The sequence below is a fragment of the Lactuca sativa genome, chromosome 8 (assembly GCF_002870075.4).
Source record: "Lactuca sativa cultivar Salinas chromosome 8, Lsat_Salinas_v11, whole genome shotgun sequence".
Taxonomy (NCBI): domain Eukaryota; kingdom Viridiplantae; phylum Streptophyta; class Magnoliopsida; order Asterales; family Asteraceae; genus Lactuca; species Lactuca sativa.
In genome coordinates, this window is record NC_056630.2 from 146,564,812 (window position 1) to 146,636,288 (window position 71,477).

Genomic DNA, 71,477 nt, shown 5'->3' on the forward strand with positions numbered 1-71,477 from the left:
TCACCAATTTAGTAAGTAAAAGCCCTTTAGTGCATGACAACACTTTGCTACAAGTGCAAGGAGTGCTAGGGGTTGCTTTCATAGAGTGTATGGCCTCACTATGGAGTTTACACTTCAACTGACTATCCTAACATGAGTTTGCGGTTAAGAGACCACCTCCCCCATGAGTTTACGGTCGTAAACTCATGGGAATGGTTAGTTTGTGTGTTTAAAGGTCTCTTGCATCACTATGAAGGGCTCTAAGGTCAAAACAAAGGTATTGGGAAGTGATTAGGGTTCAAAAGGGTACTCCCTTGGAGTTTGCGGTCCTTGGACCACTCCTTGGGAGTTTACGGTCGTAAACACTAGGGTTTACGGCCGTAAACCCTTGGGCACAACATTTCCTTTGTATTTTGTGGTCCTAGGCTCATTCATATAAGTTTCTAGTCCATTAAACATGCTAAGGAAGGAGTTAGGGACACCAAAACACCCTTTATGGTGTTTACGGTTTTGGTGTTTACGGTTCATGAATGTTCATGGACCATAAACTCATGTTTACTCCCTTAAAGACACGATTTTGGGTTTCTTATTTCATGCATGCAAGTTCCTAAGTCATAGATAAGTATTAGAAAGGTTTTGGAGGAATTTTGGGGCTTCAAAACCCCCTTATGGGAGTTCACGGTTTTGGGAGGTGTTCCCCAACCGTAAACTCGAGTTTTTAAGGTATTTGGGTGATTAAATCCCGAATTTTCATGGATGCAAAGCTAAACAACAAGCTAGGAAGGATTACTTACGGTTTTGGAGCTTGAATGAGGTGTTTCTTTGCCAAAACCCACTTGTAGAGAGAAAGAGAGAGAGAGAGAGAGAGAGAGAGTAGAGAGAGAAAGCTTATAGGAGTGAGAAAAGGTTCAACTGAAAGGCACTCAACCCTTATATAGGGCTTGAGTTGCGGCCAGGTGGGGATCCACCCCATACCGACGTTAAACGAAGTTTAAAATTTTACCCGATTAAATGGTCGTAACTCGGCTTAGTCGTAAACTAAAATTTTTCCCAAATAATTTTGAGGGTGCTACACGTGTTTTTATTTCCTTTCAACACTTATGAAACAAAATAAAATATTAATTTATTTGCCTAACCCAATTGTTAACGAAAATAATAAAAAATTATTTTATTAGCGGAAATGGGTTACAGTGACAGAATAAATTTCAGGTTGTCACAAACTGGAATCTGATGGAAGCCTGAAAATCCATCCAAGCAGCAGTAGTGGGATTTTCCAGCAAGCCTCTCTAGCATCTGATCTATGAATGGGAGAGGAAAATGATCTTTCTGGGTGGCTGCGTTTAATTTTATGTAGTCAATACACACGCGCCATCCGTTCTGAACCCGAGTTGGAACCAACTCTCCTTCTTTGTTCTCTACCACTGTCACTCCAGCCTTCTTAGAAACAACTTGAACTGGGCTGACCCATTTGCTGTTAGAAATTGGGTATATCATCCCAGCATCCAGTAACTTCATAACTTCTTTTTTAACCACCTCCATCATTGGTGGGTTTTATCTGCGTTGGGCTTCTCACGATGACTTATAATCTTCTTCCATCCAAATTTTGTGCATGCATAGAGATGGGCTGAGTCCTTTAATGTCTGCAATAGTCCACCCAATTGCGATTTTATACTCCTTCAGCATTTTAATCAGCTCTAACTCATCTTTTTCTGACAGTTTGTTGGATATGATAACTGGTAATGTTTCTTTTTCCCCAAGATATGCATATTTTAGGTGCTCTGGAAGTGTCTTTAGCTCCAAGATGGGGGCTTGCACTACAGAAGGAAAAATTTTGGAGTTAGAAATTGGTAATTTAAGAGTTTGGGTACCATACCTCAACTTTCTCTGCTGGTCCATATGAGCTGCCATCTCTTGAACTTCTCTACCAACCACATAATTTTCTGATATAACATGAGCTGCATTAATAGGCAAATTTCTGTGGAGCACTAATGATAGTGACTCACGGTTAGCAATCTCAAAATATTTTGCAGATAATGGTTCAATTACATCGATGAAATTAAGGGCTGAAACATCATCTAGTAACGTATGACATCATAAATATTGAAGTTGATAACTTCACCATCAAATTCCATTGAAAGGGTTCCATCATAAACATTTATTTTGGTTCTGACAGTTTTTAAAAATGGTCTCCCCAAAAGAATGGAACCTGAGTTTGGTGAGTCATCATCTCCCATATCCAAAACATATAAATCAGCTGGGAATATGAGTTCATTCACTTGAACCAAAACGTCTTCTAGTACACCTTTTGGGTATAGCAGAGAGCGATCAGCTAACTGAATGATGACTCCTGTTCTTTTTAAAGGCCCTACCTCGATAGTTTTGAAAATTGAATATGGTAAAACATTTATAGAAACTCCTAAATCCAACATAGCTCTTGGCACTTAAAGGTTCCCCAACTTGCAAGAAACAGTAAATACTCCTGGATCCTTACATTTTGGGGGTAGCCTTTTTTTGTAAAACAGCTGAAACATTCTCGCTTACTTTAACTGTTTCGTTTCCTTTTAATTTGATTTTTGAAGTACACAAATCTTTTAAAAAATTAGCATATCGAGGTAGTTGCTTAATTGCATCAAGAAGGGGAATATTTACCTCAACCTTTCTAAAGAAATCCATAATCTCTTTATCTTCCTTTTCGTGTTTTTCAGTCTTGAGGGAAAAGGAGGAGGGGTAATTTTTACTTCAGGTTCAACAGGTCCATCTTTTTTTTGCACCTCTTTAGTTGCCTCAGATTCTTGCTCAACTACGTTCTCTTCTTCCTCATCTTCTTGCTGACCTGGTCCTTTGTAGTTTTTATCACTTCTGAGGGTGACAACACAAGCATTGTGCTTTGAGTTTTTCTCAGTCTGAGATGGGAATTTTCCTTGGGTTTGTGCTTCTAGTTTGCTCATGGAGTTCGCGAGTTGTGATACTTGTTGTTCCAGATTTTTGATGCTGGACTTTGTTTCATTCTGGAAAGCTTGGGTACTGGTAGCAAGACTTTTAACTATGTCTTCTATAGACATGACGGAACTACTAGCTTGTGACTGAACAGGTGGTTGTTGAAAATTACTCTGGTGCTGATTTTGCTGAAAAGATTGCTGAAACCCGGGTGGAGCTTGATATTGATTTCTTTGCTGAAAATTCTGTTGAGTTCTTGGCTGGAAATTGTTATTTTGAGTCCCTCCCCAAGTTTGGTTTTTGCGATGTTGGTCAAATGGCCTTTGCTGAAATCCTTACATAGCTTGCACAAATTCGTTATCTTCTTGAAGTATTGGGCACATATCAGTTGGGTGACCGGTTTTGCAGCAGATCCCGCAAGGTTTGATCTTTGGCTCTACACATTTTTCTTTTGTCAACAAAAGGACAACTTTAGTCAATTCTAAAATCTGAGATTTCAGGTGGGCATTACTCATCTCCTTGACTCCTCTTGGATGGTCTGGGTACCACTCTTTCTCAGTTGCTGAATGTTTTGACTCATTGGCCAACTTCTTTATTAATTCCCTGATCTCTGTTGGTGTCATGTATGAAAGTGACCCTCCACTAGATGCATTTATTAGTCGCCTCTCCATAGGTATCAATCCTTCGCAGAAACACTGATACAACTGATAATCACCAATGCCATGTTGTGGGCATCAGACTAACAACTTCTTGAATCGCTCCCAATAAGTGTGGAGAGCTTCTCTTTTGCCTTGATTTATACCAAAAATCTCTCTGCGTAGATTTGACACTTTCACCTCAGGAAAATATTTTTCTAGGAAGAGCTTGGCGAGTTCATTCCAGCTTGTTATTGAGCCATATGGAAGGTCATATAACCACTCATTTGTTGCATCTTGAACTGAGAAGGGAAACACCCTGAGTTTGATCTGGTCTTCAGTAACTCCATGGGGTTTCATTCCAGAGCAGACAACATGGAATTCCTTGAGAAATTTATGAGGATCTTCATTCTCAAGGCCTCAAAATAGGGATAGCATATGGATTAAACCGGATTTGAGCTCAAAATTTCGAGCTTCTGGAAAGGTGATACACAAGGGTTGCTGGGTAACCTCTTATGTTGCCCACTCACGGAGAGTTTTTTCAGCTTCATCTCCGTTTTCGCTCATGATGAATTCTGATTCGGTTTCAAAAGAATCTGTGAGTTCGGGTTTTTCTGAAGATGATGATGAGTATGTTTTGAACGGGCTGTTAACGGGTGAGGTAGGTGGTGCTTTCGGAAAAGGTTGAAATGAGTGTTTAGGTTCGTTCCACAAGGGAGTGCCTTGTGGTATGGGTGAGGTTGAGGTTCCTGTTTGTTGCTTTCGAAGTTTTGCTTCCTTCTTTAGCTTCCTAACAGTCTTCTCAATCTCTGGATCAAAAATCAGATTACATGTACGTGAAGATCTTGGCATAAAACTATTAGTGTTTTACCGTGTCCCCGACAACGACGCCACTTTGTTAATACCGTTGTCGTACACGATTTAAACAAATAAAAATAATAAATAAACTGCTTTATTGCACTAACAGGTAGTACAGGTAAGCAGGGTCGGATCCTCAGGGACACGTCCTAATGTTTACACCTCTTTGCGTAAGATGTGATCTAATTCTTGATGAATGCGATAAACATAAAAGGGGGAATTGTTTAGGAAAATTAAACTATTAGAAATCGAAAATGACAAGAAAATGTCTAAAATTAAAGTGACATAAATTCAAATAAAGAAAAGTATTCTAGTTTCGCGTTGACACCCCTAATCATATAATTAACCCTCAACACAATATTTAACTATGCACTTGTTCAAACTGGTACTTAGGTTCATTAACAAGCTCTAATGACCTATATTACAAAAATTGTTTAATCAAAATAAGATCTTTGAGTTAAACCTAACTTTTTACTAAATTAACCAAACAGGCTCTTGATTAACAAAGAAAAGTTGCATTAGACACACTGTAATTCCCAGTAAAGTTCAATACCTCTCATAAGTTCGGAGGCGTTAAAACTTGTTTGATCAGTTCATATTAGAGTTAGCCCTAAACTCAGAATTAATCTAATACTTGTCACTTTTTACTAATTAATCTAGACAATTACGGATCTAAACAATTAGATGACTAGAATGAATCACAAACAATTTAAGTGGCCAACATAAACTGAAATCAACATCAAACATTCAATTTAACACAGAACTTATCAAACTAAACAGTAATCATAGTCAAACATAGTGCCTAATGATTAATCATATGAAAAAGTTACGTCTTGCGAAATTGAAATATGAGTTTTTAGCCTGACATGGCTAAAAACGGATTACAAATAGTGGAAATAGTATCTAAACAATAAATCTTACTAAACTATGGATTTGAATCGAATCGTCTCCTTTAGATCTGCGTTCTTCACTTGAAAACCTCTGAAAATCGCCTCTGAATCACCAGGAATCGCCAATTAGGGTTACTGGAAGAGTATGGGGCAGTATTTATACGTCTAGCTGTCAAAACGACGTACCTACGATCACAAAGGGGTATACATGCGATCGCATGTATCACCAAAAATGTGTCACGAGACTCTTTAATGAAGTTTGTTGCTATTTTGAGGCAATTTGACCAACCTGCGATCACAAGTTCTCTTTTTTCTCATATGATGAATTTTGTGACTCGTTGGAACCTCGATGGCAACCTACGACCCAACCTGCAATCGCAAGGTCAAACATGCGATCACAAATGAGGCCTTTTGGCTCTTTTTGTTTGTCGTTCCTCCTTCCAAGTAGATCTCGATCATTTCTCGGCATCCTTCCTTGGTCTAGACTCCAATTAAGCTCCTAAGCATCCACAAACGCATCCCGAACTTGCACAATCATCCATGTGTTCCAAATAGCCCTGAAAAGTCATAACAAACGTGAGCAGTACGAGCATTCTACATAATAATCATGAAACACGAAATACATAAGAATAATCGGGAATTAGTTAGATTTTTATAATGAGATACGTAGGAAATTATGCTAAAAGATGCATATAAAATGCATCTAACACACACCCAAAAAATCGCCTATAAATAGCCTATATTGGCTTATTATCTTCCCACGCCTCCCAAGTTCTTCTCTCTCGAGTTGCTTTCGATTTTACCTTATTTTCCCTTAGTTCTAGTCTGCGGCGAAGCCCAACTATCCCTAAAGTAGTAGTATTTAGTAAGTAGAAGCTTTGCCAGTGCAGTTTTCAAACTTTTGTTTAGGAAATCTCTGTAAGTTAAATTACACTCATCCTTATTTTAGTGTAATTTATATTTATAAGTCATATTCGTTATTATGAACCTATAAATAAGATTTATCAATAATTCCATGTCATTATAGTGATTGATGTACTTACGGGAGATGTGTCTAGAATGGTCACTTTGGCTTGGTTGTTAGATTTCAGAAAAACTATATGCCGGAATGATTCTGCCTCCCAACTGTCTTGCATGGTTTATCCTTACTTGATAGATCTTGATGTAGAAATTGGGATTAGTGAGGATTTAGACTATTGTTAGTCACCAAGATTGTTAGACTAAAACTTTGTCTTAGTCACATTTGTGTGACGTTCAAGGGAAATATCTAAGGTGTTAGGCGAAACTCTGCCCAGATCACCAGTCACCTACCTAAGTCAAGTGAGTGTATAGTTACTTTCATCTTACACATATATATGAAGTATCCAGATAATTACATGCTTATGTGCTTATTATTTGTGTTGAGAATGTCATGTGTTAGACAAAATAATAGGAGATGATATTTAAATTGATTTAGTCATATAAGTATTATATGCTTATAAATATACATTGGATAGTGACAGGAGAGGGTAGATAAGAGATGATAAATAGATGATGATAGATAAGTAAAGACAAGTAGGTGATGATAAATTGAGATGAATTGGAAATTATGGACTTAGTGCCTATTAGGTAATCACTGGCAGCTATGGACTTAATGCCTATTAGGTAATCACTGACAGCTATGGACTTAATGCCTATTAGGTAATCACTGACAGCTATGGACTTAGTGCCTACTAGGTAATCACTGGCAGCTATAGACTTAGTGCCTATTAGGTAATCATTGGTAGCGATGGACTTCATGCATATTAGATAATTGGTGACAACTATAGACTTAGTGACTATTAGATAATCACTGACATCTATGGACTTAGTGCCTATTAGATAATCACTGGCAGCTATGGACTTCATGCCTATACACACCGACAACGATGGACTTCATGTCCATTTAATGTACTATAACCTACTGATACGTGTAGCAAATAAATCCCTATAAACAATATTGTCAGTAACAAAGACTAAGACAACCCTTAGGATAAAACCTTATGGAAGAATAGATCATAAAAATGGATTGGGTAATTGGGTTAATCGTTTGATAATTAAACATATTAATTGTATTATTGTGGGTTGAAAACCTTGTGTATCTCATAGGTTTCCCAACTTGACCCACTCAGTATCTTTGTATCACAAGAAATAGTAATAAAGTACACTATTGATGATGCCTGGATCTAATGAGACATTTGAGGAACCATATTTGTTATAATTCTTCATTTATGCTTATGCTTCTTGTATTAGTTGTGACGTCCAGAGTTTTTAAAAAATCAATGAGAAGCATTCATTCGGGAATATTTTATAGGACGAATTCCGCATTTACAAATAAAAACTATGATTTTAAAATAAGCATAAAATGGTCTTTTCTGGCAGAGAAAATGGGGATGTCACATCGGACCCTCTGACGTACTAGAACCCCGCTATCGACCAATAAAAACCCCTAAAATTGGACCTAAAGAAATCTGGAGGTTCGAGAGTGTTTTGGAGGAATTTGGGTGAGAAACAAAGTGGGATTCGAAAACTATTTATAGCCCTGCACCCAGTATGTGCCACACATGGTAAGAGGTGTGTCATGCATCCCCGCTATGTTGGCTCGACTTAGACGCCGCCACATGTCACAATCCGATAAGCCAACATCCCCTTCTTCTAGAATGTGACACGTGTCACACTCTTATGGAGCCACATGTCACACCCGTATCTTTCTATGCTGACTTGTCTCTTGGAGGAGCAAGTGGCTGGCCTTGCCATGTGGCACACTTCGGTGCTGCCACGTCATCAACATAGGCGATTTCTCGCAGATCGTCGGACAACCATAACTTTCGCATACGAGCTACGTTTTTTTACGTTCTTTATATCCACAGAATCTTCTTGACGAGATCTACAACTTTCCTTTAGGTCTCAACAACTAATTCTTACTCTAACTAACATCCATATTTAGACCGGTTTAGGTTGTTAGAATTCTTGCGAAATTCATAGCTTTTTCATACGAACAATGTTCTCGATGTTCCTTATATCGATAGATTGGTATCCACGAGATCTTCGACTCTCGTTTAGATTGTTTTGGTTAACAATCAACCGATCTTAAATTCAATTTTTGTGTCGCACACTGCTACGCTGAAACTTCTAAAAATCATAACTTCCTTATACGAAGTCAGATTTTGGCGTTCTATGTATGTACGAGTTTGCCTTTACAGCTATTATAAATTTTATCAAGGCTATCTATCCTAAAGGCTATCTATCCTAAATAGTCCTCTATCGAAAGTCTATTTACGTAATTATTCATTTATACTGCAAGGCAAAATGTGGTGTTACTTGTAACAAAGTATATTGAGATTGTATGCGTTATGCAAGTGACATTTAAATAACAAGTCGATTAAAACTTATTTGAAGTAAATAGACCAAAGGCCATTGTTGACCTAATAAACACTTATATATAAAGATGCATAAAAACTGTTTGGGGGTTAGAAACCAATTTGATTTGAAGTCGACTGCATATGGAAGGTTGGAACTGGCTGGCTGAAAGCGGATAGGAAACCTAGAAAAAAATGATTTTCATATAGTATAAAAATCATTTCATATATTTTTTTCAAAGTTTTGGAGGTTTTTTAAGACATGTTTTCACCACTGTATTATCATGGATGCATGCAAATTTTTCATAAAAACTAAAAGTACATGAATATCTTTATTAGACCTTAAACGATCTCGAATTACCAAAAAACTTGATTATTTATTTGTTTTGTTTTATTTACACGTTTTTCAATTTTATTATTTGTAATTTATCAAATAACAAAACATAGAACTTTTTGCTCTTTCTCCATCCAGTTTACATAATCAAACATTACCTTTGTTTGATTGTCTTTAAACAAAGGTCGATTTGAAGACAAAATATCTTTTTTATATTGCAACTTTGTACTTAATGTACATGATCAAATGTTTGATGATATCAAGTTATTCATTTGGGCTATGGAATTTGGCATCAACATTGCTGAAGTGGACTCGACGCACCTCGGGCCGTGAGTTTAGCATGCTGAGCTCTTCGGTCCTTCTTGATAACGGCTAGAGGATGGGAAAGAGTGTACCCAATTTACCAAAATTCAAAAAAATTACCCACTTCCAAAAAATTATCCGTTTTTTCAACCAAAATTCAAAATTTTAACCTTCATTCAAGCAATAAAAATACTAACACATATCAAAAAGTTTATCACACATCAACCTTCAATATTCTCCATATTTTACTCAAACATTTTTCTTATTTAGTGAAAATCTCATCCAACCTAAAAACTCCAAGAAGAAACAATAAGAATACACAAAATACAACCACTTCAAACCCTTCATCGTCCATCTTCTACCATTCTCAAATGAACCGCCCTATTTTTCACCCCATACTTTCCATTATCCCCATTTCGGTCCATACTACAATCCATATCGTAACCAAACCCAAGCTTAATTCCAATCCTAATCCTAGTCACAGCCTCAATTCCTATACCAACCTCTATTCCAATCCCAAAATGATTTTATCCCATTCAAGAAACCCAACTCAATTCCAAACTCACCCCAACCCCAATTCCAAACCCAATCCCAAAACCAATACCAAACCCCATCCCATTTATAATCCGAATCGCAACACCATATCATACCTGAAACGGATTTTGATCCCAAAAACGATCAACCTCAACCCAAACATAAGAAAATGGAGTGATATAAAAAAAACTTTGGAATCATATATGGTGGTTCTGAATGAACTAAAACATCTGAAACCACCCATAGCCAATCGTCGGATGCGCATGTCAGGGTAGACGTCAAAGAAGACAATCCTATTAACATCCCAAGAGCTAGTCGTCCAATAGGAAGATAACAAGCAAAACAAAAAGGTAAATGGGTCGTAAGTAGTTCGAGCGATGTTAATAAAATGAAGAGCATGTTCAAAAACTTAAAAATTACTTTGGATTTATACTTGAGCGTTGCAAAAGAAAATGAAATATCCCGTGACATGAAACTCTTAGTGAAAGATGTGAGTCACTATCCCGAAGAGGAGAGAAAATTGTCGTTAAAGGCCAATGAGTAGATTGCAAAAAAAATAAATAATACGTAGGGTTTATTTTGATATGTTTCATGTTTCATATTTTTATCCACGTGTCTTCTTTTTATAGTGTTTAAGTTTTATTGTAATTTCCATTTCAAGTTAATGAAAATTTTAGTTTTCATATAAAGTAGTTTATTTAAATAAAAGAAAAAAAACTTGTTACATCGCAAACCACCCCCTAAATGACAAGATGTTTAAGAGTTGTGGCAAAAAATGATGAAACACATATGTGGAAGCAAGAAGAGTGTGACACCACTACCTCCAGGCTTAGGGATTGTTTGATTTACCTCTTACTGGGTCTAGTAAGAGGTTATATCTAATCTGTTCCAATAAGAGCGTTAATACCACCAAATTTATCCTCTTACTTGGTCCAACGACCTCTTATCTCTTATTGGGTCCTCCCAAAAGATTATTGGGTCCATATTTCAACTGATCAAACGAGAGCTTCCACCATAAACATTAGCATCCACCATAAACATTCCTCAGCCACCCCTTCGCCCACTCAACTACACCGTTGTCCTTCACCATTCGCCAGTGACCTACATTCGTTACGACATCAAACAATTGCATCGACCAATCGACCAATCGTCGCCTTCCTCCTCTACTTTCTTCCTCTCCAACACCTTCCTCCGTCACTCTTCTGCCAACACCTTCTTCCTGCGACTCCGGTAAGCAATCATTCATTATTTTGTGTGTGTGTTTTTTCTTAAGTCATATTATATGTTATATATATGCTGAAATTAAATGTTATGGTTATGTATTTTTTGAAATAAGATGCTAATGTTTTTGTATTTTTTGAAACTAGATGCTAATGTTTATGCATTTTCTAAAATAGCAACTCTTGTTTTATGAATGCCAATCTTTATTAAAGTTAATGTGTTTGTTCTTCATTACATGTATTCTTTTAGCTGAATGTTCCATTAAAAATTCAAATGTTGAATGATACCAAGTAATTTCATGAAGTTAAATTACGTATTGATCTCTTTAGTTGTTAAAATTAGCTTTAACTAGTTATACTTTTTATCATGAGAGTCGTTATCAGCTACGAGTTGGCAAGGGTGTCTCTTTATAAATATTAAGCTCAATGTCTTGAATAAATATTATTTTTATGTTATAGTTATAATTTTACATGATAGTTGGGAATCCCCATTCCATGTGATAATTGTGGGAATGGAGGTGGACCGACCATTCTTCGTTTGTAATTATTGCACATATATAGCTTGAAATCTAATGTAAAAATGTGTTGTATTGATTATGCCATATAGTATTTGAAAGTAAGAAGAACCATCTTTTAAAGCCAATCACAAGGTGTTTAATGTATTCCGACCTTTATGTATCAACCTCCATGTATCAGTATCAGATTTAGAGAAGTAGTTTGGTGTTGTTTGTTTCATCTATATAATCATTGTTTTTATAGACTTTGTAATTATTTATGTATAATTTGGATTTTGTATAACGTTTGTTTTGTAGACAAAACTGCAAAAATGGTCCATGTGGTATGTATTTTTTCAGGAAAAATGACCAAACCACTAAACTTTTGGATTGATGGTCCTTTTGAGCAAGTTTGCTTGTTGTTTTTGGTCCCTCAAAAAAATGAAAAGACTAAATTGCCCTCATGATACATTTTTTATGTTTTTTTTTTCTATTTAATTTAAAGTTTTATTAACAATGAATATGGGGCCCACACCACATTCTCTCCTTTCCCTCTCCCCATTCTATCTCATTTTCAGTGAAGCTAGGGTTCCATCGATTACTTGTCTAACCCAAGGCTTAGGTTCCCATCTAGGGAAAATCGATCTACCCTTTATCATCGACACTAGTATTTGATGGCGATAATGATGAAGCATTGTGAGGATGGTTGGTTAGAAAGTTGTTGCATGAATAACAAGAGTGGAATTAATGCACATTCACGATAGTGTTGGTTCTCGGCTTGTGAGATGGTGGAGCAAGGCTGATGATGGACGTAAAATGGTCGAGCAAGGCTGACGAATCCTACCATATATAAATAGACATCCCCCATTAACATATAATGCTTTAACAACTTCTTCTCCCCCAAAACCCACTTCGTGGAACCCTCATTCAAAGAACCATCCATACCTTGAACCGAACAAGCTTATCCTAGAACTATCCTCAACATCTCCAAGCATCTCCACCACAGAGGTAGTATATGTGTAATGTTGGCTTGTTTGGTGATGTTTTCCATCAAGGAGAGAGGGGGTAGAAGCAAAGCACACACATATGTAAGCATTTACCTTCAAGCTACGTTTTTTGTTTTGCTTTTCAAAATCAAATTGATCTAAGTGTGTATGTGTGTGTTTAGTTTTATCGGATGATGGTCAACAAACAAACTTGCTTAAAAGAATCATCAATAGTGTTTTGGACCTTTTCTTAAAAAATGCATACCACAAGGACCAATTTTGTAGCTTTGTCTATTGTGCATATATATTGTATAACTATTCAATAATTTTATTCAAATGTTTTATCAAACAAATACATTTTATTCATCACAAAATATAACAGACACTAGTCGGTCATGTGTAATCAAACGACATGGTTTTCAAACACAACTAAGTCATGCCATGACAGATCTGACTCGGTCAACAACTTTCAAACTACCCTTACACATACACTTTCAATGTAGGTTTTAGAAAACTTTATTTATTTATTTTTATCACAAGCAATTTTAATTTCTATCTATTCATCAATAGAACTTCAACTTTTATCCCAAAAAGGAATCCACACTTTCAAAAATCCATTTTTTTTCAACTAAAAATACAAATAAAGAAATATTCATGTAATTTAGTTTAGTACATATTGCAACATCCATATTAATTCTAGTGTTACGAAAATATTCGAGTGAATAGCTTTACGAAAATCATTTAACTTTCAGTTTAAATAAGTAAATAACCACGTCATATAAAAAAAATTACAAAACACATTCATAAAAAAACTGCATAAGTGCATTACCTATTTACTTCACCCCAAGTCATTTCAAAAAAAAAAAAAAAAAAAAAGAATATCTACAACGACCACCTTTTTCCAGATTTACAAAAAAAATAAATAAACGTCAACTATCTTTTGGAAAGGGTAAAATCGTCGCACCACATTTAAATCTGAAGAGTACAATTAATAAAAGGGCATCTAATATCTTGAGATTTCCCCTGAGTTTCTAGGTCTGCTTGCATCCATTGTTGAAATCATCTGTGGCATTGACATCCCCCCTGACACCACAATTTCTATACCCAAAAAAAACAAAATTACAATTCAGTTTTCTATTAGACAGGGACTATTTTTGTAATTCTTTTAAACACATGGACCATTTCTGTAAAAATATCCACACCAGGACCTTTTCCGTAAATTACAGGAACAGTTTTTACAATTTATTTCCTAAATAGGGACCAAACCTGCCAACACGTGAAAATCTTGTGGCCAAAGTCTCAAACCTAAATTTTTCAAACACATGGACCTTTTTTGTAAAAAAAAGAACTACACAGGGACCTTTTCTGTAAATTACAAGGACAGTTTTTGTAAACTATTTTCTACACAAGGACCAAACCTGCAAACATAGGAAAATCTTGTGGCCAAAGTTTAAAACCCTAAAAGTATAATAATGTTCTAACTATAAAAAGAGTTGTAAATATATATAAATGAAAGTACATTGCTATTTTTTTTACCTATTCCTTCACGAACAGATAAATTTGGTCTGATAACCTCTTTTGAATTCACTAAAAAAACATCCCCAATGTAAAGATGATTTGTTGGGACATATACTGTATATAGCTCCTCATCTCCCGAATAATTCTATGTCACAAAAATTCATTTATTGAACAAGGGTAGTTTGGGTATTATCATAAATATAATTAGATTAAAGAATGTGTTGATACCTGAAGAGTGACTGATGAAGTAATAAATCCAAATGCATATTCACCGATTCGAGGATGTGTAATGATTGCAACTTCTTTAAATGCTTGTGTGTTTTGATCTGTATCATATGAATAAATAAAGATTGTGTGTGTGTGTGTTTTTATATATTTTGACCTAAAATTTATAAAAAAAATTACCTGGAGAAATGGCTGAACTGATCTGTTTGGATGCATTGTAGATATGGCGAACAAATGGCATGCGTTTAATGAACCATTCTCCAAGGGTTAAAACAGATGCACCCAACCATGATGACATGAACACTCCAATTAGAAATATGAATGTTATTGAGGTTATAAACCCTAAACCTGTGAAAATATAAATTTGTAATTATGTTAGGAAGATATGAATGATAGTGATAAATCTTTGGAATATGTTATCATCGAGTGACTTACCGAATATGTTTATGCCAAGATGATCATAGATTGGAGAGAAGAATCCATCAACAAAATGTATAAACCACCATGTAATGTAGAAAGTAATAGCCATTGGTAATAAAATGACACTATAAAAAGGGTTAAAAGAAAACAATAAATGAGTGGAAAAAAAAATGTCTGAATTGAAAAAGGATACTTGTTCTTAGTTTCTTACCATCCTGTCATAAACTTTTTAGATGCCCAGCTCCTGATAACTTTGCCGAAAGTCTACATAAAAGTAATAGTGTGTGTAAATGTAAATCAAACAAGTTTGTTTATAGTGTTTTATGATTTATATAGGCATTATTATAGTGGATTTAAAGAAGTTTATGATAATTATTTGAAGCTGAAAACTAAGTTAGTACTTGATTTTAGGTTTGTGTCAACATGCGGATTTGATGTACCATTTTCTCTACAAACAAGGTGGGAGCATGAAGTTATGAACAAATTATTTCTTATTCATGCTTATTGAGTGCCAGATTCAGTGTGAAAATGGCCAATTTGGTTAATCAATGACATAGATACCCCAAATCTAAAAACCTAATTAGGGCACTTTCAGAAGTTTCAAAAACCAATGACTGATTTAGTCAACTTAAAACAGAATTGCGAATTATATATATCATACAACTGATTCCACCAAAACCCCATCACAATCATCTAAAATCCTAAAGTTCCATAAACAAAATTAAGCCAAATACATAGAAATATTAAAACCAGTTAGAGAGAGACCTCACGACCAGCGGTATGAGATGATGAAGTTGAAGAAGAAGAGGGTTTTGAAGAAGCGGCGGCAGCGTCATCGACGGTGTTAGCGACGGGTATAAGAAGCTCCCGATCTTTCTCTCGGCTAATCGGTAACTTTTCGTCCCCCATTACTTTCTCACTCTAAAACTTTGCTTCAAATTACAAAATCTGTAACTTTTTTTGTATGTGGGTGCTATACTGTATACACCCACATACACACTGAAATCTGAATTGGAATCAGGTGAATCTAAACCAAGGTAGTAGTCGCGAAGAATCAGAGGGTTTGTTGTTTGTGATTTGTGAGGAAGAGTAAGAAGCAAAGGTGTCGATTAAAAATGGTTATTTAAACCCTAAAATATATATAGATACTGTGTCATGTAATTTAGGCACAATCTTTGATGGGTGATGTTTTATGAGGGGCCGGTGGTCAATGAGCTGTACCTAATCATATGATTCCAGCTATTTACCCCAAAAGTTACAAATCGTATCCCTGTACTATTGCTTCAAGTCAGATTTAGTACCCAAACTTTAAGTCTCACCACTACTCATAGTCTCATACAGTCACAAACCGTTAAGTCTCCGGTTTAAGGCCCAATTTTAAAGTTCGTAAAATGTAATTGTGATATTGTCTTTGTTTTACGAACATTAGAACTAAATGACCCATCTAATCTAACCCATTTGTCAGTTATGTCCATAATATTAGCCTTATCATACACAAATAAGTTATAAGTCTTTAAAATTTCTTTTAAAATGTTCAGATTTAGACTAGCAAAATTGGCTCCACATTATTATTATTATGTGTTGATAAACAGATAAAGCGTCATCAATTCCTTCAATTAATTCTTCAAAGCCAGAGGTGTACAAACCAAAGAGTTTTTTTGGAATCGGACCATTTTCAAAACTGGATCCGATTTGGGTCAGTAGAAGTTAAATCAGTTTGGGGCCAAATTGGGCCGCATCTATTCAAATCAAAAATATTAATAATCGATAGGAATCAAATAGGATCGGTTGGAACCGGGTTTTGTTAAAATGGTTTGTGAAACCAACTTGAAAAAACCGAAAATTTATATACTTTTGATTTTAAGAATTACAAAAAGAAAAAAAAAATGTAATCCATTTTTAAGTCTAAAAACAAAAAACAAAGTATATCCTCCTTAATAAATGAAGGTTTTTTTGCTACATGTTAATCTCTCATGAGTTTTGACACTTGTCATTTTGTGGTATTTTTGAATAAATATTTTTTCCATTTGTCATTTTCTCATTTTTTTTTATCTTTCTTAATTAACACATCATATTTACACCTTAATTAATATTGACTTAATTGAAAACAACCAATAAATTACAATATTACAATTCATATAGTATTTAATATATTTCTTTTTAAATTCAAATTTTAAATTTCAAATTTAAATAAATTTTTGTTTAAACCTTCATATTTAATTTTGTTATTATTTTATCCAACCCGTATAACATATGGGTCGCGCAACTAGTATCTAATAGAAAAAGCATTGTAACCGTCGTCATTGTTTTGTTAGTAGTAATATCGGTCATTGGTCGTTTAAAGTTTATTCGTCGGTTTTGGTTTATTTCTTTAAAGACCAGTTCTTAACATTTCAAAACATTTTATAATCATTCTAAATCTTTATTATTTCTTTTATTTTTATCAACCGACTATCATTTTAATATTTTATACATCTAATTTTAATTTTTAAAATATCATATTTATCTATATTATTATTTTAATAAATTTTAATATATTGAAACTATAAAAACCACATCCCAAAGCAATTCCACACACTTTCATCGTTTCTATTTCCATTTACAAAATATTATATTCTCGATGTCATACCACATGTTATATGAGCCAAAATTGTTTTTTGTACAAGAAACGACGTTATGGCTGTTGTGGAGGGGCATCAACAACATCATAACGAGATGAACACCGTCCCCTTCTTGTTATATCTCGTTGTGTTGCTTCTTGTTGTTGTTATTAGGGATGAGATTTAGAACCGGAAAACCGGACCGGAACCGGAACCGAACCGGAACCGGACCCGTTAGAACCAGAATATATAGAACCAGGTCCGGTTTCGGGTTTAAAAATTGGCTTTATCCGGGTTCCGGGTAATCCGGGTTTGGGTCCATTGGGCCCGGGTAAACCTGGTCTAAAATCCGGAACCGGTTTTTGGAACCGGAACCACTTTTTGTGAAACGTTTACAAGATGCATATCTTATTCGTTTCAACTCCAATTGACATACGGTTTTTTCCAACATGTAGTTTAGAGTTTGTACATGATTCTAGACTATAAATTTTTCATTTTTAGTTTTATATTCATTGACTTACAGTCCTCAAAAGTTGAGATACCAAAGCTGAAAGTTTTTAGTTTTTTAGTTTTTTTTGTATTCGGTGAAAGTTTTAAAGCATGCATATCTAATTCGTTTGAAGTCGGATTGACATGTGGTTTTTTCCAACTTCTTGTTTACAGTTTATACATGAGTTTAGACTATAATTTTGTCATTTTTGGTTTAACATTCAATGATTTACAGTCCTCCGAAGTCGGGATATCAAAACTGAAAATTTTCAACTTTTCAGCTATTTGTTTTTGTATTTTGTATTATGTGAAAATATTAACACAAGTATATCTCATTCGTTTAAATTCGGATTGACATGCGGGTTTTTCCAAAGTGTATTTTAGAGTTTGTACATGATTTTAGACTCTAATTTTGTTAATTGTGGTTTCGTATTCAATAAGTTACAGCCCCCCAAAGTGGGGATATCAATATGAAATTTTTCAAAGTTCAACCCACTAAGTTGTAAGTAATTACCAAAAAATTCCGGTTTTTTCGGGTTTTCAGGGTCTAAACCCACTTTATCCGATTCCAACCTACCCACTTTGATGTTTCTGGGTTTTCCGGTTCTAGACCCACTTTACCCGGAACCATACCCGGAACCGAACCGGAACCGGTTCCTATATACCGGTCCGGTTTCCGGTTCTATAAAATCTCATTAACCGGTTCCGGGTTTTCCGGGTCCGGGTTTGGACCCACTTTCATCCCTAGTTGTTATGACTACATGTAACGTGAGAATTGATTGGTTGCAAAAGTTATCTCTCTCCTCTTAACTGTGTTATAACACCATAAACAACACCCTAACTTCTTGTTCTAAGGTGTTATAAGACCACCTCAACGGGCCCATACCTAATAGTCTTATATGCAAAAATGTTTTTATTCTAGCAAACTTGTAAATTATTAAACATGATATAAACATTTTGTGCACAGAGGACATATTTCTTGTTAAAACATTCTTCTTTTAAAAATGGTTAATTGCACAAAAGTTATTATGTTTTCAAGCAAAATTCAATGTTGACACTGTCCTATTATTCGTTACAATTTAGTCACTAAGTTTTTTAATTATTTGTAATGTTGAAAATTTGACCAGTCAACCCAGTTACCCGCTGATGTGTCAGCCTCTAGTGATAGAGGTGTTAGTTTTGATGGATCGGTTTGATCCGATCCAATTAGGTAAATCCAAATTAATTTCGGTTTTCAAAACGTGAATGCGAATAGTCCAAACTAAATTCAAATCCAATCCGAACCAATCAAACTATAATCCAGTTTGATCGGTTTTTACAATTCGGTTTTTAAGAAGCGAAACATTTAAAAACAAATATAACATAGTATTAATCAACTTTAAAATAAATTGTTTGGTTAGAATTAAAAGTATGAATAACTATTAAATGTATTATAATTCAATATTTTATAGATAAAATCTTTTGAAATGTATACATTGAAGTATTTTATTGGATAATTATTTCTAATCTATTCAAAAATACAATTTAGCAAATTAATAAATAACTAAATGATGTATGTTTGAAACAAATATATATAAATAAATAAATAATAAACTCTTATTCGGTTTTTTTTTGGACTATTCGATTTTAATTTTATAAACCGTAACCAATCCAAAATCCAAAATAATAATTACATTTTACTAAAAACTCATCCAAAAATCCAAACGAAAAGTCTAACTCAAATTGTCCAATTATAAAATTCAGTTTTATCCGAATAGTGAACAACCCTGTTTGGTGAAGTGACATATTAACATAACACTTTTTGGTTATTTATCTAGTGTGACATGATAATGTATTAAAGTTAAAAAAATTTGCATAAAAGGCACTACATTTTCATTATTTTTCAATTTTGATTCTATTTTTTTTTCAAATATAATACTTTATTTTTTTTTCTATATCAACGTCAGTTTAATTTCTTTCAATGTTGACCATTTCCATTTGAAAACCATATAAGTATTTTTTTTATATTTGAAACAATATAAATATATATTTTTTTACATTTAAAAACCATTTTTTGTATAAAAACAAGTTTTTTACATTTTAAGTATATTGTTATGTATAAATATGTATTGTTCTTAAATACATCATCTTAATGTAAAATATGTATTTTTACATATAAATATGTGATTTTAATGTCAAAATACTGTTTAAATGTAAATAAATACATGAAAGTCCTTAGGCCTTAGTATAACATCCTTTATAAAACCAATAAAAGTTGTTGCACACATGGAAGCCACTTTAGTTGTCTAATTACATTTTCTATTGGCTCAATTACTATTTGGTTCGATACTGAGAATAAAGAAAAAAATTTGGTCTCTACCTCTTTCAAGCTTCAACGATGAAACGGCGAGAATGTGGAATTGCTTCGGTAGGAATTAATTATTTAACTATTTATAGTTTTTTTTTAACTTATTAAAATTGTTAAAAACAGAAATTTGAGTAAATATAATATTTTGAAAGTGTATGAAGGGTCTACAAGATATATTAAACCTTGATTCCTAAGATGAGTATAACAACCAAATGATAAAAAATAAGATTAAAAATGATTATAAAATGTTTAAAAATGTTAAAAATAAGGATTTCGACAAATCAAATATATTGAAAGTTTATAAAGGGTAATATGTTTTAGTAATTATGTTGTATAAACATGATATTGTGATGTTTAAGAAAGTTATATATGAATTCTCCTGATTAATTAAACATTAGAAAGAAAACATGTTGCATATTGATACATATGAACGATTAACAATTTAAATTGCAAACTGATGTTAAGCTATGGTGTAATATTAACCTTTTTATCCCAAAAAGAGAAAATGTCAACAAAAATAGGGAGAGAAGTTAGTTTAGTTGACCTTTGAATATTGGGTCCCCCGCCTTCTGCTAGCCATGAAGGAACTAATCCAATAAAACCGACCAAAAAATATTACTCTTTTTGTACATTCTTTAATAAAAAAACATGCACCCACGTTTATATCCTCCAACAAAACGTGATACACCAACAAAATCACAAAGAAAGAAACAAAACTTCTCATAAATGTTAAATCTCCAATTCTCTCTCAGTTTTCTTGGTTTATTTCACTTTTCTATAGATAAAATTCGTTTTCAAAAGAGTAGCTCAAACAGATTTAGAGCATCCATCATGCCATAGATATGCACAAATTTTCATAAACATCAGATCATATCAACTGCATAAACATTGTAAAAAGCAAGAAGCATGGATGAACCGAAACGCAATATAGCTCAAGTTCCAGAAGAAGCTCATATCGAGGTCAAGAAAAGGCCCAACTCTGGTGAGTTTTCGATAACGAGGGTATTTACGTCTTTTGTAGATGATGAGCGTGTAGTCCACGTCCCACCTTTTGGGGCGAGACACCAAATTGCAATTTCTGTCATGTTAACATCAGTATCAGTCTAATACATGTCAAACACAGTACAACCTGTCGTGTCGTAGCGTGTGTGACCAACGGTTTCTATTTTTTTTCATCGAATGATGGAAGAGATGAATTTGTTAAAGATTTTTGTTTTATTTATTTTTGGTAGAGATAGAACAAATGAAGGAAAGATTTGCAAAGTTGCTTTTGGGAGAAGATATGTCGGGTCATGGCAACGGGGTTTCATCGGCTTTGGCTCTATCGAATGCAATTACAAATCTAGCCGGTAATATTTTCTTTCTAAATTCCAAATTAATACATTTTTATTCATTTATATTATGGTTTTTTTTTTTGGCTATTTCTACAAAAACAAGTTACATTGACTCAAACCCTTTGACTATTTTTGCAGCTTCTGTATTTGGAAAACAAAATAAATTGGCTCCGATGCCCGAAGATTTAAAAAAGAGATGGAGAAAAGAAGTTAATTGGCTCCTATCGGTTACAGACAACATCGTTGAGTTCGTTCCATCTCAACAACAAGCAAAAGATGGATCAAATATGGAGGTCAACTATGTGTATTTTAGGTGTTTTTGTGTGTGTGTTTAATATTTTATAAAAATTATATCCCTCAACTTATTTTATTTATTTTTTTTTATAATTATTTTTGCAGATTATGGTCACACAACAACGAAGAGATCTCCTCATGAACATCCCCGCCATAAAGAAGCTTGATGCCATGCTCATTGTAATGAATCCTACATAAATTTATCATCTTAAAATTCCAAAATGCCCCTATTGTTTAATATAAATAAATATTTCAGGATTGTTTAGATAACTTCAAAGATGAGAAAGAATTCTGGTATGTGGCAAAGGATGCAGATGAATCTGAAAAAGGTGTCCAGAGACTTGATAGATGGTGGCTACCAAGTGTTAAAGTTCCTGAAGGAGGTCTTTCAGATGAAACAAGAAAATGGATGCAGCATCAAAAGGAATGTTGCAATCAAGTTCTTAAAGCTTCCATGGCCATTAATGCTCAAGTTCTTTCAGAAATGGAGATCCCAGAAACCTACATCGAAACTCTCCCCAAGGTAATCTTTGAGAATTTCTTTCTTTCAGGCTTCATGATTTGCTACCTAATCTATGAATTTATCTATCTCCACAACAGAATGGTAAAGCTAGCCTAGGAGATTCGATCTACAAGAGCATTACAGATGAGTATTTTGATCCTGGAGAATTCCTAGCTTCCATGGACACATCATCAGATCAGAATGTGATGGAGCTCAAGAACAGAATAGAAGCTTCAATTGTGATATGGAAGAGAAAGATGAATCAAAAAGAGTTGAAATCTTCATGGGGTTCAAGCGTAAGTTCAGAAAAAAGAGAAGTATTTGAAGAAAGAGCAGAAACCATTTTACTCCTCCTGAAACATAGATTCCCAGGACTTCCACAATCATCACTCGACATTAGCAAAATCGAGTACAATAAAGTATGATCAAAATCCAAAAACCCTAATATATCTAATCTCCCCTTTTGTAATAAAGTATAACCGATGATTTTGCTGATTATGAAATGTGTAGGATATTGGTCACGCTGTACTCGAGAGCTATTCGAGGGCGTTACAGAGTTTGGCGAACACAGTGATGAACAGTATAGAAGACGTACTTTATGCAGATGAAGTTGTACGAAATCCAGAAATGGAGACGATGATGATGAAGAAGGAGCAATCAGTGGATGTTGTAGCACTATCAATATCATCACCGCGAGCGATACGTGGAGTGAAGGATTGGACGGGAGTTCATAGTCCTAAAGGAAAACCTAGCTCGATGAATCTGTTGGATTCCATGGGGTGGGGTTTTGATCAAGGGAAAATGGAGATGATGAATGGGAACTCTAGTCCAGTGAAAATTTTGACGAAAGCGAAGATGTCGTATATTGAGAAGCTTGAGGCTTATGGATTAAGAAGCCCAACTGCTAGACATTAATCATTAATGGCTTCCTAACTGTTAGAACAAGGAAAAGGAAAAGGAAAAAGCATTGTGAGAGTGAGGTGAAAAGAGTAGGAGTAGTGATTCGAGCTGTCAAGATTTTTGTTTCGAATTATGGCTTTCTATTGATCGAGACTGGTGTCCAATTTAAGTAGCAAAGACGGGGACAATTCTCCTGTATCATAACACTTTCCATTTCATAGAATGTGAATATGAATAAACTTCTTTTTGTCATTTAAATAGCGGTAAATTTTCTAGAAAAATTATAAAATTTTATCTTAATTTACCAAAAAGCTTCAAATTAAAATTTATGTAAAAGCATGAATTACGGGTAAAATTTTATTGAAGTCTAGAAATAAATCTTTAATTCTAGTTTGCTTAAACTAATGCTCTGATACCAACTGTGACATCTCCATTTTCACGGCCAGAAAAAATCGGTTTATGCTTGTTTTAAAATCAGAGTTTTAATTTACAAATGCGGAATTTGTCCCATAAAATATTCCTGAATGAATGTTTTCATTGATTTATTAAAAACTTGGGATGTCATCGTCGATACAAGAAACATAAGCTTATACGAAGGCTTACAAAATCTCTTTATTCTAATGGTCTACATCTCCTTGAATCTCTTAGAGGTTACATATATCATCATATATGTAATTACCTGTGATATAATCAGCTGAGTGAGTCAGGTTGGGAAACCTAGTGAGATATATAAAGTTTTCAACCTATAATATTATAATTTTTAATTATATAAATATCAACATTCAAAATAAAATAACCCAATTACCCTATTTCACATCACTCTCACTTACTAATCCTATTATGATGATCTTGATGGATCTTTCCTAAAGGATCTTTATCACCGGACAACAATAATTCCTAGATGATTAGGCATGAAACCACTATTTCACACAACTCTATCATAACCTCTCATTTATTATTTTGCACAGTCCCTCACCACCCAGTCATATTATTAAGTATGTCCAACATACCAATAAATCAAGTAGTAATCATATTTGTACTACTACATTAAACACAACAAAGATAGTGCACACAACAGTTAAACATTTAGAATACTTATATCTATGTGTAAGCTTGAAAGTAACCATGCACTCACTTGTTAAAGTGATGATTCAAAATTTGGACAGAGCTTCGCTTCTAGCAACTGACCTTTCCTTTGACGTGACCTAGTATCATTATCACTAAGTCTTAGTCTAATATTCTACGCGAATAGAGAGAATCTTGACCTATCAATCATTCTAATGAATACTGATAGTTCTATCAAATAAGGATCAGCCAGGCAGGACATTTGGGAGGCAGGACCATTTCAACATATAGTCTTTCTGAAATCCAACAACCAAGCCGATGTGACCATTCTAGACACATCTCCTGTAAGTATATCAATCAATATATGGATGGAATCACTGATAAATCTTAATTATATGTTCATAACAACGAATATGATTATAACAATAATTTACGCGAGGGCAGAGTAAGTGTAGCTCACTTACAGATTATGGATGAGAACCAGGGTCCAAGTAGGCAGAACTCTGACTCAAGGTCTCTTACTCGCAGGGCTTCGCCTCAGGCTAGAAACGAAAGAAAAATAGGTTTACAGGAGGGATAATCGAGAGAGAGAGAGAGAGAGAGAGTGGTTGTAAGAGTGTGTAGAATAAATGAGGGATTGTTGGCTATTTATAGGGCCAAAAATGCATTTACACGTCGTGCACTTCAAACACGTCGATCCATCGGTTAGTTGACACGTGTCACTCATCGGCTGGAGCAGCGTGTCTGACTTCGCATGCAAGCTACGCATGTCGTGCTACGCGTGCCGATTTTCAGAATTTAGAAATTGTGCATCTCCTTCATACAAGCTCCGTTTTTTACGTTCTTTATATCCACGGAAAGCTCTCGACGAGATCTACAACTTTCTTTTAGTCTGTGTTGGCTAGTTTTGACTTCATTTTATTTACACAGGCATAGCCTATTAAAGCCTGAATAAAATGCACATCTCTCACATTCAACGTCCGTTTTCGATGGTTCTTATATTTTTGGAATCATATTACTGATACCTTCAATTCTCGTTTAGATTGTTTTGGTCAAAAATCAACTGATCTAAAACTCGATTTCTGTGCGCATATTGATACGCTAAAATCTTAGAAAAATCATAACTTCCTCTATTGAAGTCAGATCTGGATGTCCCCTGTATGCACAAATTCGCTTTTTCCTAATATTACAACTTTCGTTTAGATCGCTAAGGCTAATAAGCAACTTATCTCCGACTCACTATTTACAACATATACTATAACTCGGTTAAGATTGTTTATCCTAAACAATCTCTTATTTAAAAGTCATTATTATGGCTTATAATAACTTTATTGCCTAGCCAGAATTTATGGGTGTTACAATGAAGTTGCTCCTACTTGTTTCAACATTAATCACCTGACTTTCTTGGGTAGAATTTGACATTCTATATGGTACAATACACTTATCATATGTTATTGTTTCATCAAAACCAATTACTTTTGATTGTGTTACTAAAATTCCCTAACATACATGTTCTTTCAAATCTAGTTTCCTACTATAAGAACTCGTTTCTCTTTTACTTGGTCTTTTTCTATTAAACTCTGGTGAAACGGTTTCAGGTTCTAACTCATCAATCACAACCTTGGATGGAGACTTAAAATATGTAAAAACCCTTGTCTCCTTAGTTTCAATATGTACATTGAATTGTCTATGTTTATGGACATATGTGACAATTTTCATAATATCTTGGTCATTCCCTAAAGGCATTAAGTCATAATCTAATGGGACATCAGGGATAAAATAATGGTAGTACAATGTCTGCTCATTTTAGTGACCTAACTCTTAACTATGTCATCAAGGTCGTATAATGAAAAAAATGTTTGTATCACTGAAGTCAACATATGAGACAATGCCATTTATATATTTTCTATTTGGGGTGGTGAACAATCCATTATAATGTATCTTAAACGTGAAGTAGTTGGAAAATCCTACTGCAATCACAAATAAGAAAGGGTAAACACATTGTGAATATTTTATCAACACATTATAAGGAAAAAATAGCTTATTTTATGTAAAAGTGTATCATATTAAGCTTCCAAGTCAATCTTTTTTCTTTTTGCTATTTTCACAGACATTCCAAATACAGAGGACCATTTTCCTTCGGTTGATTGAAACCCAAAGAAGCTTGAAGTTTCTCTGTTAATCAGAAGTTGGGAGGACGAAGGAAGATATGGGTTTCTTGGGAGAGAGACGTGGTTGATAGGATGGGGGAAGAAGAAGAAAGTATGTGGGAAAAAATGTCCAACAACATTAAATGAGAGGGCTTAAGTAAAATGACGGAAGTACGCTCACATGCTCTGCACGTGAGGGCAATTAACAACTCCAGTTTGATGGACTGGCCCAAAAGGACCATCCACTAAAAGTTTTTAAACTACAAGGATCATCCTTGAAGAAAAAAGTGAAGGACCGAACTCGATTTTTTTTGAAAACCATAGAGACCATATTTGATGATCATCCTACTACTTTTCTTCCTACTTATCTTCCCACTCAAAATGATGTCAAGTGTATTACAATATGAGAAATTAAATATTCTGCTACCTTTTCTTCCTACTTATCTTCCTACCCATATGAAATTGTGACAAGTGTTATATTTAGATAAAACTAATGATATTTTAGGACACTTGTCATCATTTCAAATGGGTAGGAAGATAATTAGGAAGAAAAATAGGAGGATATTTTATTTCTCTTACAATATAAATAATACTATCCAAATATGATGCTTATCATTATTTCACATAGATAGGAATATAAGTAAAAAGAAAAGATAGGGGAATATTTAATTTCTCGAATGCAAAAGTCAAATATCATATTAAGAGTTTTCAAAAATGGTGTTGTGCATATTGTAAACCCCAATTACGTATTTCATATGTAGTGTGTTCTTTTTGTTTAATGATTTGTACATCAATGTAGAACTTCTCCTCATTCTATCTATTATGCAATTTTAATATTTTACCTAGATATAAGCTTAAAAAAATGTATTGTTTATAGTTACAACATAATTTCTTATGATATACTTATGCAATTTTAATATTTTACCTAGATATAAGTTTAAAAAAATGTATTGTTTATAGTTACAACATAATATCTTATGATATGAATCTTTTTGTTAGACCATGTCGAGTACTAGCCTAACACCACCCATTAGAGTGATTTTTGGTACCCTCTTCTTGCATGAACACCATTTCCGGACAAGCATAGACTTGTGGCATTGCTCCGGTTACGCTCTGTCCTAAGGGATAGAGAAGTAGTCTCTCTCTCTCTCTCTATATATATATATATATATATATATATATATATATATATATATATATATATATATATATATATATATATAAACGCCCCTTCCTTTAGAATGTAAGGAAAGTGGAGTTAGGAGGATTTTTGATTGATTTTTGAGGATATTTTTTTTTTGGATTTATGAGGAATTTTGGGTGATTTTGGAAAACACAAGAAAACTTTGAATTTCCATACCACCCACTAACTCTATAAATAATGTAACACCCCGAGTTCAGAAGTGCAAGTCCAGGGTGCTTGGTGTAATTAAGGAGGATAGACTCGGCGAGTCGAGTCACGATTTTGGTCACGAGTTTAGTGACCAACTCGGCGAGTCGGCGGCTGGACTCGGCGAGTCGGTGCTGGAATGAGAAACCCTATTTTTTAGGGTTTGCACCCTATATAAGGAACCTTATGTTTTCCCCTCAGCCTCTTTGCTGCTCATTTAAGATCCAGAAAACCCTAATTCATGAGGAGACCCCATTGTTGAGTGAATTAGAGCTTGGAGGAGAATCTTTGGTGCTTGAAGCTTGAAGATTGGAGGCTTGTATCAGGAAGCTTGGGGAGATCAGAAATCTACAGTTGGTTGGGCTGATTTCAGGGGTAAGGAACCATTTCCTTAAGCTATTTCTTCATGGATTCATGTATGGTGATTGATATGTGATCTAATTCGAGATAGAAGCTTGGATCTGAGGATGCTACTTCAGATCTAAGCTTGTGATGGTCCTATATGTCATAAAGTTCCTGTATAAGAGTTGTTGGTGAAGCTCTTTTGCCCTTAGCCTTAACCCTAGAGCATTTTGGGCTCATAGCTCCTAGAGTTCACGTAAAGTTTGCCACTTTATGTGAAGAATGGCTTGTAGAAGGGTAGACCTAGAGATTTGAGCCCCTGCATGACTTAGAAAGCCTATGTATGGATTGAGAACTGAAGAGACTTGGCGAGTTCCATGGGTTAACTCGGCGAGTTGGATGAAGATAGGCAGGAACTCGACGAGTTGGAAGAACAAATCGGCGAGTCTGTTGAAGATTGCCTTGGACTCGGCGAGTCTGGTCGTAAAGTCCTAACCTTTTTGGTTGAGAGGTGAATCGGTGAGTCGAGGGACGACTCGGTGAGTCGAGCAGGAAGTGACTCAGAGTTGGTTAGACTCGGCGAGTCTTGGGGAGACTCGGCGAGTTGAGTCGTGGATTGGGAGTTTCTGAGTATAGGGACTCGACGAGTCAGCGGGTTGACTCGGCAAGTAGAATCAGTCAGGAAGGTTGACTTTGACTGAGGACCTTGACTTTGACCAAGAGTTAACCAGTTGTCTTCCAGGGGTATTTTGGTAAGTATTGGTATTTATTGAGTTCAGTTATTTGGTATTGGCTAGTGGTGGAGATTGTGTCGGTGGTTGGAGCAGCTTGGTCTTATCTTATCAGTCGGCAGTTGCAAGTGAGTTATCCTCACTATATCAACAGGGTCTAAGGCACCAAGGTCGGCCCTTTATCGGATGGAAATCCGGGTAGTTGTTTGTTATGTTATTGTTTTGTTATGTTTGCATCCTGGTAGTTAGGATGGTGTATGTTAGAGACCTGGTTAGGGTCGGTATCCTGGTTTATAGGATGATGCTATGCCAGTGACCGGTTAGGTCGGAATCCTGGTAGGGATGTGCTATGTATGTGATCTGCTAAGATTGGTGTGATTAGTTGTGAATTGATATATGATTATATGTTTATGTGCATATGGTTGTTGGAATGGGGTTTGGTGCTGTAGGCCAACATACCCAGGGCGGACCGGTTATCCCGAAGGCCCAACGAGCGATCCGAATAGACTGTAGGCCCCAAGAGGGCGGACCAGACGTGCCGAGGCTCGGAGAGTGGACCGGGCCGACTGAAGGCCCGGTGTGGGCGGACCAGTCATACTGTAGACTCAGAGAGTGGACCGGGTGGATTGAAGGCCCGGTGCGGACGGACCAATCACGTTGTAGACTCGATGTATATGACTAGACTCGGAGGGTGGACCAAGTGGACTGTAGGCCCGATGCGGCGGACCAGTCACACAGTAGACCCGAAGTGCATGGCTGTTCTGTTCTATTATGATATGACATGTTATGTGTATGGTATATGTGGTTGGTATTTTGGGGGTATCTCACTAAGCTTTTGGGCTTACAGTTGTGGTTTAACGTTTCAGGTACTTCAGGAGACCGTGGCAAGGCAAAGGCGTGATCGTACTGCTTCTCATGTTTATGTTTTATGATATGGTTATGGGAATACTCTGATAATAAATGTATTGAAAACCTTTTTGTAATAACTTAAGAAAATTGGGTGGTTTTTGAAAAATTTAAATTTGTTGGAATTTTTAGAGCGTTACAAATAATAAACAATAATGAGAGTTATAGGGATATATAGGTTTTGGGTTACTAACATTTTTTTAATGCTTTGGCTGTAGGTTTAGGATTCAAGTTCTTTTTCTAGGGCTTGTGCTAAAGATTACACATAATCTCAATCCCATTTAATTGGACAATGTGCCACCTTTATTTTAGTAAATCATCGTTATTTTCTTTCCATAGAAGCACACTTTCTCTACAGCTTTATGGATGATTTGATTTTTTATCCCTATTTGCTTTCATTGTTTTCTATTTTCTTCTCTTACCCATTCTACCACCGATTTATTTCCACAACCGAGTGCTAAGACATGATAATCAACACACCCTTCCCAATAATGCAACAAGAAGAAAGCAAAACGCTCTTTTCATTCGTGCCCTAACTTATTAATCTTGTAAGTTGCCTTAATTTTAGTTATCCAAATTCGTTTTTTTAGTAGCTCCACTTTCTCTTGCTCTGAAACCACATCTCAGTTGTAGGGTTTTATCATGAAACTTTTAGTGTTTGACAATCAAAATTAGAGGGAAATGTTATCACAATTGCATGAGGGAAGTGTTTAATATCTATAAGAGTATGAAGATCCAAAAGCTGCATGTTTTAGGGAGCTAGAGGAATCAATTGTGCTTCATTGTTACAATAAGATCCTTGGTGATGAAAGCCCATTGCGTAAGGCTTTAATTTTTTTTGTTCTTTTGGACCTTTGCTAATTTTTTTTTTAAAAAAAGTACACCCCGGAAACACACACATTAGTATGTAAGTGAGAAAAAATGATTTGAAAGTGTCGAAAGAAAGGGATTAGGTACCTTTTTCTACTTACTCAAAATAATGTGTGGTCCTGTTTTGTTTTGTGTTTTTTTTTTTAAATAATCTTGAAGGTTGCTCTAAAAGATTTTTATTTTTATTATGTGATCTTGTTGCAGCTTTATACACAACTACACAACTGTAACAAGACCAACAAATACCGGGATTGGCTTATAAGAGTTCATTAAACCATAAAGTAGTTCTTTTTTTACCCTAATAAGTTATCTTTGAATCACCACAACGGTGTAAAGCACACTTATATAAGCATTAAAGAAGAACAGACATAATAGTATGTTGACCCATTTTATCTCGTTCTCTTTTTCAAATTTCCATTATAATTCTGAAGTATTTCATAGGCAAAAGCTCTGGCTGAGAATACGGGGGATTTTTTTGCCTGGAAAGAACAAGCAGAAAGAAACTTAAATATCTTTATACTTATTTTTTTTAATTTCTTGTAGTTTTTTTCATTATATTTTTACATGTGTTTGATTTTTTAAAGATTGGCTAAACGGCTTGATGTTGAGGTGCAAAGATGGTGTAGTGGGAACCAAGGCAACCAGTGTGCAATACATTCAATGTTACATATGTATGTTGTAATTATGATTAGAATTCTAAGATAGTATTTATACATTTCATATTATAGGGTGAAACTCGTAGAAACTGCGGTGTATTTTCTTGATGTGTTTCTAATAGTAATCTACTTTCATTTTTACATGTTAAAACATTAGACTTTGAAGTTTCTAAAAATATCAACAATGTAAAATTTCTATATAATTTTTTAGAGATTATTACATGGTTTAGAACCTAAAGTACAATGCTAAATTTTCTAAGTTTTTGGTTTTTGATTTTCAAAGTATACTTATAAAGTGATTGTGACAAATAGACGGCAGAAGTTTAGTATTGCGGCCTATGTCAACGAGGTTTGCGTCCATGGTGTTGATGTTGAAGCCAAAAAGGCAGAAAGTACATTTTATAAATATCGTTTTTTTCACCGATGAGTAGAAAGAAATTCTACATCTATAATATACTTACATAATTCACACCACACTATTATAAAAAAATAAATAATATAATAATAATAAAAAATTTTAAAAATAAAATTATTACTGAGTTTTGATTTAACCTCAAATGATTTGCTACTGGAAATATCTTTTTTATGAGTTTTGCTATAATTTCAAGGAATATCAATTCTATGAATTTTGCTACAATTTCAAATGGTTTTCTTTATAATTCATATTCCCAAGAGGGGTGACACTTGACAATAAGATAGTACTTGGAGAGGAAAAAAATTGTCAAAGTAAGCAACAACCGGGGAAATAATGAGCATATAACATATAATTATTATGACCGTAATGTAGAAAAGTTAATATCGTCATCAGATTCCGATAAGTATCCACAATTTAATCAAGGATGATTAACAAAACATCGATCCATATGTTATCTTAATTTTTCTAGAATACCAAAAATATCATTCATGGGTCGTGCTTAGCACGAGCCTAAGATAGATATATATATATATATATATATATATATATATATATATATATATATATATATATATATATATATATATATATATATATATATATATATATATAGGTGGCCACCCATTTTGGCACCTTCACACAGCACTTCGAATGGCCTTAAAACAAGAACAAGTAATATGAATACAAATAAAGCTTAGGACAAAAAGGAAGAAGCTATAATATATAACTCAATAATTGTAATACTCATTTTCCAAGTAGTTATCAAGTTTTTGTTTTTATTATAACTATAAATAGATTTTAAGAAATGTATAATAACATGTTTTTTTAACCTTTGCACGCCTTAGAAGTGATTTTCCAAATCTTCTAAGAAAAAAAGGATGCACAAATGTTTTAACATCTACAGTCTTCCAAAAAACAAACGATCAGTTAAAAATAGTTATAATGTACGAATAATATGCATATATATGTTCCTACATTCAGAAAACAAATCAAGAAATGAACATGATAACCACTTAAGTAACTTATGAAGAAAAAAAGAACTTGTTGCAACTGAATTCAACACCTTGAAATTGTACACACAAGTGTCGAGCAAACCAAACTTTCCACTTAACATTCACACCCTGAAGATGATCTTTGTTGTTGCCCACTTCCCACATCAATCGTGTCCGGAAGGTAGCTTCATCCACAACAAAACATGAAAAAAAAAAAAAACACTCAGCCTGACAGGGTGACAGTGACAGTGACAATTGACAGTGTTAGTGACAGATGTCAATGGGAAAAACTTGCATCTTTTTTCCCACCGAGAAAGTGGAACAAGGTGGGACAGAGATTAGACCTAATCTTTTGCTTGTGCAAAAGACGAAAACGCCCTTCTCATCTTCATCATAAAAAATAGCTCTAGAAAGCTTGTCAAGTCTAGTCATGTTTTATCTTATTATACCATTTTTTTTACATTATTTTTGTAATGAGAGTATGAGACCCACGATTATATCTTCATTTTTTCATGACAAAATAAGTGAATTTAATGATATTAAATGAGGGAAATGAATATAAACTTACATTTCTTCCTCGGGTTCGTTTTTGAGGGCGTTTTTGGCAATGCACTCGAAAGCAGCATCAACATTAAACCCCTCCTTTGCAGAAGTTTCAAAGTATGGAATGTTTCCTTTTGAAGCACACCATGCTCTTGCTTTCTTCTCAGACACCTGGAAATTAGGAGAAAGAGATTATAAAATCTTGATGCATACTTTAAAAACCACACGAATTAAAAGATACACATTTTTCATGATTCAATATTTCAATTTGGTTTATAGAATGTTTTTGGAAGGAATGAAATCAGTCAAAAGAATTGTAATATCACAAATTAGAATTTTGGGTATTAAATGAGAGATCAATATTGACCAATTTTTCAATTAAGAAGATGGAAGTCAAGAACAAAGAATCATCTTACCACTCGACTATTGCCTCCATCAACATCAACTTTGTTCCCCAATACAACAAATGGGAAGTTTTCTGGGTCAGAAGGGCTAGCCTGAAATATCATGACAAAATCTTCAGTAGTTAATAACATGTACAACATGGTGTTAGATTGTGTTTGTGTGTTGTAAATTGTAATGAATCACTGAGTGACACCTGTTACCTGAATCAAAAACTCTTCCCTCCAATTATTTAGGTTATCAAATGACTTCTTGACATTAACATCATACACAAGGACACAACAATCTGCACCTCTGTAAAATGCCACACCAAGGCTTTGAAACCTTTCTTGTCCTGCTGTATCCCAAATCTGAAAGTACACCAAAATATCATGCCATTTAGGGTTTCTGAAACAATTATGTCTTTTATGGATCATTTTGGAAGCATGTCTACCATTATAAAAGATGATGTGAGGGAAAGAAAGAGAGACTATGATATACGAAATGGAGAATATATCTACACATGCAATGTTCTAATGAGATAGAACTAAATGTGATTATCAAACATAATGAACATGTTGCATAAGAAAGATATGAGATGAATATGGAAAGAGGAAGAGGAAGAGATGGTATGATGTAGACCTGCAATGTGAAAAGCCTGTCCTCGAATTGGACTTCTTTGGTTAAGAAATCAGCTCCAATGGTGGCTTTATACTGATTACTGAACTTTCGATTCACATATCTAAGTTAGAACCATTTAAGGGCAACATCAATAGCACAGCTGCATTTTGATTTTTGACAGCAGACCTAGTTCTAGTAAGTGCAGAATTGGTATGAGCATCTTTGAAATTATAAAATCATTAGCATTTTATGATCTGATCTAATCGCAATCTTTTACTCCTAAAGCTTTAGATCCATAATTCCATATAACCGAAATTTGAAGTTAGACTAAATGGATTGACATCCAAAGTAGTGTAGCTTTCTATGAACAGAGGGAGTAAAATTACGATCGACATCACGAATTGGATTTAATGTCTACCAATTCATACTAAATAGTATTAAATGCATAATTGTTTAGAAAAACATCTAGAACTGAAGGATACTGATTCATAAGAGATGTCTTCCCAACGCTGAAATTCGCCAATAAACGTCAAAAACAGTTTAATAGACTCTAAATCAGTTAATCCAAACAATTATCAATCACAAAAACGTAAATTTAAGAATTAAAGGAGATATAGAGACCCGCTATCGCCGAGGATTATGACCTTGAGCAGCATTCGACGACGAGACGCCATGGATTCCGAGCTTCAAAATCTCTGATTCACTTTCTAAGCTGAAAAGAAATCTAGGGCTTGAATCATATCACGAATTCAAAATCAAAAGATAATCAAACCGCACGTTTAATTTTCGTCTTCGTTATATTTTCAATTGACACCCCTCTAGATATATCGAGTGTACGGGAACTGCCTCTTTTTGACAAATAGAAACATTTAACAGGAAAAAGCAACCAGGTTGTCAATAAGGCCTTCTAGAATTTTTATTTGACCAATTCACATCGGCCTTCACGCGGCAATTATTATTTATTAATTTGTATATTAAAATATAATTTTCATTTCTTTTTTTATATTAAAATGTATTTTTTTTTATTTTTTATTAATGTATTATATATTTTATTTTATTTTTTCTAATAAAATTCATCATCTTTTTCATCAATCACATAAGGCCAATTGGTATACAGTGGCGGACCTTAGTGGTGCCCCAGGGGTCCCGGGCCACTGCTCCGATGCCGGCACGTAGTATAAAAAAAAATTTATGTTTTTTAATGTTTTTTGTATTGGTTGCACCGGCTTAAAACATGAGTGACACTACTAATATAGATTTATGTGGAAATTTTTTTTAATGTCACCTCTACGAAAATGTTCTGCGTCCGTCACTGCCGGTATACCATCGAAGAACCCGGTCATGGTCTACATGGCCGCGGAAAACGGTCGTGTACACCAACCTGACTGTTCGTGGTCACCCGTTTTCCTGGTGGTTTGTGGTGGTGAGGACGAAAGGCAACGTCCAAACGTATTCTTTTTCTCTCTGAGGCTTATCCTGTCTCTCTCTTCTTTCTCTCTCTTCATTTTCGGTGGAAAGTATTCTGATGGTTTGTGGTTGCTCAAAGGGTTAAGCTCTCCATAACTATTGTTGTGGAGAGTATAGTAGATGGTCTAAATTAAAAGTTACTAAAAAAGAAAATCAAAATTGCTCCTTAAAATAAAAAAACTTTAAAAAAGTATAGAAATCTATTTCATGAATGTAAATATTCTTATAAATTAAAAATTGTAAATACATTTTTATTTTATTTTTAATTTAAACAGAAAATAATTTTGTAATTCGTAGTTTGACCCGTTGGAAATTTTGTTGTTCTTTTTAAACTAGACAAAATATGATAAATTATCACATCAAATATTGGTTATTTTTTTGTGCCGTATTTATAATATCTTTATTACAAAAATTTGACTTTAATAATGACATCATATTTTAAAAAAATCTTACTGTATTAGATATTATACTTTGAACATCTACCATCTAGTATGAAAACTATGTTGTAAATGATATTACTGCTTTTGAATATATTTTTTAAAATGCAATGTTATAACATAACATTTTCAATATTGTATTGATTATTAATTTGGTTAATCAAGCTTGATAATTCATTTTTTTTGGGTTTGATTTTAGTTCACACTTATAAAAACAAACTAGTTAACCGAAATCAAATTATTTGGAGAATTTTTTTGACAAATATAACCATTCCTTTTAATTATTTTGTCATACAAAGTAACAAAATACAAGAAAACATAGCATAATCAAATATAATTTTTTTTATCATTCGTGTTAGTCTACTTTAGAGGATGTGGAACTCATAATACAACAATAAAACATATCGTAGATCATATACAGTAATAGTAGTATGAACCTAAAATTTATAATCGTAGTAGTTTTACAATCTATAAAGAACTAACAATAGGTGACACTATCAACTTGTTGTCGGTTTGTCATAGCTCTAATTTAATCGATTATAAATTTATTTAGTTTCTAAATTTACTTATTTTAAAATATATTTCGCTTACATAAACTTTATAATGTTAGGCCAACCTACCAGTAGACCAATACTAATTAAGCAAGTGAGTCCAAAACCCAACTATCAAAACTTGTTGCTTGAAACATCCATTTTTATATAACTTCTCGGAAAAAGAAACGGATTAAAACATATCATGTTTAAATTCATATTTATTTGTGTAACATTATCCTTTCAATTGTTTTTTAACAACTACATGAATATCCCGTTAGTCGCCCAAAATCCCACATAACGTGCTAGCCATTATCCATAAACGACGACGTCCAAAATGACAAATGACAGCTACGATTATTTTGTCAAACCCTTTTAAAAATCCTCCATTAAAATAACCTTCAATCCAACTGTCAAAAACAAACACACCACAAAAGTCTCAACAAAAAACCTTTGAATCTTTCAAATTAGCATCCATTTTATTCTTTCAAATTAAAGAATTGTATACCATTATATCGTTTCAAAAAAGACCAAAACAACTTTAAATACATATCCAAAAAAAAAAAATTAGCATCAAATTTTTATACAATTATAATTAATCAAAACCCATCGCTATAACCCCGAGTATCTTTCCTCAACTTCCCCATCTCCATTTCTCGTGTATTTTGCCCTTCACTACTTGACCCGGACGGATTCAACCCGTATTCACTCGTGGGTCGACTATACTCACTACTCGCATATTCTTGTGTCCCGAGAGCCATTTTTCTGAATTTAACCATATCTTCATTATACTGAGCCGTATCGTAGTCTGAGCTCCCATTGTAGACTGAACTGTGTCCTGGTCTGATCCCCTCGTCGAGATCAGACAGGGACACATCGCCTTCTAGGGCGCGGACCACCTGGCTCATCTTGGGTCGCCGGCGGGCCGAGTGGCGGACACACACGGCGGCACATGACACCATGCGGGCCATCTCGCTATGGTTGTAGTCTTTTGGTAAACGTTGGTCAACTATGGAGTCAAAATTTCCGTCTTCTAAAGCTCGGGTTAGCAATGGCCTTGCCTGTAATTGGGTAGATTTTTCAAAGTATAATGAGTCGAACGAAACTTTTGATAACCAAAAGTATAATAATTGTAAAAAAAGGTCAAGGGTTCAAGTTTTAACAGTAGTGTGAGAGTTTTAATTCCAATGTGGATTGACAGATACCTAGTGGGACCACTGAGTATCTGATTTACATGTCACATGATGTCGTGGGCCGACTCAAGGTTACACTAATAAATGAAAGTAAGTTGCTATTTTTTACTCACCCAATCGACTAAACTATCGTCCATGAAAGTTTGAGCGGTATCAACAGGTCTTCGTCCGGTTATCAACTCCAAGAGCATGACCCCGTATGAGAAAACATCGGATTTCTCCGTGAGTTTTCCTGAAGCTGCATACTCTGGTGCTAGATAACTATATAAAATTTAAAACGAAAAAAAAAATGAAAAATAATTCGATTAAAAAAACGGAATTCCAAATTAAGAAAATCATACCCGAAAGTTCCCATCACTCGGGTTGAGACGTGAGTGGCTACATCAGAAGTAATCTTGGCAAGCCCAAAATCAGCAACCTGAGAAATTACGCGGCACCAATAAATACAAAACTCATAGACATCATAAAGTCGACAGTCTGACATGACAGGCTGTACTATGTTTTGTTGTTTATTATAGCATACTAATTCCATTTCTTTCAATTACAACAATGTACTTTCAATTTTTTTGTATTTCTTGCGTTTAACCCAACAAAAAAAATGCAATTTTTTATCGCATCCAGATCAAAAGATCTTACCTTTGCTTCAAAATTGAATTCAAGAAGAATGTTAGCAGCCTTGATATCACGATGAATAATCTTGGGATGACCTGGAAATAAAGAAAACAAAACGTTGGGATTTTTTTTTTTGTAAAATATATCACAATAAATGTTTAAAAAATAAAATAAAACTTACAGTCCTCATGGAGATAAGCTAGTCCTTTTGCAGCTCCTAGAGCAATCCTCAATCTTGTTGAGAAATCCATCACGGGGCGATTCTTGCCTGAAAAATTATTCAGGATTATAAATTCACAATCTTTATACTAAATTAGCAATTTTTTTGAAAAGGGTTTCTCAAAGATCGAATCTTTAAGTAATAAAGCTCGATTCTTGATATAATTTGATGGATTGGGATGAAGAAACGAAGAACATACCATGTAAATGATACTCCATAGTGTTGTTTGGAACAAATTCATAAACAAGCATTCTTTGATCTCCACTGATGCAATATCCGACTAAAGAAACAAGATGTTTGTGATGAACTCGACTAATGATCTCCACCTCCGCTTGAAACTCCCTTTCTCCCTGTCCACTTCCGGCTTTCAATGATTTAACGGCGACCTCTTTTCCGTTCGGAAGCACTCCTTTATGGACGTATCCGAACCCACCTTGTCCGAGGAGGTTGGCTTCGGAGAAACCTTCGGTAGCCATGGCTAATTCTTCGTATGTGAATGTGCTTTTCGAGAAACCTAGTGACATACCGGGAGTAGGAGGTGGAAGTGGGTTCGAACCGCCGGAGTAATTTGATCCTGAACCACCGCTGCTACTCAGAAACGGCGGACGCGGTGGAGGTTGTGGCGAAGGTGATCTAGCTGGTGATTGTGGTGGCCGTGTTCCCATTGGCGGGGGTTTCAGTGGTGGCATCATTACGACGTGATCGCCAGGAGGTGGCGCGTTGTGCTGCCATTGTTGAGGATGGTAAGGATCAGCTGCACCACCACACAAACAATCAACATCACAAATGACAAGAAATTAAGATCCCTAATGAAATTTTGGTGAACGGAATCTGACCTTTAGGTGGTGGAGGTGGAGGAACATAGTAACCGGCAGGGTCGTTGGTTCTTCTTTTCTTCTTTTTACAACAAATAAATAGAATACTAAATATCGCGAGTATCAGAACTCCGCCGATGGCGATTCCAACGACGGCCCCGGTTGAAATTCCGGAAGAGCCGTCAGACGACGGAGCCGCGGGAGGACTAGAAGACACACTCCTGGGAGGCGGTGGAGAGGATGTAGTTTGTCCCGGAGTAGACGGTGGGCTATTTCTTGGAACGGATGGTGGCGGGTTAGATGGCGTAGAGCCGGGAGGTGACGGAGTCGGAGGCGATGGTGATGGTAGCGTAGGAGTAGCTGAGGAAGGGGGCGGGGAGGTTGTTGTGGGTGGTGCGGGGGAAGTGGTTGGAGGTGGAGTAACAGGAGTCGGGGGAGAAGGAACAGGGGTGACGGGGGTTGGTGGGGTTGGAGACGGCGGCGGAGAAAGAGGTGTGGATGGAGGTGGAGGAGAAGCAGGGGTGGATGGAGGCGGGGCAGAAGGAGTGGGTGGTGGTGTAGCTGCAGCGGGTGGTGGTGTAGTTGCAGCGGGTGGTGGTGAAGTGGTGTTAGTGGATGGTGGTGTAGATGGGGTGGTGGGTGCCGGAGAAGCTACCGGCGGTGGAGAAGACATAATCAAGATTGCTTACAGACGTGAGGCGGTGCTTGCGGAAACAAATGTTGAAAAAATTGTAGAAAAAGACGGCGTGGATTTGTTTTTCCGGCGAGAATTTCTCCTTTGATTGGGAGAATAAATGGATTAAATTTGAGGGTTTTGAAGAATTCAAGTGATGATGATGATGATTATACATGTGCGATTGGAGAACAGGGTGTAGCAAAATACGGTGGTGGGTCCAACGCGGAGGGGCCACGGATGTTCATTTGTCTTACTCGGCCACTTCATCTCAAAATACTCTTTTTTGGCAAAATTAAAATAAATTGTGATAAATCTTAAATATTTTTTTCCTAAAAAATTGCTGATTATTATTGATTTTTTAATAAAATAATAAATTAAATAGAAAATAGTTAAATGAAGTTATGAAACTATAATCGTAAAGAGATATAAACAAAAAAAGGCCACAGCTGATTTGTTGATTTAATCTACAAATAATAACAAATTTCGAAATATGTTACTCTAACTCATTATTTCATATGGTATTTATTTCTTGTATAGTCCCTGTCAAAAAAGAAATTATATACGTAGAGAATTTTTATTTTCATACTTTGGAATTGTGATTTATATGCTGTGGAATTATTCATATTATTTTGAGGTACATGTTTTTTTTCGATTTTTTAAGTTTTTTTCTTATTAGATTTTTAAACACCATTTTCATGGCAAAGAAAGATTTTTATAATGTGAAAATAAAGTGTCATGAGATATATTTTTCCAACAAAAAAGGTATAAAAAAAAGTCTAGAAAGTATATGGAGAACTAATTTGGAATCATATAGTAATGATTATTTTTGGAAGAATAAAAAATAATGATCTATTTTGTTAAAAAAAACTTGTATGAATGTGATTATATTTGTTTTCTAGTTATAAATATATATTTAATATATTAATTAAGGGCAAATGACATAACATATATTATATTTTTATTTTATTTCGACATTGAATTATTTTTTTATTTTAAATCGAACATCGTAATTTTTCAAGGCCATTCACTTTCATGGGTCACTCGGTTTGTCATGTTCGAGTTGGAGAATGTAAAATCAAAATCGTCAAAAATATATTAAAAAAATTAAACATAATGTCTTTATAACCTAAAAATGGAAAATGCAAGTAGGAAAAAAAAAGTAAAATGTTGTGTTTTTTGGTGCCATTTAATGAAAATATAAAAATGTAATATTGAACAAAATTAGAAAAATAGGATATTCGATTTAAAAGAAAAAATAATGTCAATTAATTATCTATAAAAAAAACATCAAACCAAGCTAATCATGCATTATAAAAATTCGAAATAATGAGAGACGAAAAACGAGTGTAGGACATTTTGTATTGACAAAATAGGGAAATTAAACATGAATGTTGGTCAATTCAAAATAAACATACATATTTGACTTTTGTTAGACGAGTCGCCAATATCTAACAAATACATAAATGTGATACAAAAGAGTGTAGAACGTTGGTTATGGTACTTCATAAATGACATGCACGTCTTTTTGCATCATCCTTTTTTACATTTTAATTTATAAGCATTGCAATTTGCAACAATTAATGATCGAAAAAGACCCCAACACCTTTGTACTTTTAGGATGAATAATAAAGTACGTTTTCCACATTGTGTAACGTTATCTACAACCCATAATATCATGTTACGGAAGTTATATCTTTTTTTAAGATGGCATAATACTAACAAATTCAACCTTTAAAGGTTTGCTATTTTTTTTTATTAATTTATGTATGTACGAGAACGTATAACTTGGTAGTATGGTAACTCATCTATCATACTGTTTTCTAAAGAAAAGGTTAATGAAATGCTAAAAAAAATCAAGGTATTATTTTCATTGTTAAAAAAATCCCCAAATGTTCAAAAAGTCGTTATTTTCTTTTTGTGTCTATTAAAACTATTAGTTCAAATTATAATGTAGCAATTATTTATTGTTTAATAAGATTTTTTACATGTTACTTCGTTATCAAATGTATATAATTATTGGTGGTGACTTTTGTTCACATCATAATTCCATATTGATATATTTTTTTAAATCAAATAGTTATGTTAAATTACATATTAAATTGGGAGCTATATCATTTTTGTAACTAAAAAACAATTTTTACATCTTTGATTCTAATTGTAATGATGTGATATGATTGATTCAAATTATTGTTTATTTAGATATATTATTAATCTTAATAAAGTCAAAATAAGAGTTGGTAAAAGGGTGGTTGCTCCGAGTGAAAGGCAAACATGGGTTTGCTTTAAAGAATGAAGCCATCAAAGACGGTGACAATATTCCTAAACATCCATTTTCTATCAACTTGACATTTTCAAACCTTTACCAAAAAAATATATATATGAGTTGGATTCCAAATGTCCAATTTTATAAGGTACCCAACAACCTACATAGATGTATATATATTGAATGGTGTGATTTAGGTTTTTTCATGTAGTGGAGTAGTATACATCAATTGTAGGTATTATTAAGTGGGGAAGAATGTAAGGAGAAAAATGTGATCGACCTTAACTAGTAATTTTTTCCTTGGCTTGGAACTTGTATCACAAATCCTTTTTACTATAAACTTTTATGACTATTTGTGATATTATATTACTATTTCCATTTCCCAATGTGGATCTTATGTATCACTTCTCGAACATTTGTGATGTCACTTCACATATGTTTTTGGAAGAGCATCAACAAGTTGATAATAGCTTTTTCAAGGGTTCTTTGTTTAGTCAAATAAGCTTTTAAAAAGTTAGAATTATATATTATATAAATATAATATATAATACATGCGTTACTTATGAATAGTATCTTATCTTTGTACCTCATATTTGGCCATAACATTTTATTTGGCTTACTTTTTTCGGCCTATACCAAGAGTTAGGTTGATTTTAGAAGTGTTACCATAAGTTACATGAATAGTTCCTATAATTTGTTCGTTTATTAAAAATTTATCTTGTTTAAATTTTTGTTGTTTAAAGTTACTCGACTCATAAAAGTTTTCAATTGCTTTAACGTTTGTTGTTTTAAGTTAGATAAATGTTCCTTAATATTCTCTTCTATAACGTAATATAGGTTGATCTACTACACTCATCTACTATCATACAAACACAAAATAAAAAAAAATAAAAACAACAGAGAAAAAAATATTGATATATATATATATATATATATATATATATATATATATATATATATATATATATATATATATATATATATATATATTTAGATGTTTCTTGACAATTAAGAGGTATAATTATTATAACATCATGTACAATCTTATTAAAGTTGTAATACAAATTTATACACACGGATCTTATTTGTAACTTACGGTCTCGGTGGAAAACCCTAAAATCGTTCTTACATCTTCGTCTGCCGTTTCTCCCAAATGTCTTCCTTCTCCCTCCTTACTCTCTTTAATCTCCGGCACAGTAAACACCAGTTTCCTGATGTCGTCGCTACCTCCACCCTCTTGATGCCGTCATTACCTCTGTTGGTGCTCCTCTACCATCCCGCTTCTACCTTAAGTCGAAATGAGAAACTGGTGGTTACGGTGTCCGAAATTGTTTATTCTCGGACTCCAATACGATAGTTTTTATCTTTGTGTTTGATTATGCGTAGACACAAGAAAAATAGTGTAACTTTTTTTTTTTTTGGGGGGGGGGGGGGGGGGGGGGAGGGGGGAGGAGGAGGGTTGCTCTTGAATATTCCTGATTATGTTTTTTTTTCCTTTTCTTTTTTTCTTATTGAAGATGGCGATCAAGAGGGGGTATCAAGTTTTGGCGTCCATAGAAACAGAGGTGGTGGTGGATCTCGTTTTCCAGTGTTCACCCTTTTGTTAATTTTAGTTCTTGCTCCCATGGTGTTCTTCGTTGGACGTGAGATTTATTCGGCTGATTCAATTGGTTAGTAATCAGACTAATCATTCTTCTTTACTGAATATTTCTATGTAAAGACAAATCTTTTTGTTGTGAAACATGCTAATTGCTTAGTGGATCTTTGAAAAGTTCAAGCGCTTTATTAGTATTTTGGATGCAAACCGAAGGTTTACCACTATGATTACTCTTTGATTTATGTCCTTTAATTATAACAGGCCATGTGTCTATTTTTTTGTGCAGATCAAAATGATTCCTCGATTAGTAATAATAAACAAGTAAGCTTCTTTATGTTTATATCATCCATATCTCAAATGTTATGATGCTCACCTTCATTGAGAAATGCATGATGTAGATTGGAGAACCAAACTTGCTTTGCAACACATCAAATCTCTTCTCTCAACTGAGGCAAGTTACTTAACATTTCGTTTATGTCAACTTGTCATTTCCTTAAACAATTATTCTCTTAATGGATAATACAAAAAGTAGCAACATGTTTTCGTTTATTTGTTTATAATAGCATCATATTTTCATTTCTTTCTATTAAATCAAAGTACTTTCAACTTTTATCTTAATAATGCATTGCATATTGAAAGATCAAAGATCCACACTTTAACCGTTCTTTCACTACTCTAAGGTTAATTTCAATATGTTGATAATTGTATGTGTTGGGTTATTGATTTCATCAAGGCCAACAGAGATGACTTGGGACCCTTGAGTCTTGATTCTTTTCGTAAACAAAACTTTTCAGCTTCTTGGAAGTTTTCAGGACAAGAAAATGTGATTGATATTAGTTTAAGTTCTTCTGAGTTTTGTATAACTCATTCTCCATTTGTTTCTTGTTCTCTTATATGATCTAACATATTCCCATATAGCATAATGTGGCAACTAATAACCAAGAAAACCCCAAAAGGCAAACAAGATAGTTCTTTAGATGGTAATGATGTTCTTTAGACTAATGTTTCCATAAGACTATAAGAATAAAAACTACATTCATGTTTATATTCCCAAATGCAGATGATCATTCTCAATACGTGGAGACACCCACAAAGCTAGCTAGAAGGGTAAATTTCTACTTTCAAGTCAACAATCATTCATTTATTCTAAATGATTAAAAACTTACACTTGTAATATTTTAGAAACCGAGAGACAAAAGACGTGAAACACGAGCAACTGGTTTAATGAAAGAAGATGAAGATGTAAGTATAAAGCTTGAAAATGCAGCCATTGAAAAATCCAAATCGGTTGATTCTACTGTTTTGGGGAAGTATAGTATATGGAGGAAAGAGGTTGATAATAAGAACATAGATACACCTGTTTGTTTGATTAGAGATCAAATCATCATGGCTAGGGTTTATCTAAGCATTGCAACTATGAAAAACAAGACAAACATGGCTCATGAGCTACAAATCCGACTTAAAGAAAGTCAACGTGCTTTAGGAGGTGCAACAACTGATATTGATCTTAATCAAAGGTATCATATCAAATTATTAATACATGTATTTAATTTATATATCAATATCTTTTCTATTCAACTCATAACATCTTTTTCTTGATATTCAATTTAGTGCCCCAGAGAAAATAAAAGATATGGGACAATTGTTGTCAAAAGCTAGAGATCAACTTTATTATTGCAAATTACTTATAGGGAAGTTAAGAGCTATGCTTCAATCTGCAGATGAACAAGTTCGTAGCTTGAAAAAGCAAAGCACTTTTTTAAGCCAATTAGCAGCTAAAACAATTCCAAATGGAATTCATTGCTTATCAATGCGTTTAAAAATTGAGTATTATCTTCTTTCACCAGAAAAAAGAAATTTTCCAAGAATTCAGAATCTTAAAAATCCAAGTCTATATCATTATGCTCTTTTCTTTGATAATGTATTGGTTGCATCCGTTGTTGTCAAGTCTACAATCATGAATGCTAAAGTAATTATGGATAATGGATGTCATTGTGGTAAATTTTCTGTCTTTTAAGGAATAATGTAGAAAGAAATAGTAAGAATGAGTGATTTTGGAAAAAATATTTCATGTGATAATTAATTTTATGCCCAAAATTGTTCTTGTAAAGTTAGTGTCTTTTTTCTACAATGAGAAGTTAAACGTCATGATTTGAAAAATCAATAATACACTTATGGAAGTCCTATCATAAAATAATTACCTTTTGAACATTTAATAGAAATCTTATTTAATACAGATTTATAAACGTGTATTTATTTGTACTACCTTTGGAACATAATAAATTTGTAAAAGAATATATATATATATATATATATATATATATATATATATATATATATATATATATATATATATATATATATATATATATATATATATATTTGCGAAAACGCGAATAATTTGCGAAAACGCGAAAACAAGAAAAACCTATGATATTGTGTCACCTCAACATTATATTTTGGAAAATAATTTATCCAAATATTGAAATACATGATGATAATCGATGATAGATGAGAAATTGTTTAATATTAGCAAAGTATGATTTTTAACATTTTTATTATGAAAACATGAATTTAAAAATGATTAAGAACGTGAAAAAAAATTATTAAAATCGTCTTTAAATCTATATTACCATAACACCATCCAATGTAAACTTACTATCTTTAATTTATTTCTAATATTTTTTTATAGTACATGTGTTTGATTTTCATAAGATAAAATCTGTTTTCACGTTTTCGCAAGATATTTATATTTTCGCATGAACCTACTTATATATATATATATATATATATATATATATATATATATATATATATATATATATATATACACACACACACATACATACTAGCCGTTTATCCATGCCAAGCGCCGGGTGCAAATATTTTCTCCGATGGCTGTGGACCCGAGGGTATTTCAGTTCGATAACTGATAGGACCCAACATGCATGATTATATATGACATATGTTTGTGTGGTGGTATTTTGGGGGAAATGATTAAGCTCCGTGCTTATAGTTTGATTGTTATGGCTTCAGGTACTTTAGATGATTAGGGGAAAGCAAATGCGTGATCGTACACATCCTTCGATAACATGTTTCTAGAAGATTTTATGATACAATTATCTTGGTATATTTGTAGTTGATACTTGGTTTTGATATTGTTGAAACATGAAAAGTGAACCTCTAGCAATCACAAGAATAAAGATCCGAAGTCAGCAGTTTCCGAGATTGGTTAAATCCTAAATAGAGATGGAGTACGGGATAGTGATCATTCTGAGACGCAGTGAAGATTCGAGATTAGCTGCCAGTTTGAACATTTAATGTTTCTTGTCTTATTCGTGATGTAATGTTTCATAGGACATATCTTTTTATATCTCTTAGATGATCAGTTTCCAGTAGTTGATTATTAACCAGTACTAGGAATGTTACTTAGTATGTAAGATGTACCCCATTAGTCTATTTAAGGAGTGTTTTGAATGACAAGAAATATATGAATTTTTACTCCAAAGATAGCAAAAATTCTCTTTAATTCTCTTTTACTTTTCTCTCAAGTCAAGATCTTTCATAACATTCTTCTTGTTCATTAAATGTCTTTACATTGATTATACTCCTAGTTTACATCATTTAATATTGAGTACTTTGTTAAATATTTCATTCATGTCTTGACTGGTATTACCAAACTTGAGTGAAACTTTTAATTAAGAGTATACATTGATCTTAAAGATTAACTCAAGGTTTGAGTTTTCAAACCTTGCCCTTGTGTATTGATTCTAGTACTCACAATTGGTATTAGAGCTTTAGTGGTTGTCTTTTGAATCCATAAGAACAAATTGTAGTTGATTCAAAATTACCTTGGTATTTCGATCATTTCTGTGTTCAGGATAAAAGTTTTCTATATACCGCTTCTGATCTAATATCTTAACTTCAATGGCTGCTCCTAATTCTCAACAAATGTATTCAAATGCAAATAGAAAATAGCGCGGGTTGCCCTTCTCATGCGCCATTGCTAGTTGTTGAAGAGTATGATCAGTGGAAAGTCGGAATGGAAAGGTTTTTACCTGGTAAAGAAAAAGGTGAAGCTATCTGAAGATCTGTAAAAAGAAGGTCCACATGTTCTAGTTAGACAAAGTGTGAGCGATGCTGCTACAACTCTCATGGGACAGGAAGAACAACGTTAAACACCTCTCATTGCTGATGACATCGAGAAACTGCATGCATATCAAATTGCTTTTTCCGAAATGGTGTTTGGTGTTCCTCCTTCTCTCTTTGGGAACATTAAGTTGTGCAAATATGCTAAAGAAATTTAGGACATACTCCAAGACCTGTTCGAGGGATCAAAAAATATGAAGGACAAGTGCTTGACTTCTGTTGTTGTCACACCCCAAAACCAAGAACGGCGGAAACGTTCTGGGGCGGAGGACGTCATGTACAGTATCACAACAATGTAAAGTAGTAAACAAGCAACAACATCATCCATTTCATTAATAATAGAATTATTATACAAGTGTGTTCTGTCAAATTTTGATAAACACTAAAGCATAAATTAAAATGAAAGATGAGTCTTGAACAAGCTCCATCTTCCTTTCTCCTTGCATCGGTACCTGTCTATAATGACCTGAGGATACAAGTAATTTTGAAAGCGAGTATCAGCTTTAAAGCTGGTGAGATCATAAGTATTTTAGTGGCTTAATTTGTATGTAAGAACTTGTAAGTTTATGAACTGTAAGTATGGAAAATGTAAATGAACTGTAAGTATAAAAATGTTTGTAAAACAACTGTAAACGTTTGAAAAACTCTAGAAATCCCTATGATTCCTACTATTATATAAGGGTGTCTTCTACCAAGACCTAACTGTTCTCAATGTAGTCTTCTACCAAGACTTAACTCTTCTAAATGTTCGTGTCATGTAAAAGTGTGTAATTTTCCCAAGTGTAACTATTATTAACAAAATATAGTTTTTACATTTATAGTTTAAGTGAAAAGATCACTAAATATGTGTACAGGGAAAATTAATGTAATACTAAAACGTAGCGCTATAAGAACTACTGCTGTACTACTTACCTTAAATCGGATTTATATTAAGGCATCATGTGATTAATTGTACCATACTATTGACTGGTAACAACGACATAAGAATGGTCGTAATAACGGAATGACGTTTGGCACCCGCAGGCCTGCAGGTCCCGCTGTAGCTAGCAGCAAGGTGTAGGATAGTCAATCCAGTATAGATCTATACGCAAACTCACGCTCTCCCTTCAAGAGACTCTGGCTACAACTCGGGCCATGACATTTAAGGCATGCTCCGATACACATCACAATAATTAACGTATTCATATATATATATATATATATAATGTAATGAACTGTTCTAGCTGTAATGTACGTGCTCTCTACATAGCAAGTATAGTAATGAAATCGTTCTAGTATCGTTGTATATGTTCTCTTTCTAGTATAGTTGTGTATGTTCTTCTCTAGTATACTTGTATATGTACTCATAGTAATGAAATGTTCTAGCTGTAATGTATGTGCTCTCTATCTAGCAAGTATAGACTCATGAATGAACTGGCTCATTGTATGATATCGCGTTCTAGTAATAGTTCTAGTATCTTCCTAAACTACCCAAATGGTAGTTTACTAGTAATCTAACTGGTACGTATGGACATGGATGTATACCCTTGCTACCCAAGGGTATGGGATGAACTGGAAGGACCTTTTATGACTATATATGTACACATGATATATAACTAATATTTAAACGACCTTCGGACGAGTACCCGATATCCCACCAGACCACATCTCAAGCGCGAAAAAATAGGGTGGATAGCCTTCTTAAGTCTTTTAAACATTTCTTATATAACTATACATATAGAGGCATGCAATTTATAATATAAAAGCATAAAATAAGATTTGTAAAACCTTTGAACATAAATATTTTCTAAGAAAAGATCGACTTGATGTCGATCTATAAAATGGTTTCAAAGGCATGGGTTTGATAAAACAGTTTAGTATAAAGAAACATTTGTTTAAAACACAATTGTAAATAAGTTTGAAATGTAATATACAGAGTAAAATGTACAGTGTAATAAGGAGTTTTTAAACACATAAAGTGTTTATGAAAAACATTTGAAGGAAACTGTTTGGTAAAACGACTAATGAGTAGCCAATCATTTGAATGCTGCTTATTAATCACATGTGATTGATATAATAATTAGCATAATTCTACTTGTATCCCCCCCCATAAAACATTTAAAAACAGTTTAAATCATTGATTAAGGGGTATGAACTCACCTGTATTAAGTGACTGGATTTGAACGGACTGTTATCGTAAGGAAGGATTGGGCAAGTGCTTGGTGTCAAGTGAAGACTTTAGACACAAACAATGATCCTAATTACATATGAAGACATATGTATATAAATAATTAGTGATTAAAACACTAATTATACAAGTATAAACATTTTAACGCGAGGAAAACACTTTTGGTCAAGTGCTAGGAGGCTAATGGGTTGCAACAAAGGAGTGCAATGCCCCTAATGGGAGTTTAAGGTCTAATGACCATATGTTTTGGAGTTTACGGCCCAGGGGAGTAAACTCCTGGCCGTAAACTCTCCTTAGGGTCACTAAATGAAGCTTAGAATTACTACAACTCTAGTGGTGAATTGTTTCAAGGCTAAATCAAGTGTTTGGGCTTCCTATTAACTCTTTTAAGGAGTTTACGGCCCTGGGACCATATTCCCTTGGATTTTACGGCCGTAAACTCCCTTGGGAGGGTGTTTATGGTGTTTTCAAGTCTCTAACATTTCAAGGTTATGATCTATGTTGGGTTCTAGGCATAAGGAAGGAGTTAGGGTGTCATTTGACCCCTTTATAGGGGTTTACGGCCCAAGAACTTGTCTTGGCCGTAAAATCCTTAAAAATTGTGATTCCTTATGTTTTCTAGGCTTTAAACACTTTAGGGTACATGTCTAAATTCAAGTCTAAGCCTTAGGTGCCTTAAAAGCACCATTTGAGCATGTTATTTGGAGTTTACGGCCTAAGATACTCTTGGGCCGTGAACTCCCAAACTTGGGTGATTCTTGTTTGATTTCATGTCTCTAATACACTCTTATACAAGTCCAAGGCAGTTACAAATCACGGGGGACAATCTACGCTTGGTTTCGGGAGTTTACCGCCCAAGAACACCTTGGGGAGTAAACTCCTAAATCGAATGATTTAGCTATGTAATCTATGTTATGAACACATTTAAAGCTTTCTAACACTACTAGAAAGAGTTACTCATAATTTGGGATAAAAATCCGAAGATCCGTGAGAGAGAATTTTGGCTTTTCTCTAATTGGAATTCAACTAATGAACCAATTTGGTTCAGAATTCTATTTATAGTCCTGAGATATTTTGGCAGAAAATATTTTTATTCCTGAAACGAATTCTAATGTCCTAGAGTATTGGAATAACAGTGTTGCACAAAACCCTAGTGCATCCACTCTCCTAATATCTCCTTAAGTGTAAGATCCTGAAAACTGCCAAACTTATACTCGAAATCTGAGTTTTCACTGTAACTGTTCTACTTCTATTGGCTTGATATGGTTTGTTCAGAATGGATATTTCGGGTTGTCACAGTTGTCAACGAGTTTATTACTTCAACCATAACATAACTCTCGGTGAATCAGTTGCCTCAGCCTCTAACATATACCGAATTGTCGTCAACAACATGACAACTCATGGGATTGTCCGAACTCCACTAATACAATCTCAAGTTCATCAATAGTCTTAGTAAAGGATGGGGAAACGTGAAATCGTGTCTTCAGAGTAATGGATCTTTGAAGAAGTTAAAGCTTTACCAGCTGTTTGATGAGCTTCAAGGTCATGAATCAAATGTTGCACAAACTTTAAGAGAATTCTCAGGAGGTCCTATTGCTCTTGTTAGTTCTTTCGATCCTCATGTATCGAACCCCTCTGCTTCGGACCCGTTCAAATCTGTTATCCCAACCATTCCACCTATCCAACCCTCTCCACCAACTTTACCTGCTTCTGCTAGTTCCAACTATCAGTTTGATGGAGACCTCGACCCTGAAGCAATGGACTCCGAACTACGCTTTCAACAAGAATTTTCTTTACTTTCCATGAAATATAAGCGTCCCTTCAACCCACTTACAAACTATATCACAATTGTTTCCAATATCCTCATCAAAGTAATCCCTAATGATTTTCCAAACCTTCGGAAAATCCACCTGCTTATAAACACACATCTCTACACCAAATCATACCTCGGAATCCCATGAGACTCTAAAGTCAGAAAAACCAAAGATCATTTGTCACAAGTGTATTCATGCAAATCACTATGCCAAAGACTGCTTGGATGAAGCACCACAAAAACACAAGAACAAGGACTCTGCATATTATGCTCATCGAGTCCAAGAAATGGCTACTAGTGGGAAAGCATATGTTATCACTGTGTCGGGAGATGTTGAAGGATATTGGTCATCTGGAGATGAAAATGATGTGAGTACTGGTAGAAACATATGTCTTGTGGCAAGACAACCAATTAAATGTGATGAAGGCTACTCGTCATCTAGATCAGAGGAAGATTATGATGATGTTGAACCGAACTACTGCTACATGGCGACCAACGACCCACCTGGTAGAAGCATCATTCAACAAGTGAAATCTATGATTACTGATAATAATTTTGATTTATCTCTTTGTGAACAATATCTAACCTCGTTCCAATCATATATGAACATCAATTATAAATCCTATGAGTCTGCGATTGAAGCCAGTGTAAAAAGATAGAGAGTGAACTGCGTCGTCTTAGATTACGTTTCGAGGATAAGAAGCTTAAGATGGTATTTAGAACATGAACTTGAAATGTTAAAAGATGAATGTATCATTCTTAAGGACAAATGTGAAATCACTTATTCTGAAAGTAATGTTTTAATTTCCAATAACAAACATCTCAATCCCTAAATAGATGCTTTGCATAATGCCATAGATATTCTTGATGCAAATGAACGGATGACTCACAATTTTCGTCATCCTTGTTCCAAAGCACATAGTCTTGGAATCGAGTTTCTGAAACCTATTGCTCGTCCCTTGAAGGAGTTACAAAATCTAACTTTTATGGGAGACATTCTGAACCACAAAAATTCGGATACCCCTGTCTCGCAATTGTCGCCCCTTCTTAAGACTTCAGGCTGATTCTCATCCATGATTCCTGAGTTTCAACCAATAGTTGTCAAATGTCCTGATTCCATGCCTCTTCTGCCTCTGATACCCCTGGACCTAAATCAGACCTCGAAATTTTCCCCTTGCATTCCCAACATTGTAGTTCAATTTCCGAACCACAGTACTCTTAACATTTGTGTTGTTGAGGAAATTATTTCGGAGACAACTGGACCTGACTCGGATAAATCAGATTTTGTTTAGGCATCTTTTGATTGTGACATTGAAGAAGAAATCGTAGTAGAATATTTTTCTGATTCTTGTGCTTATGATTCTTAAGTTATTTCAAAAACCACCTTAGTGCCAATTAAACCTAAGTTTAACAATCCATCTGCTGGCCAAACTTTCAAGTCATCATCTGGCTCCAGGAAGAAACCTTCATTAAATAGAAGAGATATCGCCGATCCTAAGATAGAAGCCAAAAATACACTAAAAAAGAAATTAGGTAAAGACAAGACTCCAGGTTCATTGAGAATTCCAAAAAGAAAGTATCTCAAACTGTAAGCTCTACCACTAGGAACCATATCACATTTGCGCCTGTTAAGCTCTAAAAGGTCATCCATTCCTCCTCGTTCGTTAGTTCAAAACAAAGTTGTCAGTCCCATTCCGAAAAAGTAGGTTGATACTTGTCCGACAAGAAATAACTCTCCTCGGGTTGTTTCCTCTGTTTTCAATGCTACATCTGATGGCATGATTTTTAAACCTCAACAACCTTCAAAATCAAATGTACCATAAAAAAGAGCAAACAAAGAATGATTTATTAAAAACTCTGTCACTAAAAAAATTTCAAAGAATTAAAAAAAAGTTTTAGTGGAGAGCTAAAAGTGTTGAAAAAGATATTGCAACTTCAAGTAACATAGTGATTATAACACCCCGTTCTAAAAGTACTTATTTATGGATTCCCGAGATCAAGAGTAAGGGCGTTTCAGTCTTTTATGGGCAATGGGTTTCATTCGAGAAGGTTTCAGACCGGGGTGTGGTACTAGAAGCGTGGGGCTTCTCGCCACCTTTACATGGATATAAAGTTCGTCGGGAATGGACTTAGGATAGAGGAGATATTGTAAATTAAAGATATTGGCATCAATGGTCCCTAAGGGGGAAAGTTTGGCAAAGGGGTCCCATGCATGCTAAACATGCATGCACGTGTTTGGCTGGGTACGCCCAACGTAATGGAGTAAATGAACGCGGGAGTCCCTCGACGGACGCCCAGCGTGCCGTACTGGATGTACGCCCAACGTACGTCTATCATCCAGAAACCCTAAAATTTCGGGTGTGGAGGCTATTTAAACAACTTTAAGAGCTCATAACCCTCCCTAACCCTAGCCTCCACTGTTTAGAGTCGTTTTCCCCAAACCCTAGCCAACTTCTTGAGTATGTGAGCTTTTGAAGTGAATTTGGAGTGTTTTGAGAAGAAGGTGTTGCATCTAGTGAGTAGAGGAAGAAGGCCAGCGTGTAGATCTGAAGTTTTTTGGTGGTTCAAGAGCTCCTAATGGTATAAAGCTTCTTTCTTGACATCTATTTTTTTTTGTAGATCTAAGTGTGGTGAAGTTTTGACACCATTATTGTCCCAAAAACCCCCCATTATGATGCATGATGTGTTTTAGTTAAGATGAGTTATCCTTTCAGACCATTGGAGAGGTCTTGAGTAAGAAAAATAAGGTCCAAATGGCTTTGTTTGTCCCATGTAAGAAGTAGGAAGGTCTTAATGGATTAAGACCTTGAGTTAAGAGCTTTATGGACGTCCAAAAGGATAAAGATTGAGCCTTTATGAGTCCTAGGCCCTTTTTGTCACTAGATCTGGCATATGGGCTTAAGTGCTTAAGCCATTAAACACATGGAAGGATATTTGGTACAGACGTGCGTACGCCCCGCGTACCAGAGGAGTACGCCCAGCGTACGCCCTCTGTTGGGTTTTCAATTTGGGCCGTGAAGTATTGGGCTGTTTATGGGCTAGCTGGGCTTGGGCCATGACTAAACAGTATGAATGGAGTAATTTGGGCCCAATAATTGTTATGGACCTTGGATCTAGGCCCGATTAGAAAGGTGGGCCCAATTTAGTAAATTGGGCCAATATTGGGCTTTGCATAAGGACTTGGTTTTGGGACTTGGCCCAATACAAGGAAGATGGATTAAATGAGTGTTGTAGGCACTTGGCCTAGAAAGTCATGATGGATTCTAATGTGATGATTTTAATGTGATAGTTGGAATTTCCGGTGAGTCAGCGGTCAGAGAATTGCAGGATTTCGGCAGTTGCAAGGTGAGTTTTCCTCATTGTACTCAAGGGTATAAGGCACCAAGGTCGGCCCTTTGAATTGTTGTTTAGAGCTTGTTATGTTGTGTGATGATATGCTTGCTAGTATCCTGGTATATAGGATAATGGTATGAGGATATGCATTGTTAGCTTAGTATCATAGAGGAATGGATAGTTAAGTGATGGCTAGTTCTGTTGGATCAGTGCCCTGGTAGTTGGGTAGTGGTTATTTATAGACTTGTAGTTGGTCATGCCTTATGTATGCTGGTAGGAGGTTACATGCGGGTTATGTATGTTGAGCAGTAGCAAAGGGTATTCCATCCCGGTAGGATGATAGGGCCCTAGTATATTGGTTCTGTAGAGTGTTATGTGGTTGCCTGTTATGTGTGCATGTTTGCTAGTATAGATTGGCATTCCAACCCGATGGTTGTGGGCTAGGAGTATTCCATCCATATAGGATGATTGGACTCATAGTATGTTGGCCTTCCAACCCGATGGTTGAGGGGCCTGGGGTATTCCATCCCGAGGGATGATTGGACCCATAGTAGTAGTAGTAGTTACTGTATGTATAGGAGGTGGGGCATTTGAACCCGATGGTTGTGGTCCAGGAGTATTCCATCCCGGTAGGATGATTGGACTCATAGTATGTTGGCATTCCAACCCGATGGTTGAGGGGCCTGGGGTATTCCATCCTAAGGGATGATTGGAACCATAGTAGTTATTGTTGTACGTATAGGTGTATGATCATTCCAACCCGATGGTTGTGGGCCGAGAGTATCCCATCCCGATAGGATGATTGGGCTCGTAGTATGTAGGCATTCCAACCCGATGGTTGAGGGCTAGGGGTATTCCAACCGGAAGGTTAATTGGACCCATAATATGTTGTTTTTTCTTTTGATGTATGTGTATGCTTATGTGTGTATGGGTACTTTGGGGGAACTCACTAAGCTTTCGGTCTTACAGTTGTGGTTTATTGTTTCAGGTGCTTCAGGAGATCATGGCAAGGCGAAGGTGTGATCGTACTGCTCCTCATGTTTTATGATTTATGTGATATGATTTTGGGGGATACTATGATGTTTAAACTAATTTGAAAACTAAATGTATGAACTTAATGGTTTTTGAAGGAAGTAAAATGTTTTAAATTGGTTGAAATTTTGTGTCGTTACAAGTTGGTATCAGTGCCTTGGTTTGAGTGAATTGGAGGAACATTCGTGTGAATCCAGTCTCAAATCAAGGAGAGATTTTCAAAATAGTTCTCAAAATGTTTCAAAATAAGTAAAGGAGGACGCAGAGGGTACGATCAGCCGGAGCCAGTAAGTTACCCCAAAATACCGTACAAGTTATTTGTTTTTGAGATATGTTAGAACAACATCCTAGTACTAGGCTAGGTATCTTCAGGAATTGCATGATAGAATTGCCTGATTTGTGATGCCTACTACCCTAGGGTTTTCTTGTCATGAGATATTCAGTATTCCTCTAGGGGTGAGGATTGAGTGCTTGCTATGTATGATTGTGCTTAGGGCGTTGTGGTGATCCTTGAGACAAATATGGGTAGGTTTAGAAGGTAGTATGGGCCCGTACTACTAAAAGCACAGGACCCATATGCGTGTCAAGGAAGTCACAACCCCTAGGTTGTTGGTTAGAGGTTAGTTCGCGACAGTTATGTGAAGTATCTGAGGATTATGTTGATGTTTTCAGTATGGCTGATGCGAGACGTTTCGAGTCAAGATCTAGTTCGGGATCGGGATCAGGAGAGGGTGGTTAGGATGGATCAGCACCACCCGAGGTTATTGGTCAGATGAGGAAGGAGGAGTTGGATGCTAGGATTCGGGAGATCCTGCATGAGGAGGTTGCTGCTATGCTTCAGGCCGAGATACCGGAACTGTTTGGGTCGATCAAGACCGCTATGGTTGAGTATTTTGATGAGTGATATGCAGCTCTGGCAGAGATAACGGTCGCGGAAACCGCAACGGCTGTGGCAGCGGCAGGGGGGAGGAGCCAGTCGGGGCTTTCAGTATTGGGATTTCGACAATACGAAGCCCCCTACTTTTGATGGAGTTCAAGACCCGATTGTTGCTATGAGATGGTTGTCAGACATGGAGGGATGTTTCTTCACATGTTCATGCCCTGCTGATCAGAGGGTGAGGTGTACTCTGAACCTGTTGAGGCTCGGGGTGAAGGATTGGTGGAGGTTGACTACGGGGTCATATTCTGATGCACAGAGAGCTGCGGTTACTTGGGATCAGTTTTGAGACATGTTCATTACTCGCTATGTTCCGCGGGTGGAGCGAGAGAGATTGGCTCAGGAGTTTTTGGAGCTGAAGCAGGATTCTGAGTCGGTGACGAAGATCACCAAGATGTTCACGGAGAGGGCGATGTTTTTCCCTGAGTTTTCTTCGGAGCAAGCTCAGATAACTCGATATCCGAGCATGATCAAGACGAACATCAGACAGTTTGTATCCACGCAGAGGTGCAGTACCTTGATGGAGTTGCAGGAGGCCGCTAGGCGGCGTGAGTTAGAGATTGAGCTCCATTTGAGAGAGCAGAGGCAGGCCCCGGTGTAGTCGTAACCTGCATCGAAGCGGATGAGGCCCGCTGATTATCGACAGGGAGGTCAGAGGAGTCGCACTTGTGGGAAGTGCGGCAAGGTGCATGAAGGAAGTTGTCGTTCTTCTTCGGGGTGCCACAAGTGTGGCAAGGAGGGCCACATAGATAGGGATTGCAAGCAGCATGCTCCAGCTGCCGGAGTCTGACTTTGTTATCATTGTGATCAGGTGGGCCATATGAAGTCCCAGTGTCCTCTGTTGGCTGCCAGGTCAGTGCAGGCCCCAGCACCAGCCACTTTGAGACTTACTGATGGAGGTCAGGGTCGAGCAGAGCCTCCGAAGGCTCCAGGGCGTGCTTATCAGCTTGTGACCGAGGAGATCAGGTCAGCGCTAGAGGTGTCAGCCGGTATGTTTTTCTGCTTTCTCTTATTTATGTTGTAATTATGAGATATTGTTTCTTGCATGATATATTAAAGTGTTGTATGTGTTAGAGAAGAGTTAGTATTAAGGGTTTTAGAGGGTTAGTATCCGATGTGGAATTCGTGAGAAAGGAAGGTCATGATTCGGGAATTCGGAAACTTTCAGCAGGAACTCAGGTTCCTCAAAATTCGGTGTACTGGTTTGGTTTGATTGAGCATCATGTTTGCTTCACCACCAGTGGATGGTGGTTAGTGTCCTAAGTGGGGGAGAATTGGAAATTCTCGGATGAGCCACTAGTTGTAGAAGGTTGCCTGACGCGGTTTGAATGTTGGTTATTGGAGTGGGCGATGAGGCGGTTCAGTTATAGTAAGGGCTTTGCATGTGTCATGGATCTTCGAACCAGCGGTGAGGATGCTGTTATGTGATAGCGGCTAGTGGGGTTGTCCTCGAATGGTGGAGATGTCGAGGAAATGAGGCAGGCTATGTATGGGTTGCTGGTTATGCGATCAGTCTCTGAGTATGTATGCATGTTATGAGATAGTGGTAAGCACCGCTAAGGGGAGATGTATAGTGAGGTTCTGTCACTTTGGCAATGTTGGATGATGTGTAGGCATGTTTTCAGTCTCCTTGGAAGAGGAGGAGGATAGTGGTTCCAGATTGGAGATTTGGACAGAGGAAAGTGAGATAGCAGGTTAATAGACTCGGGAGCAGACTGGACCGGTGATGAGGTCTGTATAAGGATATTACAGTTGGAGGTTGTGACATCCCCAATTTCACGGCCAGAAAAGACCGATTTGTTTATGCTTTGTTCTTAAAATCAGAGTAATTTAAAAAAAACGGTTGCGGAATTTGTTCCCAAAACAAAATATGATAAGAATTTATCAAAAGCATTTCTTAAAGAAATGTATTTTCATTATATAAAAAAATCTCGGGATGTTATGTTCAATACAGACCAAAAAAGCATAAACATAACAAAATAGACCTTACAACAAATATTCATAACTACCGGCCTATAATTGAAAATCTCTCATCAAGTCCACCAACTTATACTCTTGTGCCATTACCTGTGATGCAAAGAAAACTGAGTGGGTCAGGCTTGGGAGCCTGGTGAGCATAAAGGGTTTTCAACCCACAATAATATAATTATTATATTTAATTATCAAACAATTAATCCAATTACCCACCCCCATTATCTTCCTTTATTTCATAGAGATTTACCCTAAGAACCAAGTAACCTTATCCCATGCATTCATAAGAATTTTCCTAAGGAATTGGCACAAAGTCTAGTGTTGCCATGGTTCTTAGATTACATCTGCTGAACACGCAGTTCAAAATAATTAATGAACACCTAGTTCAAGAACACCCATTGAACACACCCCGTTTAATAATACCTAATGAACACCTAGTTCAAAAACACCTAATGAACACTTAGTTCAAAAACACCTAATGAGCACTTAGTTCAAATATCCCTGGCGAACACATAGTTCAACACATCTAGTGAACACTTAGTTCAAATATCCCTGGTGAACTCAATCACCTAAGGAACACAGAGTACAAAAGCTCTTAGTTCAAACCACATAATAATAATGTATATCTCGATCCTGCAAAACCACTATTATTATTAACACATATAAATCATATTTCTAAAACAATCAAGAGTAAGGGAATTTCAGTCTTTTATGGGCAATGGGTTTCATTCGAGAAGGTTTCGGACCGAGGTGTGTTGCTAGAAGCGTGGGGCTTCTCGCCACCTTTACATGGATATAAAGTTCGTCGGGAACGAACTTAGGATAGAGGAGATATTGTAAATTAAAGATATTGGCATCAATGGTCCCTAAGGGGGAAAGTTAGGCAAAGGGGTCCCATGCATGCTAAGCATGCATGCACGTGTTTGGCTGGGTATGCCCAACGTAATGGAGTAAATGAACGCGGGAGTCCCTCGACGTACGACCAGCGTACTGTCGTACTGGATGTACGCCCAACGTACGTCTGTCATCCAGAAACCCTAATATTTCGGGTGTGGAGGCTATCTAAACAACTTTAAGAGCTCATAACCTCCCTAACCCTAGCCTTTACTGTTTAGAGCCGTTTTCCCCAAACCCTAGCCAACTTCTTGAGTGTGTGAGCTTTTGAAGTGAATTTGGAGTGTTTGAGAAGAAGGTGTTGCATCTAATGAGTAGAGGAAGAAGGCCAGCGTGTAGATCTGAAGTTTTCTAGTGGTTCAAGAGCTCCTAAAGGTATAAAGATTCTCGCTTGACATCTATTTTTTTTGTAGATCTAAGTGTGGTGAAGTTTTGACACCATTTGTAGCACCCGGTTCCTAGTACGTAAATGTTATTTGAGTATTTCCTTTCTTTTAGCCTTGGACTCGGCGAGTCATAGGTCCAACTCGCCGAGTGGATGCGGGACACGGGACACGTTTAAGTTGGCGACTCGGCGAGTCCATATCCTGGACTCGGCGAGTCACAGCTGTTGGATGAAACCCTAAGTTTCAGGGGTTTGCACCCTATTTAAAGGACTTATCTGCCCAGGACAGCCCCCATTCTCTCCCCAGAGCTCCCAACCCTCGTTCTAAGCTTGTTCCTTGAGAGTTTGAGGCTATTGTGTGTGTTCTTGAAGGTTTTGAGGAAAAAGGGGAAGTAGATCAAGAGGAAGGAAAGGAATCCAGGCATCTTTGCACTCTTTCAGCAGTTCCTTTGAGGTATAATCCGTTTCTCCCCTGTTTCTATGCTTATTACTTCATGTAAGTCATTCTTGAGCCAAACCCCAAGTTTGTATGTGCAAATTACTTCGTAATAGGCTGATTGGCCCTTAGATCTAGGCAAGATTGAGCTCCAGGAGCTCAGATCTGTTAGCTTTATGGCCCCATGTTGCTTGTTCACCCTATATCTACCCTTTTGAGGCATTTTGAGCCCTAAAATCCATATTGGTGAATATCCACACGTAAAGTTGGGAACTTTACGTGTGATTCGTGTCCTAGAAGTCCAGATCTGTGAATGGCATGGACTGGAATCGAGCAAATCTGTGTATTTAGTGGGTGCATGGCAACGACTCGGCGAGTCGTTCATGTGACTTGGTGAGTCTGTTCGCGAGTCTCCGAGTTTGTCCCCTTTTCGTAGTGTCGAGTGAGCAGTGAGTCACGGGGTGTGACTCAGTGAGTCGGAAGCTAAACTCATCTATGGAGGTACTCGGCGAGTCAATGCCCTGACTCGGCGAGTTCAAGGCAATCTCCTTAGATCAAGAACAGACTCGGCGAGTTGTTCATACAACTCGGCGAGTCTTAGCATAAGTGTTCATCGGATGAAGATGAACTCGACGAGTTGTTCATACAACTCGGCGAGTAGGATGAAGGACTTGAATATTGGTTAAGAAGGTGAACCCGTCGAGTCGTCGCCTAACTCGACGGGTAGGATCGGGATTCAGGGCAGTCGTTTGGATAGGGACTCGACGAGTTGGAAAGCCAACTCGGCGAGTCGGGTCAACTGAAAGTTGACTGTGACTTTGACTTAGGGCGTGGTCAGGGGTAAAATGGTCATTTTACCCAAAGGTCAGTGAGCAGTCATTGATTGAGTATGTTGTAGAAATTGCAGCCGGAGGATTTCCGGAGCAGCAGCAGCAGCAGTAGGCAGTCAGTTCCCGATCAGATCAGCAGCTACTTCGAGGTGAGTTACCTTCCAGTAGCGGTGGGTCTACGGCCACAATGCCGGCCCACCAGTAGGAGTTATTCATAGATGTTTGTCTCTGTGATATTCATCTAGGTATTGCCTGCGTTATGTTGAGTGCCAGTATGTTATGATGCTATGTGCTAGTGACAGTAGAGGGGAGATAGTCCCCGAAGTATCCGGTCGGTAGGACCGAAGGGGAGGCCAGCACCCAGATATGCTAGGCAGTATCCGGTCAGTAGGAACGAAGGGGAGGCTAGCACCCGGATATGCTAGGCAGTATCCGATCGAAAGGACCGAAGGGGAGGCTAGCACCCAGATATGCTAGGCAATGTCCGGTCGAGAGGGCCGAAGGGGAAGGTCGGGCACCCAGATATGCCTGACGATATATGTATGTTATGAGATTATTTGGTATGTGGTACGATGGGGGAACTCACTAAGCTTTGTGCTTACAGTTTTCAGTTTTGGTTTCAGGTACCTCCTCAGCTAGGGGAAAGGACCCGGCGCGGTAGCAGCATGACACACACACTCTCCGGTTTCCGCATTTACGAGCTTGACTGGGATTTGTACTCTGATATTTTGATTGAATGTATGAATTGGCTTTTAGACATGGTTCACTTTGTGTTATGATTTGATCAGACAATGTTTTTAGTTATTAATATTCTCTAAAGTAATGTTTTTAAAACAAAATTTTTGGTCGTGAAAATTGGGTCGTTACAAGTTGGTATCAGAGCCCTGATTTGAGGGATTCGGACACACCCTCGGGAGTGTCTGAACTCAAATCGAGGGATTAAAAGATTTTCTAAAGGAAAAATGTTTTCTAAAATTGAGAAAAGAGTTTTGAGAAAGAACGAAGTGTGTGATGTGTGCGACCGGCCGAGCTCAAGTAAGTATCCCCAAAGTACCCATACAAGTTTATGTTATGTTTATCAGCTTTTGTAGAACATCATGCTAGAATAGGACTAAGGATTTAGGAGTGATGCCTTATGTGCCTGCTTAATGTGTTTCAGTTGTGTGAGAACTTGCATGCTAGTTATTGAGTAGACAGTAAGTAGGATAGCCTGATTAGGTTATGCCTGGTAGTATGAGCTTAGCACTTTATGCTAGCTCAGTTCCTGAAAGTAGATAGAGTTAATTGAAGTTGTTACCCTTATCTGAATGCTGCTTGCTTCGTGCTACGTGGGACTCTGAATAATGGGAGTTAGCCATTAGGCGAATGCGTCACGTCACATGTGATCAGGTTTGAATAATCTTAGAGTGTCGGATTTGATCCTACTGCGCAACTCTTGTTTGAGTCCAACCGTTGTAGGGACGAGTCGGGTACTCGAAAGATTATCTGAGCCTCGTCACATGTGATGGTATTCAGGTAATGGCTAATTGGCATTACAAGGAGGCCTGCAGCAGCTGAGGACTGGTTAGAGTGGAATTAGAGATTTCCCTAGGGCAAGCCTAGGATGAGTATAGCAGTGATCAGCAGTAGTGAAAGGGATCTGGTGAGGTCGAGGCATTCCTTGAAGAAGGTACGGATATATGTGGAAGGTAGTATGGGCCCGTACTACTGAAAGCAAAGGATCCGTACCCGAACCAAGGAAGGCCAATATAAGACCAGGGAACTTGTAAGTAGTTGTGATTCCCCAGGAAGTATCAGTATCACTAATGATTATTGTGATGTATTGCAGAATGGTGGTACTTTGATCGAGGCCGGTACATGGCGGTTCAGGAGAGGGGTCAGGTTCGGGATCAGGTTTCGAGCCGGTTGACGAGGGACTGCGCGAGTTCATCGAGTCAGAGATTACCAGAGGCATCCTTGAGTCGACCCCCATTATCTTTGGGTCGATCAAGGAAGGGATCATGGAGTTTATGGAGGATCGCCTTCGGGAATTCAGGAGTGATATGGCATCTAGCCAGTCAGGATCTCGCACACTGTCCTTCAAGGACTTCGGGGCAGTGGTGCGCCGGATTTCCATGGGGTGAAAGACCCCATTGCTGCCAGGCGATGGATTGCAGACATCGAGTCTGCCCAGTTGACTAGCTTCTGCCCCGAGGGGTCGAAGGTGAGGTATGCAACATGGTGTTTACGGGACCGAGCCCGAGATTGGTGGGAGTCAGTGGGTGACTCGTTGGGAGCCTTAACTATCGAGGCTATGACCTGGTCGGACTTTGTGACCAGGTTCAGGGCAGAGTTTGCGCCGGCTGTCGAGCTTCAGCAGCTGGCCAGGGAGTTTCTAGACATGAGGCAGACGACGGAGACTGTGGCGGAGATCACCGCCAAGTTCCGGGAGAGGGCTTTATTGGTGCCCCAGTATGCTGGTGACGAGGACATGAAGAGGACTCATTATCATGATATGCTACGAGCTGACATCCGGAAGCATGTTAGCTTTTCGGCTTGCCCTACCTTGGACTCTATGATTGCCAGGGCAAGGGAGAGGGAGATAGATTTGGAGCACATCCGGAAACGGAAATTAGAGGAGGGTCAGGCAGGAGGGGCTTCGGGGAAGAAGCACAAGGGATTTGATGCGGGGCCGAAAGGCCAACAGGGACGGGGACGCTATAGGAAATGCGGCAAGACGCACGAGGGGGCATGTAGGATGGGATCATCAGGCTGCTACAAGTGCGGCAAGTCTGGGCACATCAGCAGGGATTGCACTGCTCCGGCAGCAGTTATTCAGACATCAGAGTTGCTGTGTTTTCACTGCAACCAGAGGGGCCACAAGAAGGCCAATTGCCCCCAGTTGATAGTTTCAGCGCCGGTAAAGGCGCCAGCTCCAGCGACCCTGCGGATCACGGATGGTCGGCAGGGCAAGGCAGAGGCTCCAGTGGTGAGGAGCCGAGCATTCCAGCTGACTACCGAGGAGGCACGCGCCGCACCCGATGTGGTGACGGGTATGATTCTTTCCCTCTATCTTATTTTTATGATGTTATGTTATTGATATGTGCTCTGTATGTATATGTATGCATTAGGATCGTTCCGTGTGAACGACCTCCCAATTCAGGTGTTATTTGATTCGGGTGCATCCCGATCATTCGTTTCCCTTGCGCTTAGCAAGAAGTTTCATGAGCCATCAGGCGAGTTAGATTGCCCTTTGGAGGTGAAGATTGCTGATGATCGATCGGTGCGAGCATCGATGGTATTTCGAGATTGCGTGTTGCGTTTGTTCGAGGAGCGTTATTTGGTAGATTTGGTTCCCATACCGTTGCGTGGGAACAAGGTGATTATAGGCATGGATTGGCTGAGCCCTAATGGGGCTGTGATAGATTGCGCGCAGCAGCTAGTGCGGGTCAGGACCCCAAGCGGGGGAGAGTTAGTGATTCATGGTGAGAGGCCCCAGTATGGACCCGCTGTATGTTCAGCATCGAGGGCTAGGCGCTACCTTCAGCAGGGATGCATAGGATATGTCGCGTATGTGATGGATACTCGGGAGGCGGGTAAGGCGACAGTGAGCGGGGTTCCGATGGTCCGAGATTTCGCAGATGCTTTTCCAGAGGAGCTTCCTGGGATACCTCCGGAGCGAAAGGTCGAGTTTAGGATCGACCTTATTCCTGGTGCGGCTCCGATAGCCAAGGCATCATATCGGTTGGCTCCTGCCGAGATGCAGGAGTTGTCTACACAGCTGCAGGAGCTGCTAGACAAGGGATTTATTCGTCCGAGTAGTTCGCCCTGGGGAGCCCCGATTCTGTTTGTGAAGAAGAAGGACGGGTCGCATCGGATGTGTATAGATTACCAGGAGCTAAACAAGGTAACAGTGAAGAACCGTTACCCGCTTCCGAGGATTGATGACCTCTTTGACCAGCTTCAGGGAGCATCTTGGTTCTCCAAGATTGATTTGCGTTCGGGTTATCATCAGATGAGGGTCAGGGAGGAGGATATGCAGAAGACCGCGTTTCGGACGCGCTATGGCCATTATGAGTTCGTGGTGATGCCGTTTGGGCTCACCAATGCTCCTGCCGCGTTCATGGATCTCATGAACCGCGTATGCAGACCGATGCTGGACCGGTCTGTGATAGTCTTTATCGATGATATCTTGGTTTATTCCAAGACTCGGGAGGAACATGAGGAGCATCTGCGAGAGGTGTTAGAGACCCTGAGGAGGGAGAGCTTGTATGCCAAGTTCTCCAAGTGTGAGTTTTGGTTGCGCGAGGTGCAATTTCTTGGACACCTCGTCAACCAGAACGGGATTCTGGTCGATCCGTCCAAGGTCGAGGCCGTGATGAGATGGGAGGTTACGAAGTCTCCATCTGAGATTCAGAGTTTCCTGGGATTGGCAGGCTACTATCGGAGATTTATCCAGGATTTCTCCAAGATAGCCGTACCCCTGACGCGGTTGACGAAGAAAGCCGTGGTTTTTCGGTGGGGACCCGAGCAACAGGCTGCATTTGAGACGCTGAGACAGAGATTGTGTGAGGCGCCGATCTTAGCCCTGCCAGAGGGCGTAGAGGATTTTGTGGTTTATTGTGATGCGTCCATTTATGGGTTGGGCGCGGTACTGATGCAGAGGGGGCATGTCATTGCCTACGCTTCAAGGCAGCTCAAGCCTCACGAGGCGAACTACCCGACGCACGATTTGGAGTTGGGGGCGGTGGTCTTTGCCCTCAAGATTTGGCGGCATTACCTCTACGGGGTTCGATGTACCATCTACACGGACCACAAGAGTTTGAGGTACCTCATGGATCAGCCGAATCGGAACATGAGGCAGCGTCGATGGTTGGACGTGGTGAAGGACTATGATTGTGAGATCCTTTACCACCCGGGGAAGGCCAATGTGGTGGCCGATGCGCTTAGCCGCAAGGCGGCGCCGATCAGGGACATTTGTATGAGGATGACCGTGGTGACTCGCCTGTTGGAGCAGATTCGGGAGGCTCAATAGGAGGCTATCAAGGAGGAGCATCGGAAGAGCGAGCGTGTGGTGGGTCAGGTTTCCTCCTTTGATTATGATAGCCGAGGACTATTGACACTACACCGTAGGGTGTGGGTGCCGTATCACAGAGGCGTGCGCCAGATTTTGATGGAGGAGGCGCACAAGTCCCGATTCTCTATTCATCCCGGGGCGACGAAGATGTATAGGGATCTTCGTCTAGACTATTGGTGGCCCTGCATGAAGCGGGATGTGGCATGGTATGTCGAGCGATGTTTGACCTGCAGGAAGGTCAAGGCCGAACATCAGAGGCCGCATGGCAAGATGCAGCTGTTGGATATTCCACTGTGGAAATGGGAAGATATCACAATGGATTTTATCACGAAGCTTCCCAGGACCGCACGTGGAGTGGATTCGATTTGGGTCATCGTGGATAGATTGACCAAGAGTGCTCACTTTATTCCGATTCAGGAGAGCATATCGGCCGAGAAATTGGCCGACATCTATATCAGGGAGATTGTGGCACGGCATGGGGTGCCAGTATCGGTGATCTCGGACAGGGATGTGCGATTTACTTCCAGATTTTGGAAGAGATTCCATGACGAGTTGGGCACTTGTCTGCATTTTAGCACTGCCTTTCACCCACAGACGGATGGGCAGAGTGAGCGGACCATCCAGACTCTGGAGGATATGCTGCGGGCGTGCGTGCTAGACTTCGGTGGTAGATGGGATACCTATCTTCCCCTGGCCGAGTTCTCCTACAACAACAGCTATCACGCGAGTATCGACCGCCCTCCCTTCGAGATGTTGTACGGACGGAGGTGTAGGACCCCGATATGCTGGGGTGAAGTTGGCCAGAGGGTCATGGGGAGCACCGAAGTGGTGCTGAAGACGACCGAGAGGATCCAGTAGGTCCGGAGCAGGCTTCAGACTGCTCAGAGTCGGCAGAAAAGTTATGCCGACAAGCGTCGATCCGATTTGGAGTTCCAAGTCGGGGATATGGTTCTCCTAAAGGTGTCGCCCTGGAAAGGCGTCATACGATTCAGGAAGCGGGGCAAGTTGGGCCCGCGATTCATTGGACCGTTCAGGGTCGTAGCCCGGGTGGGCAAGGTAGCGTATAGGTTGGATCTGCCAGCCGAGCTCAGCTAGATCCACAGCACTTTCCAAGTTTCTCAGTTGCGAAAGTGCCTAGTGGACGATTCTGCAGTAGTACCTTTGGAGGATATTTAGGTTGATGACAGCCTGAATTACATTGAGCGCCCAGTCGCAATCCTCGACAGGAAGTCGAAGGATTTTAAGAACAAGAAGGTGGAGCTAGTGAAGGTGCAATGGCAGCACCGCAAGGGTTCGGAATGGACTTGGGAGCCGGTGGACGAGATGATGGAGCATTATCCCGAGCTGTTTCAGGATCGAGCAGCAGACTTCGAGGACGAAGTCTAAAATAAGTGGGGGAGATTTGTAGCACCCGGTTCCTGGTACGTAAATGTTATTTGAGTATTTCCTTTCTTTTAGCCTTGGACTCCGCGAGTCATAGGTCCAACTCGCCGAGTGGATGCGGGACCCGGGACACGTTTAAGTTGGCGACTCGGCGAGTCCATATCCTGGACTCGGCGAGTCACAGCTGTTGGATGAAACCCTAAGTTTCAGGGGTTTGCACCCTATTTAAAGGACATATCCACCCAGGCCAGCCCCCATTCTCTCCCCAGAGCTCCCAACCCTCGTTCTAAGCTTGTTCCTTGAGAGTTTGAGGCTATTGTGTGTGTTCTTGAAGGTTTTGAGGAAAAAGGGGAAGTAGATCAAGAGGAAGGAAAGGAATCCAGGCATCTTTGCACTCTTTCAGCAGTTCCTTTGAGGTATAATCCGTTTCTCCCCTGTTTCTATGCTTATTACTTCATGTAAGTCATTCTTGAGCCAAACCCCAAGTTTGTATGTGCAAATTACTTCGTAATAGGCTGATTGGCCCTTAGATCTAGGCAAGATTGAGCTCCAGGAGCTCAGATCTGTTAGCTTTATGGCCCCATGTTGCTTGTTCACCCTAGATCTACCCTTCTGAGGCATTTTGAGCCCTAAAATCCATATTGGTGAATATCCACACATAAAGTTGGGAACTTTACGTGTGATTCGTGTCCTAGAAGTCCAGATCTGTGAATGGCATGGACTGGAATCGAGCAAATCTGTGTATTTAGTGGGTGCATGGCAACGACTCGGCGAGTCGTTCATGTGACTCGGCGAGTCTGTTCGCGAGTCTCCGAGTTTGTCCCCTTTTCGTAGTGTCGAGTGAGCAGTGAGTCACGGGGTGTGACTCAGTGAGTCGGAAGCTAAACTCATCTATGGAGGTACTCGGCGAGTCAATGCCCTGACTCGGCAAGTTCAAGGCAATCTCCTTAGATCAAGAACAGACTCGGCGAGTTGTTCATACAACTTGGCGAGTCTTAGCATAAGTGTTCATCGGATGAAGATGAACTCGACGAGTTGTTCATACAACTCGGCGAGTAGGATGAAGGACTTGAATATTGGTTAAGAAGGTGAACCCGTCGAGTCGTCGCCTAACTCGACGGGTAGGATCGGGATTCAGGGCAGTCGTTTGGATAGGGACTCGGCGAGTTGGAAAGACAACTCGGCGAGTTGGGTCAACTGAAAGTTGACTGTGACTTTGACTTAGGGCGTGGTCAGGGGTAAAATGGTCATTTTACCCAAAGGTCAGTGAGCAGTGATTGATTGAGTATGTTGTGGGAATTGCAGCCGGAGGATTTCCGGAGCAGCAGCAGCAGCAGTAGGCAGTCAGTTCCCGATCAGATCAGCAGCTACTTCGAGGTGAGTTACCTTCCAGTAGCGGTGGGTCTACGGCCACAATGCCGGCCCACCAGTAGGAGTTATTCATAGATGTTTGTCTCTGTGATATTCATCTAGGTATTGCCTGCGTTATGTTGAGTGCCAGTATGTTATGATGCTATGTGCTAGTGACAGTAGAGGGGAGATAGTCCCCGAAGTATCCGGTCGGTAGGACCGAAGGGGAGGCCAGCACCCAGATATGCTAGGCAGTATCCGGTCAGTAGGAACGAAGGGGAGGCTAGCACCCGGATATGCTAGGCAGTATCCGATCGAAAGGACCGAAGGGGAGGCTAGCACCCAGATATGCTAGGCAATGTCCGGTCGAGAGGGACGAAGGGGAAGGTCGGGCACCCAGATATGCCTGACGATATATGTATGTTATGAGATTATTTGGTATGTGGTACGATGGGGGAACTCACTAAGCTTTGTGCTTACAGTTTTCAGTTTTGGTTTCAGGTACCTCCTCAGCTAGGGGAAAGGAGCCGGCGCGGTAGCAGCATGACACACACACACTCTCCGGTTTCCGTATTTACGAGCTTGACTGGGATTTGTACTCTGATATTTTTATTGAATGTATGAATTGGCTTTTAGACATGGTTCACTTTGTGTTATGATTTGATCAGACAATGTTTTTAGTTATTAATATTCTCTAAAGTAATGTTTTTAAAACAAAATTTTTGGTCATGAAAATTGGGTCGTTACACCATTCTTGTCCCAAAACCCCCATTATGATGCATGATGTGTTTTGGTTAAGATGAGTTTTCCTTTCAGGCCATTGGAGAGGTCTTGAGTAAGAAAAATAAGGTCCAAATGGCTTTGTTTGTCCCATGTAAGAAGTAGGAAGGTCTTAATGGATTAAGACCTTGAGTTAAGAGCATTATGGACGTCCAAAAGGATAAAGATTGAGCCTTTATGAGTCCTAGGCCCTTTTTGTCACTAGATCTGGCATATGGGCTTAAGTGCTTAAGCCATTAAACACATGGAAGGATATTTGGTACAGACGTGCGTACGCCCCGCGTACGCCCCGCGTACCAGAGGAGTACGCCCAGCGTACGCCCTCTGTTGGGTTTTCAATTTGGGCCGTGAAGTATTGGGCTGTTTATGGGCTAGCTGGGCTTGGGCCATGACTAAACAGTATGAATGGAGTAATTTGGGCCCAATAATTGTTATGGACCTTGGATCTAGGCCCGATTAGAAAGGTGGGCCCAATTTAGTAAATTGGGCCAATATTGGGTTTTGCATAAGGACTTGGTTTTGGGACTTGGCCCAATACAAGGAAGATGGATTAAATGAGTGTTGTAGGCACTTGGCCTAGAAAGTCATGATGGATTCTAATGTGATGATTTTAATGTGATAGTTGGAATTTCCGGTGAGTCAGCGGTCAGAGAATTGCAGGATTTCGGCAGTTGCAAGGTGAGTTTTCCTCATTGTACTCAAGGGTATAAGGCACCAAGGTCGGCCCTTTGAATTGTTGTTTAGCGCTTGTTATGTTGTGTGATGATATGCTTGCTAGTATCCTGGTATATAGGATAATGGTATGAGGATATGCATTGTTAGCTTAGTATCATAGAGGAATGGATAGTTAAGTGATGGCTAGTTCTGTTGGATCAGTGCCCTGGTAGTTGGGTAGTGGTTATTTATAGACTTG

General features: G+C 37.5%; 5 protein-coding genes and 1 long non-coding RNA gene across 7 annotated transcripts; 3 read left to right on the top strand and 3 right to left on the bottom strand.

The window, feature by feature from the left end:
- Nucleotides 1-13,347: 13,347 nt before the first annotated feature.
- LOC111918543 (protein LIKE COV 1) lies at nt 13,348-15,866 on the bottom strand. Its single transcript, XM_023914195.3, has 7 exons — nt 15,476-15,866; nt 14,922-14,974; nt 14,726-14,835; nt 14,471-14,638; nt 14,294-14,391; nt 14,084-14,210; nt 13,348-13,645 (listed from the first exon to the last, which is right to left on the bottom strand). Exons 1-7 carry the CDS (start codon nt 15,617-15,619, stop codon nt 13,551-13,553), a joined length of 795 nt encoding a protein of 264 aa, XP_023769963.1. The 5' UTR covers nt 15,620-15,866; the 3' UTR covers nt 13,348-13,550.
- Nucleotides 15,867-20,998: 5,132 nt separating this feature from the next.
- Nucleotides 20,999-23,428, top strand: LOC111918524 (rho guanine nucleotide exchange factor 8). The gene is made up of 7 exons (XM_023914184.2): nt 20,999-21,128; nt 21,379-21,495; nt 21,619-21,773; nt 21,880-21,954; nt 22,031-22,297; nt 22,375-22,695; nt 22,787-23,428. Exons 1-7 carry the CDS (start codon nt 21,053-21,055, stop codon nt 23,189-23,191), a joined length of 1,416 nt encoding a protein of 471 aa, XP_023769952.2. The 5' UTR covers nt 20,999-21,052; the 3' UTR covers nt 23,192-23,428.
- Nucleotides 23,429-30,020: 6,592 nt separating this feature from the next.
- LOC122195567 (uncharacterized) lies at nt 30,021-31,427 on the top strand. 2 transcript variants are annotated; one of them, XR_006185930.2, is made up of 2 exons: nt 30,021-30,308; nt 30,835-31,427. It is a non-coding gene; the product is annotated as an uncharacterized LOC122195567 (long non-coding RNA). The 2 variants fall into 2 exon arrangements; XR_006185929.2 differs by having other exon boundaries at nt 31,215-31,427.
- Nucleotides 31,428-32,607: 1,180 nt separating this feature from the next.
- On the bottom strand, nt 32,608-35,011 carry LOC111918545 (ras-related protein Rab7). The gene is made up of 7 exons (XM_023914197.3): nt 34,860-35,011; nt 34,721-34,747; nt 34,260-34,359; nt 33,842-33,988; nt 33,653-33,733; nt 33,262-33,407; nt 32,608-32,878 (listed from the first exon to the last, which is right to left on the bottom strand). The coding sequence occupies exons 1-7, from the start codon at nt 34,910-34,912 to the stop codon at nt 32,809-32,811; spliced, it is 624 nt and encodes a 207-aa protein (XP_023769965.1). The 5' UTR covers nt 34,913-35,011; the 3' UTR covers nt 32,608-32,808.
- Nucleotides 35,012-37,124: 2,113 nt separating this feature from the next.
- On the bottom strand, nt 37,125-40,349 carry LOC111918544 (proline-rich receptor-like protein kinase PERK1). The gene is made up of 7 exons (XM_023914196.3): nt 39,534-40,349; nt 38,897-39,451; nt 38,659-38,745; nt 38,502-38,572; nt 38,207-38,283; nt 37,979-38,126; nt 37,125-37,733 (listed from the first exon to the last, which is right to left on the bottom strand). Exons 1-7 carry the CDS (start codon nt 40,183-40,185, stop codon nt 37,272-37,274), a joined length of 2,052 nt encoding a protein of 683 aa, XP_023769964.1. The 5' UTR covers nt 40,186-40,349; the 3' UTR covers nt 37,125-37,271.
- Nucleotides 40,350-43,604: 3,255 nt separating this feature from the next.
- Nucleotides 43,605-52,325, top strand: LOC111918525 (polygalacturonate 4-alpha-galacturonosyltransferase-like). The gene is made up of 10 exons (XM_052766567.1): nt 43,605-43,781; nt 43,896-44,121; nt 44,335-44,355; nt 44,432-44,498; nt 44,763-44,900; nt 44,967-45,016; nt 45,109-45,155; nt 45,231-45,565; nt 45,660-46,017; nt 51,852-52,325. The coding sequence occupies exons 1-10, from the start codon at nt 43,605-43,607 to the stop codon at nt 52,323-52,325; spliced, it is 1,893 nt and encodes a 630-aa protein (XP_052622527.1).
- The last annotated feature ends 19,152 nt before the right edge of the window (nt 52,326-71,477 follow it).

Coding starts and splice junctions, on each gene's coding strand:
- LOC111918524 (XM_023914184.2), top strand. CDS start 21,053: ATGGATGAACCGAAACGCAATATAGCTCAAGTTCCAGAAGAAGCTCAT. Junction 21,129..21,378: donor CAAGAAAAGGCCCAACTCTG/GTGAGTTTTCGA, acceptor TATTTTTGGTAG/AGATAGAACAAATGAAGGAA. Junction 21,774..21,879: donor AAGATGGATCAAATATGGAG/GTCAACTATGTG, acceptor TTATTTTTGCAG/ATTATGGTCACACAACAACG.
- LOC111918543 (XM_023914195.3), bottom strand. CDS start 15,619: ATGGGGGACGAAAAGTTACCGATTAGCCGAGAGAAAGATCGGGAGCTT. Junction 14,836..14,921: donor AAAAAGTTTATGACAGGATG/GTAAGAAACTAA, acceptor CCCTTTTTATAG/TGTCATTTTATTACCAATGG. Junction 14,392..14,470: donor CAGTTCAGCCATTTCTCCAG/GTAATTTTTTTT, acceptor CATATGATACAG/ATCAAAACACACAAGCATTT.
- LOC111918525 (XM_052766567.1), top strand. CDS start 43,605: ATGTCTTCCTTCTCCCTCCTTACTCTCTTTAATCTCCGGCACAGTAAA. Junction 45,017..45,108: donor CCCAAAAGGCAAACAAGATA/GTTCTTTAGATG, acceptor TCCCAAATGCAG/ATGATCATTCTCAATACGTG. Junction 46,018..51,851: donor CTACAATCATGAATGCTAAA/GTAATTATGGAT, acceptor TCGTGTCTTCAG/AGTAATGGATCTTTGAAGAA.
- LOC111918544 (XM_023914196.3), bottom strand. CDS start 40,185: ATGTCTTCTCCACCGCCGGTAGCTTCTCCGGCACCCACCACCCCATCT. Junction 38,746..38,896: donor TATGGAGTATCATTTACATG/GTATGTTCTTCG, acceptor ATAATTTTTCAG/GCAAGAATCGCCCCGTGATG. Junction 38,573..38,658: donor AGCTTATCTCCATGAGGACT/GTAAGTTTTATT, acceptor CTTTATTTCCAG/GTCATCCCAAGATTATTCAT.
- LOC111918545 (XM_023914197.3), bottom strand. CDS start 34,912: ATGGCGTCTCGTCGTCGAATGCTGCTCAAGGTCATAATCCTCGGCGAT. Junction 34,360..34,720: donor AAGACATCTCTTATGAATCA/GTATCCTTCAGT, acceptor GTTCTAACTTAG/ATATGTGAATCGAAAGTTCA. Junction 33,408..33,652: donor ATGGAGGCAATAGTCGAGTG/GTAAGATGATTC, acceptor CCTAATTTCCAG/GTGTCTGAGAAGAAAGCAAG.